The sequence below is a fragment of the Seriola dumerili genome, unplaced genomic scaffold, assembly GCF_002260705.1.
Source record: "Seriola dumerili isolate Sdu_G_001 unplaced genomic scaffold, Sdu_1.0 BDQW01000149.1, whole genome shotgun sequence".
Classification (NCBI taxonomy): domain Eukaryota; kingdom Metazoa; phylum Chordata; class Actinopteri; order Carangiformes; family Carangidae; genus Seriola; species Seriola dumerili.
In genome coordinates this window covers 7,248,533-7,302,048 of record NW_019174404.1, presented here as the reverse complement: position 1 = coordinate 7,302,048, position 53,516 = coordinate 7,248,533, and the positions used below count along the sequence as shown (strand labels likewise).

Sequence of the window (53,516 nt, the reverse complement as noted above, 5' to 3'; positions counted from 1 at the left end):
ATCAGTCTTTTTTGTTTTTTCATTATTAAAAAGGACAAATCAATAATGTTTCTCTGCTCAACAGAGATTACCTTTCTAATGCTGATAACAGTACACGCTTCATGCTTTGTAAGCTGCTTAAAGCTTTTTTGTTGTGGAAATGCTGTATTTTACACTGCAGTGTACGTCTATGTCCTGATTGCCCATGTCTGACATTAATCTTCCCTTTGCAGAACTGGAGACTCCTAAAGCAAAGGACAAACCTCCTGTAGAAAAGAAAGGTATAGTGCTTAATAAAGTGGTACAATTTATATTAGTTTATCCTGCTAACGCATATATTGGTGCATGTTTGTCAGGAGTGAATGTGTAAGGATATTGTTGAATATGATACAAACCTTTCACGAGAAATGTTTCTCAAAGTAAAAGAATGCTGTTTGTTTCATCAAGTAAATTTTCTCCCTGATGGTGCAGCCATGTTGAAGGAAAAGGTCAAACCAGTCCAAGTGAAGAAAGGTACATTAGTGGTGCTTCAGTAGAGGCAGCACCAGCAGTGGTAATCTGATTACTGAAACATATATACGTTATAAGTAACACTATCTAATATCTGCAAGACAGAAAATCCCTTTTTAGCTGCACTCTAGAATGAAATGGGACATTAAATGTGGAGCGTTACCTCTTCCTTTCCTGACAATGAAACAACACAGTAATCCATTTCTTACCAACTTGTGTCTGTTTCATATTTGTGAAAACAGAGAATGAGGTTTCAAAACTAAAGGTCAAACCCACTGCAACAAAGAAAGCTACTGAACACAGTCAGCTTCAATAAAGATACAGTATTATAGCTGAATGTACTTAAAGTATCAAAAGTAAAAAAAAGCAGAAAAATGTGCCTTGTGAGTCTTACATAGTTATATTATTGCTGATGCATTAACGTGAAAGTAGCATTTTACTGTTTTATTTGGTCAAGCTGGAGCTAACTGTTTTACATTCTGTGGTAGTTTAATTTGTAACAAAGCATCATATTCTCCAAATAATTCAGTGAAGTAAAAAAACGCAATATTTCCCTCTGAACTGAAGTGAAGTAGAAGTCTCTGAAAGAAGTCAAAATTTAAACCAAACAGTTTACAGTACACATACTTGTGTGTACTATAGAACTGAATTATTCATCGGCTAAAACAAACCTTTTTTTTTTTGTTAGAAAAACCAGTTGAGAAGAAGACAGCCAAAGAGGAGAAAGCTGAAGGTACATGGTGTGATCAGCTGTGAACATTAAGATAACCCAGTCAACAGAATGTCATCACCAGTCTGCGATTAAACACTGCCAGGGAATTGTTTGAATGTTGAATAGTTATTATGAATTGTGTATTTCTGTTTACAGAGGACAGAGTTCTTAAAGAGATACAGCCGCCTGCAAAGAAAGGTATCTTGTTTGTCAAGTTATCAAACTGCTGAGAGTTTGAAATGAATCGATGGAACTTGATTTACTAATTCCTGTTTTTTTTTGTAGAAAAATCTGTAGAGAAGAAAGCTGCCAAAGAGGAGAAGATTAAAGGTATTGTGTGAATGTGCTGTCATAAGGTAATACAAAGTCATATATCACTGTATTGTTTTATGGTTAATTAAATTTATGTTCTCTTTTTAACAGCAGAGCCTGCTGTATCAGACTTTCTTATGGACGGTAAGTGCAAATTCAGTTCTCATAACCAAAATATCACACAAGTGTCAAATTGCAAACTCAGTCGTCTCTCTGGCTGCCAAAGCAAGGCGAGGAACGCACTGTACTGACCTGTGCTGTGACTCCCCCAACAGACGAGCTGCCCTACTTCCAGTGCTTCTTTGTGGATGAGGACGAGGCCCAGTTTCCGTTCTACGCCTTCTCGCCGCTGCAGATTTGAAGCTTCAGTCTGACGCCAGTCTGAGGTTTACAGTTTACAGTGTAGTCAATTTCCTGATAATGACAAGGTCACATCACACCCTGTGCTGCTGAAACGCGGCTGCTGTTCACTGTTGGTCTGCAGGAGAAAAAAGCCTGGACAGCAGAGGATGATGGGTGATGGACCATTATTTTATTTCCAGATTTGGTTGAGCTCTCGTACCAAATACATGCAGCTAATGTCATTCCTTTTTTTTTCTGATTTCTGTTTTTATTTTTTTATTTTTTTGCATTCAATTCTTTTGAAAGGTGGATTTCATTTATATTTTACATGGAACAATCTAGTGTAGGATCATTCATTTAGATCCTCGAAGCAACACATGCAAATACGTTTAATATAATTTACTACTCACTTCATTTTCTCATGATGTAAAAAAAGAATGACATCTGCACTACTGTACAATGGTGCAGTTTTTTAAGTAGTAACGTAGTATTGAATATGTTCAACCGTGCTGTAAACAGGGTACAAAAAATGGCCACAATCACTAATCCAAGGCTTACAGGGGTTCAGTTCCTCTAAGCCCACGTTTACTTGAAAAGTGGTTTGTACATGAATTTTTATGCTTGTTCATGTGTGTAGTTTATTTTCTTCATCGCATGGAAAATGGCAAAATCTTTAATACCCTGCTTCTATAGCCCTTTAATCAACAGTTGGACTTCTTTTTAGTGTTTGTGCATAATTTCATAATCTTGATATTATTTTATTTATTTCAATGAATTTTTTTTTCCTCTCACATCTTCCTCTTTTCCTTCCCTACTGGGCACACAAAGGGAATCAAAGCATTACTAAAAGGAAATTGATCTTCTTTGCATTTTTAAAGACACAGCACCAATGTTTGTTTTTTTTCTTTTGTTTCTTAGTTGTTAATTGTCAAAAGGAATGACTATGCACTGTATAAGAGAGCTCCCAATCTTACTCATGAAACACTACCTGACATGTTGACATTTAAAGTCTTATTAAACTTTGTCATCTAGACATTTGCACCAGCTCCTCATTTTGATATTGGTGCTAATAAGAAGCGTTGCATTGCCTGAACTCTCAGAATGAGGTTTGAGGTCTTTTTTACATTGTAATTGTTTCTGGCGTCAAGTATCAGATTCATTCTGTAATTACTCTGATAGACCAAAAACACACTGTGACTGACTTTGGTCGTTGTCCGTGTGCACAACATAGAAACTTGACATATTTTGGAAACCATTTGCGAAGGTTCAAGAACGTGGCAGAAGAGTCAAAGACACTATTTCCAGGTTAAAAGTCTTTGAAAATAATATTGTGTATTTCATGCTGCTGGTCTACATAATATTAATGCGTATCTTTTTTTGACTTTTTAAATGCAGCATAATATAAACAGGATTTATATTATATGGATATCCTGTACTTAAGATGTACAGGCAGGCCTACCTGATGTCAGATTGATTTCGAAAACTGATATTGGTCATAAACTCAAAGCCAATTCATGTATTTGAAATCTCTGAAAAATGATATATAGACAGTACCAATGTTGGCATCAATGTGGTTATGTTTAATGTTGAAACAATGACATCTTTGATTATAGCTGTTGATCATGTGATCACACTCTTAAGTTGTTGCAGAGGGTGTTGCATGTTCGGGCAGATGATCTCAGATGTTAATTGTCACATTAATTCTCAGTCAGCTTGTAGCAGCTGTTGTTTACATATGGCTCTTTACATTTTGCTCCATATGCTGCATAGAAGACAGTTATAACAGCTTGCAGTACTAATCTGAGTCCACATGAATGTAAATCCACTTATATTTCTTATTAAAATTATATGAACACACTTTGGTGCATAAGACCCTCTGCAGCTCACACCGAGCTCAGGCTCCAGTAACTGTAGTGTAACAGCTGGAGTTTTGTGGCGATGTTCCACCACGACTGTTGAAGTTGTGGGTAAAGACACTGTCCTGTCTTTGAATATTTCTAGAAGTTATTGGATTTTAGGAAAGAAGATGTGTAACTAAAAACATTTTGATTGATGGCAGCAACAGATTATTTGTCTCAGTCGTGTTAACTGAATTATATCAGAAGACTCACTTTTACCAAGTGAATATGTGCAATACATAAATATTTGATGATCTCAGTGATGAAGCACTGTATGTTTGTCTGACAGTCCTAGAATGAAATGTGCATGATGTGTGTTTTTATTTTATGCTCTCAAATGTTTATATTATAATTTTCCCCAACCTTGAGAATAGCAACACTAAATACTTGAACTCATGAATCCAATAAATGATATTTTGTCTCTGTGTAGTGTTGCTAACATCATATAATTACAGTTACATAACTGTAATTAAAGTAACCTCATTGTAAATAGTTAAATTAAAGGAAAAATAGACTAGAGATTTGCTGAAAATGATGTTTTCAATCATTACTACTGAAAGTGCTCTTTACCTTCAAATCACATTATGTTTCATTTGTCGGTGACACCTTCATTTTGTCTGTGAATAGTAGCAATTTAACATTAAAACATAGCAATGCAATGCAAAATTGTAAATCTTGTCTTTGCTTTAACAATGCTGACCATGACATTTCTAACAGTGTGAGAGTGAGAGTGTATGACAACTTTGTTTTTTTTCTTTTTATCACTTAACAAAATAGAAAATCCTTGAATATATGAATATGCACACCTGCATATGTTCACTAGGTGTCAAGGATAGACAGGATTTTCAAAAGACTGGGATTATGAGTCCAAATTCCTCCAACAAAAACCCACCCACCAAAGAAATTATGAACTTGATGACACCCCGAGTATTTTAAGAGTATTTTAAGAAATTACAGAATTTTAGATTTTATTTATTTAGTTATTGTATTGAACAGTTATATTAGTATGTAACTGTGGTGAGTAATAAATCTTTTATTTTAAATTTCATAAAAAAAAGGACAGTATAATGAGCCTAAAAAATATCAATATCCGCCTTAAGAAACAAAATATTTGTTTGTCCACACTATACATAAACGTCTTTTCATGTCACTAAACTCCCTGAATCTGGAGAGATTTTACCTCAGACATGACATCAGTGTCCTCAGTGGCAGATACGGCCCTGATGAGTGTATGTGTGTTTAAATGGGAAATATTAGGAGTAGGACAATGGAGCCACACTATACATGGTCAGGTCTTCACACTGTATTTCCCTAATGAGGCCAGAGAGAGGTTACTACAGGTCGGCTTACACCACTGACACAGATTCCTCACAGAGGAAACTCCTGCTGCTCTGCTGGGAGGAGTAGCGAGGACACACTGGAGGCTATACTGAACCACTATCTCTCACTGTTTCATGGAATGTGATAAGCTACCACGATTTCTTTACTGTGATTGTGCTGCTGTGAATATCGTGACATGAACTCGCCTGAACCTGTCTCTCAACTGTTTTCACCCCAAATACTTATGCAAATGATTTGAGAGTAGAGGCAGTTTTTGCGGCACCATAACTGGAGCATAAAGACAGATTTTGATTGAAATTAATTCAGCGGGCAACGGTCAAATGAGTTCCACTCCAGTTACCACAGTTTCTTTGTGTCGCCGGCTATTCAGTGGTGACCAGAAACTTGGCAGCCTGTGTGTTGAGATGGGAAGATTGGTAACTTGTAGCGGCAGTGATCAGCAGACTACACACAGCTCACAGGGCAAGACTGGGAGACCTGCTCCTTAAAATGTGAGAAAGATGGAGGATAAATGAGGAGACTTTAAACTGAACATGATCTTTAAAACACCACCAGTTGGACAATGGTTTATTGACAGACTCCATATTTCGACCTTGAACTACTAAGTGTTGAATATTGGATTGGAGCAAACTGTCCGCATCCTGCACAGTGTCCTCTCTCTGCCTGTCATGCCAGCGGCAGCATTCAGTCACGGTTGGCCCACACCATCGAATGATGCCTCTACGTAATGACACCACAACCTTAACTGGATTATCCCGAGGCGAGTGACATCACCACCCCCACCCCCACCTCTCCATCCCCTCCAGCTCCTAGCCGGCCGTCTCTGACCATCTGGGGGTTACTACAGGACATTCCCGCCCATGAGTTCAATGGTCACACTGGCTGCTGCTGCTGCACGGCCGGCTCTGGCCTGCACCATCACCCTGCAGCTGTCACCTGGGACTGACCCATCACAGGGATTGCACTGTTCCCACAATTTGGGCTGATATATTTGAAAAAAAAAAATGCAGGACTGCATTCGAAGTTACATGAAAGAAAGACATCCTATGTGCATAAGAGTACTCTGTTGGGATAAAGTGGCACTGATGGTTCTCTGATGACTTTTAAATACCAACTGAAAAATCTGACACATTACAAAGTTTTATTCAAGCAGTTTATTTTTCCCTTTGTCACATGCGACAGACTCTTCACAGTCTGAATTTCTTAGAAAAGATCTTATAAAAGTTTCCCCAAAATATTTATCTCAGGTTAAAACAACAAATTAAGTGCAAGTCACTGCATGCAATAAAAACAACATTTTTCTTTTTATAAAAAAAAACAGTAGAACACCTTATTGATCGTTCGCAGTGCTGGGATGATTTGCTCTTTCAAGTGGATGGTAATGTTTAGGCTTTCTCATATGTGCGGACTGCCTGGACTCCCTCGAAGGTCAAAGTCTGTGAAGCAGAGTTGAAGACAGCACTTAATACATGATGACAGGTAACAGTTGGTGGCATTTTTAATGTAATGTTTGGAAATCATGCATTGTTTTCTTCAATGCATTTGGGTTATATATCAGTTATTGCACCACTACATAGGAAAGGCAAGGTCAGTTTATTTTGTGCAGCACCTTTGAATTCAAAGAGCTGTACATCAGCACTAAGGGGTAAATGGCTCCATAAATTGAGAAATGTAATGAAAAGATTTCTCTTTTATTGAAGCAGCTCACCATCACCATCTTCCCATCCTTGATTTCTCTGACAAATTTGGTCTCTTTCCCGTCCCACTTCTGCACCTGCACCAGTTTGTCTCCTTCCATGGAGAAGGTAGACTGCAAACACAGACAGCGTATTTAAAACAACCCCGAAAGAAGTCTTTAACCAGCAACACATCTCACAACAGAGACTCAGCTACACAGGGTGTCTGTACACTGTAGATTGTGTTAAGAGTGACTCCACTTACTTTGACATGTCGGTCATCAGGTGTGGTCTCATCAAACTCTTCTCCCAGTTTGGAGGAGATCTCAGTGTTTCTGAAGGTGCTCAGGGTTTTCACTACTACTTTGTCACCATCTTGGCTGATGACTATTGTTGGTTTGGTGACATTACCCACTTGTCTTGTGGCAAAACCAACACCTGTACAAAAGCAATAAATCCACTCTTAACAGAGCTTACACTGATGCATCATAATTTATGACATCGACAGCTATGAATTTTACTCATTTTCTGTACTTCAAATTAAGATATTTGAGAAGGAAAAAAGCAGCTACTATCCCAGTTAGTAACACAAATGTAAAATAATTGTAGCCTTCAGCAGAAAACTTTGCCCACAATATAAATCCAATCCAACTTGCTCACCAAGTGCCTTCATGTAGTCATCAAAGTTCTGGCTGTCGACTAGTTTCCATGTAGCACAGAAAGCATCAACCATGTTTGCAGATGTTAGTGGTCCAGCTCAGTGTCAGACTGTCAGACGGTGACTCTTGCAGCGTGTCTGCCTGCCACATTAATACTGTAACACTGGGCAGCGACGTAAGACGCGGCGTGACACCTGATTGGATGATCCTGGCGCGTTGTGAGCTGTAATTATTTACTACAAACCTTTTTTTGTTTAGCAGGTGCCCTCCCAGCTAACAATTTTCGGTTCCGGGAACGTTCCGCGAACTACCGTCAGCGAACAAACTTTTTTCTTTTTATTTGTGTTTTTGTATTTTTATAGCTTCATGGACTTTCTCATAAGCGAGCAGAAATTATTACGTATGCAGCCAGTGCCTTTGAGGTGTACATTTTCTATCAGCTGCCAAACATCATGCATCAAGTATCGAGGTATATTTATCTTTTTGACGGCTGCAGTATTTTTACCCTTTTATTGTTATTTCCTATAAATACGTTTATTGTATAATGCACCAAACACCAAGCTAAATATCCTGTAAATGAAAACCTACCTGGCAATAAACCTTATTTTCTGATTCTGCCGTTGTGATGATGTCATCATCCCTTACTCATACTGCTATAGCCAAGGACCACCCGTGTATCATGCAGTATCCCCCTGCCATCATATTTTTATAGGTAAATAAAAACATAGTGTTTGTATTACAAGTATTCATAATTGGTTTCAGTGCTATCTACAATATTCACAATAGCAATAGTGAATACACATATAAATAATAAATTATAAGGAACGTAGGGAAAACAACAATATGATTATGGACACAATATAACTGCTGTAGCTGAGGAAAGCAAAATGATAAACATGGAACTATACATTGAAAATTGCAATAGCTGTGTCATCCAAGTATTTCTGGATGTAGCAAGACTCAGAGTTGTATATAAAGTCCGCCATATACAGGGTGAACAGAAACAGAGCCAGAACAGTCCTCTGTGGAGCCCCAGTGCTGCTCATCTGACTGGTATGTAGTCATTTATCTCAGCCGGTCGGCCTACTTTAGGTACTGGAACAAGACATGATGTTTTCCATAGGACCCGGACCCTCCCTGTTTGTAGACTTAAGTTGAAGATCCTCTGGAGAGGCTCAGCCAGCTGGGCTGCACAGTCCTATAACAGCCTCGGACACACACCATCCGGGCCTATTGCTTTCTCAGGAAGTAGCCTCTTGAGCTCTAGCCTCACCTCAGCCGCTGTAAAGGACAGGAGACTTGACCCCAGTATGGAGGGAGATGCAACTGCAGTATCAGGTTGTTAAGGAGATGCTCATATTCATAAAGTTAAGTCCAGTGTAATCCTAGAATAATACATGTGTGAAAAATTACTTTGCTATCATGGAAGTACATTTTCATTTTCAAGTTTACATGATCATCTCAATAATATCCCTAATAGGCTTCTATAATAATTTTAATTTTTATAATTTTAATGTTATTTTTCTGCACCAGATGCTTTGAGGATGGAACATATATTATACATATACATATTATAATCATGGGTTGTGCATTCAAAGGAGAATCTAACCCTTTTTAAGAATTCAAATTTCTCATTCCTGTGCCCCAGAAAAGATTGGTGAATATTTGTGAACATTCAGCACTCTCCTCTAAAGTTAAGAACCAAAGGTAGAACCTTAAAATGTTCAATGTCATCCAAATTTGTTCCATAACAATGAATGAGGCTCTGATGCTGTGAGGCTACAAAATGTATGAGTCATTTCTCACACTGAAATAAATGTTTCGAATCTTAAACTTTACAACCAATTCAAAATCTGGATGAGACCATTACACAGCTACTGTAGATGACGTTTTTATGACTTTTTAAGCCTAATTATGCTTTGACAGTTTTAGTACATTTGATGCTTTGCTATACAATGACTTGTTTGTGACTTTTTATTCGTTTTCATGACTTACTATACTATCATTTATACATATACATATACGTTTTAATGACTTTTTATACCTTACTATAATATGACATTTTTACGTCATTTTATATACTGACATTTTTGTGCTTACAAGATTATGATGTTTTTGTGCCATTTTATGCCTTACTATACTGTGACTATTATATATCTATGATGTTTTTTCTGATATTTTTATGCCTTAGTATGCTATGACGTTTTCTTGCCTTACTATACTATGATGCTTTAATGCCTTACTATACTATGACGTTTTTATGACTTTTTTTGCCTGAGTATACTATGACTTTTTTTACCTTATTATACTATGACATTTTTATGACTTTTTATGCCTTTCTACTATGACGTTTTTATGACTTTTTATGCCTTACTATAGTATGACATTTTCATTCCTTTTTTTGCCTTACCATACTATGACGTTTTTGTGCTTTACCATACTGTGACCTTTTTATACCTTACTATACTATGAATTTTTATGACCTTTCATGCCTTAATATACTATGATGTTTTTTTGACGTTTTATGCCATACTATAATATGACGTTTTTTGGGATTTTTATACCATACTATACTATGTCGTTTTATTACTTAACATACTATGAGTTTTTATGACCTTTTATGCCTTAATATACCATGATGTTTTTTTGACATTGCTATACTATGACGTTTTATGATATTTTTATGCCGTACTATACTATAATGTTTTTTGGCATTTCTATGCCCTACTATGCTATTTCCTTTGATGCCTTACCATACTATGATGTTTTCATGACCTTTTATGCCTTAATATACTATGATGTTTTTTGACGCTTTATGCCATACTATACTATGACGTTTTTTTATAATTTTCATGCCATACTATACTATGATGTTTTTTGGCATTTTTATGCCTCACAACATGATGTCGTTTTATTCCTTACCATACTATCACGTTTTTATGACATTTCATGCCTTAATATAATAAGATGTTTTTTGACCTTTTATGTAATACAATACTATTACGTTTTTTATAATTTTCATGCCATACTATACTATGACATTTTTTGGCATTTTAATGCCCTACAATACTATTTCCTTTAATGCCTTAACATACTCTGTCGTTTTTATGACCTTTTATGCCTCAATATAATATGATGTTATTTTTACCTTTTATGCCATACTATACTATGACGTTTTTTATGATTTTCATGCCATACTATACTATGACATTTTTTGGCATTTTTGTGCCTTACTGTACTACTTCATTTGATGCCTTGCCATACTATGATGTTGTTATGACGTCTTATGCCTTAATATACTATGATGTTTTTTTGACCTTTTATGCCATACGTTTTTGGCTATTTTTGGCTTTGAGGTTTTTTTGGCATTTTTATGCCCTATTATGCTATTTCCTTTGATGCCTTAACCTACTATAACGTTTTTATGACCTTTTATGCCTTAATATAATATGATGTTATTTTGACGTTTTATGTCATACTATACTATGACATTTTTTTTTTAATCATTTTCATGCCATACTATACTATGACGTTTTTTGGCATTTTTGTGCCCTACAATACTATTTCCTTCAATGCCTTAACATACTATGACATTTTTATGACCTTTTATTCCTTAATATACTATGATGTTTTTTTTAGCTTTTATGCCATACTATACTATGACGTTTTTGGGCATTTTCATGCCTCACAACACTATGTTGTTTTATTCCTTACCATACTATGATATTTTTATGACGTTTTATGCCTTAATATACTATGATGTTTTTTTGACCTTTTATGCCATACTATACTATGATATTTTTTAATATTTTTATGACATGCTATACTAAGACGTTTTTTGCTATTTCTATGCCCTACTATACTATTTAATTTGATGCCTTGCCATACTATGACGTTTTTTATAATTTTCATGCCATACTATATTATGGTGTTTTTTGGCATTTTTATGCCCTATTATACTATTTCCTTTGATGCCTTGCCATACTATGACGTTTTTATGACCTTTTATTCCTTAATATACTATGATGTTTTTTTGACCTTTTATACCATACTATACTATGATATTTTTTAATATTTTTATGCCATGCTATACTAAGACGTTTTTTGCTATTTCTATGCCCTACTATACTATTTAATTTGATGCCTTGCCATATTATGGCGTTGTTATGACCTTTGATGCCTTAATATACTATGATGTTTTTTTGACCTTTTATGTCATACTATACTATGACATTTTTTAATATTTTTATGCCATACTATACTATGATGTTTTTTTTCTATTTCTATGCCCTACTATACTATTTAATATGATGCCATACCATATTATGACGTTGTTATGACCTTTTATGTCTTAATATACTATGATGTTTTTTTGACCTTTTATGCCATACTATACTATGACATTTTTTATGATTTTCATGCCATACTATACTATGACATTTTTTGGCATTTTTATGCCGTATTAGGCTAGTTCCTTTGACGCCTTACCCTACTGTGATGTTTTTATGACCTTTTATGCCTTAATATAATATGATGTTATTTTGACCTTTTATATCTTAATATACTATGATGTTTTTTTGACCTTTTTATGCCATACTATACTATGACATTTTTTTTGGCATTTTTATGCTCTATTACACTATTTCCTTTGATGCCTTGCCATACTATGACGTTTTTATGACCTTTTATTCTTTAATATACTATGATATTATTTTGACCTTTTATGCCATACTATACTATGGCGTTTTTTATGATTTTCATGCCATACTATACTATGACATTTTTTGGCATTTTTGTGCCTTACTATACTATTTCATTTGATGCCTTGCCATACTATGATGTTGTTATGAAGTTTTATGCCTTAATATACTATGATGTTTTTTTTAACCTTTCATGCCATACTATACTATGACGTTTTTGGGCATTTTTATGCCTCACAACACTATGTTGTTTTATTCCTTACCATACTATGATATTTTTATGACGTTTTATACGTTAATATACTATGATGTTTTTTTGACCTTTTATGTCATACTATACTATGACATTTTTTAATATTTTTATGCCATACTATACTATGATGTTTTTTTTCTATTTCTATGCCCTACTATACTATTTAATTTGATGCCTTACCGTATTATGACGTTTTTATGACCTTTTATGCCTTAATATAATATGATGTTTTTTTGACCTTTTATGCCATACTATACTATGACATTTTTTAATATTTTTATGCCATACTATACTATGATGTTTTTTTTCTATTTCTATGCCCTACTATACTATTTAATTTGATGCCTTACCGTATTATGACGTTTTTATGACCTTTTATGCCTTACTATAATATGATGTTTTTTTGACCTTTTATGCCATACTATACTATGACATTTTTTAATATTTTTATGCCATACTATACTATGACTTTATTTGCTATTTCTATGCCCTACTATACTATTTAATTTGATGCCTTACCGTATTATGACGTTTTTATGACCTTTTATGCCTTACTATAATATGATGTTTTTTTGACCTTTTATGCCATACTATACTATGACATTTTTTAATATTTTTATGCCATACTATACTATGACTTTATTTGCTATTTCTATGCCCTACTATACTATTTAATTTGATGCCTTACCGTATTATGACGTTTTTATGACCTTTTATGCCTTACTATAATATGATGTTTTTTTGACCTTTTATGCCATACTATACTATGACATTTTTTAATATTTTTATGCCATACCATACTATAACGTTTTTTGCTATTTCTATGCTCTACTATACTATTTAATTTGATGCCTTACCATATTATGGCGTTGTTATGACCTTTGATGCCTTAATATACTATGATGATTTTTTGACCTTTTATGCCATACTATACTATGACATTTTTTATGATTTTCATGCCATACTATACTATGACATTTTTTGGCATTTTTGTACCTTACTATACGATTTCATTTGATGCCTTGCCATACTATGATGTTGTTATGACGTTTTATGCCTTAATATACTATGATGTTTTTTTTTACCTTTTATGCCATACTATACTATGATGTTTTTTGGCATTTTTATGCCCTATTATGCTATTTCCTTTGATGCCTTAACCTACTATAACGTTTTTATGACCTTTTATGCCTTAATATAATATGATGTTATTTTGATGTTTTATGCCTTAATATACTATGATGTTTTTTTGACCTTTTTATGCCATACTATACTATGACATTTTTTTTGGCATTTTTATGCCCTATTACACTATTTCCTTTGATGCCTTGCCATACTATGACGTTTTTATGACCTTTTATTCCTTAATATACTATGATGTTTTTTTGACCTTTTATGCCATACTATCCTATGGCATTTTTTACAATTTTCATGCCATACTATACTATGACGTTTTTGGGCATTTTTATGCCTCACAACACTATGTTGTTTTATTCCTTACCATACTATGATATTTTTATGACGTTTTATGCGTTAATGTACTATGATGTTTTTTTGACCTTTTATGCCATACTATACTATGACATTTTTTATGATTTTCATGCCATACTATACTATGACATTTTTTGGCATTTTTGTGCCTTACTATACGATTTCATTTGATGCCTTGCCATACTATGATGTTGTTATGACGTTTTATGCCTTAATATACTATGATGTTTTTTTTTACCTTTTATGCCATACTATACTATGATGTTTGTTGGCATTTTTATGCCCTATTATGCTATTTCCTTTGATGCCTTAACCTACTATAACGTTTTTATGACCTTTTATGCCTTAATATAATATGATGTTATTTTGATGTTTTATGCCTTAATATACTATGATGTTTTTTTGACCTTTTTATGCCATACTATACTATGACATTTTTTTTGGCATTTTTATGCCCTATTACACTATTTCCTTTGATGCCTTGCCATACTATGACGTTTTTATGACCTTTTATTCCTTAATATACTATGATGTTTTTTTGACCTTTTATGCCATACTATCCTATGGCATTTTTTACGATTTTCATGCCATACTATACTATGACGTTTTTGGGCATTTTTATGCCTCACAACACTATGTTGTTTTATTCCTTACCATACTATGATATTTTTATGACGTTTTATGCGTTAATATACTATGATGTTTTTTTGACCTTTTATGCCATACTATACTATGACATTTTTTAATATTTTTATGCCATACTATACTATGATGTTTTTTGCTATTTCTATGCCCTACTATACTATTTAATTTGATGCCTTACCATATTATGGCGTTGTTATGACCTTTTATGCCTTAATATACTATGATGTTTTTTTGACCTTTTATGCCATACTATACTATGACATTTTTTATGATTTTCATGCCATACTATACTATGACATTTTTTGGCATTTTTGTGCCTTACTATACGATTTCATTTGATGCCTTGCCATACTATGATGTTGTTATGACGTTTTATGCCTTAATATACTATGATGTTTTTTTTTACCTTTTATGCCATACTATACTATGATGTTTGTTGGCATTTTTATGCCCTATTATGCTATTTCCTTTGATGCCTTAACCTACTATAACGTTTTTATGACCTTTTATGCCTTAATATAATATGATGTTATTTTGATGTTTTATGCCTTAATATACTATGATGTTTTTTTGACCTTTTTATGCCATACTATACTATGACATTTTTTTTGGCATTTTTATGCCCTATTACACTATTTCCTTTGATGCCTTGCCATACTATGACGTTTTTATGACCTTTTATTCCTTAATATACTATGATGTTTTTTTGACCTTTTATGCCATACTATCCTATGGCATTTTTTACGATTTTCATGCCATACTATACTATGACGTTTTTGGGCATTTTTATGCCTCACAACACTATGTTGTTTTATTCCTTACCATACTATGATATTTTTATGACGTTTTATGCGTTAATGTACTATGATGTTTTTTTGACCTTTTATGCCATACTATACTATGACATTTTTTAATATTTTTATGCCATACTATACTATGACTTTATTTGCTATTTCTATGCCCTACTATACTATTTAATTTGATGCCTTACCATATTATGACGTTTTTATGACCTTTTATGCCTTAATATACTATGATGTTTTTTTGACCTTTTATGCCATACTATACTATGACATTTTTTATGATTTTCATGCCATACTATACTATGACATTTTTTGGCATTTTTGTGCCTTACTATACTATTTCATTTGATGCCTTGCCATACTATGATGTTGTTATGACATTTTATGCCTTAATATACTATGATGTTTTTTTGACCTTTTATGCCATACTATACTATGACATTTTTTGGCATTTTTATGCCCTATTATGCTATTTCCTTTGATGCCTTAACCTACTATAACGTTTTTATGACCTTTAATGCCTTAATATAATATGATGTTATTTTGACGTTTTATGTCATACTATGACCTTTTTATGCCATACTATACTATGACGTTTTTATGGCATTTTTATGCCCTACAATACTATTTCCTTTAATGCCTTAACATACTATGACATTTTTATGACCTTTTATTCCTTAATATACTATGATGTTTTTTTTAGCTTTTATGCCATACTATACTATGACGTTTTTGGGCATTTTCATGCCTCACAACACTATGTTGTTTTATTCCTTACCATACTATGATATTTTTATGACGTTTTATGCGTTAATATACTATGATGTTTTTTTGACGTTTTATGCCATATTATACTATGACGTTTTTTATAATTTTCATGCCATACTATATTATGGTGTTTTTTGGCATTTTTATGCCCTATTATACTATTTCCTTTGATGCCTTGCCATACTATGACGTTTTTATGACCTTTTATTCCTTAATATACTATGATGTTTTTTTGACCTTTTATGCCATACTATACTATGACGTTTTTTATGATTTTCATGCCATACTATACTATGACATTTTTTGGCATTTTTGTGCCTTACTATACTATTTCATTTGATGCCTTGCCATACTATGATGTTGTTATGACGTTTTATGCCTTAATATACTATGATGTTTTTTTGACCTTTTATACCATACTATACTATGATATTTTTTAATATTTTTATGCCATGCTATACTAAGACGTTTTTTGCTATTTCTATGCCCTACTATACTATTTAATTTGATGCCTTGCCATATTATGGCGTTGTTATGACCTTTGATGCCTTAATATACTATGATGTTTTTTTGACCTTTTATGCCATACTATACTATGACATTTTTCATAATTTTCATGCCACACTATACTATGACTTTATTTGCATTTTTATGCCCTACAATACTATTTCCTTTGATGCCTTACCCTACTATGACGTTTTTATGACCTTTTATGCCTTAATATAATATGATGTTATTTTGACGTTTTATGCCATACTATACTATGACTTTTTTTTTATCATTTTCATGCCATACTATACTATGACGTTTTTTGGCATTTTTATGCCCTACAATACTATTTCCTTTAATGCCTTAACACACTATGACGTTTTTATGACCTTTTATTCCTTAATATACTATGATGTTTTTTTGACCTTTTATGCCATACTATACTATGATGTTTTTTGTCATTTTTATGCCTCACAACACTGTGTTGTTTTATTCCTTACCATACTATGATGTTTTTATGACCTTTTATGCCTTAATATACTATGCTATTTTGACGTTTTATGCCATACTATACTATGACGTTTTTTTGCCTTACTATAATATGACTTTTTTTGCCTTACTATACTATGATGTTTTTATGACTTTTTATGCCTTATTATACCTCGACTTTTAATGCCTTACTATATTGTGACGTTTTTATGACTTTTATGACGAAGGCATTGATACCATTGACTGGCCCAGACGTTCCCCTTACCTAAATCCAATTGAACACCTGTCATTAACGTGTAATAACTTTCACACCAATTTCTCTAACAGTTGTTGAGTTATTTCTGGACCATTTGACATTACCATTCATAAAGCCATGACACCAACAGGGATAAAAATGATTAAAGCCACAAATTCCTGTGATATAAAACACCATGACCAAGACAACTCAACATGACACAAGTGACATTTACTACTGAATACCTTTATTGTTGATAAAATACTTTCTGCAAATACAATCTGAAACGGATACAAACAGATGTCCACTGTCATAATTCAGCAGATCAGTCCTTATCAATAACACCAAAGATGTAATCAATAACACATAGTAAATGATACATGATACAAAATTAAATTTCACTATTGCTGAGTATATTGTAGATTTTATGCATCCGTTTCAAACAAATAAAAAAAAAAATCATTTCTACTTGCAAATTCTTGGCACTGGATGAAGACCAGATTAACACATGAAGCAGCATAGAAAAAAATTTCCTCCCCAAAATCAAATCCTCCCCAAAAAAAACACCACAATTCATACAGTAATACAATTATTTTGTCACTTTCTTCAAATAAGTTATCTAAAGAATTATTTTTACTTCCCTGAAGTTCACATTTAGTGCATGCAAATGAAACATTAAATGTTCCTCAATTAAAACTTGTAAATCAGGGACCTTTACCTTTACATAATCAAGGAGAGAAGTTTTACAGTATATTTCTGGAGCAGAAGTGAACAAATTCATCTGGCATTATATATGGTTATATAACACAATGTGTCTTCTTTGATATTCAGTTATATCAAGGGTGGATAATGTCCAATGAAGGACAATAAATCTCCACTTTCACCCTGCAGCTGATGTGTCATTTTACACCCAAATTGTAAAATACACAGAGCCAAAACATTAAACAATGTGTCATAAATGTCTCTCAATACTTTAACTGTAGTTTACTGTAATAGAGCAGGGCAACAGTTGAGGGTTAGGAAAATTACAAATTAGACCAAAAAAAAAAAACAATAACAGGGCAGCAGAGGTAGAGTGAGAGAGGCAGAGAGTGAGGTAGGGAGGACAGAGCAGCACTGAGGCTTCTCCATGTTAAGGCCTGTCTCTCCTCTCCCTTGTCAACCTAAAATAAGCCCATCTATAGAGCCCATGATCCAGGTAAAGGTTTTTGTTAATGGCGCACAGTGACAGGTTTATTATAAAAATGAGAGTCACTTCTTGTACAACCAATTACCTTATAAAGAACATCAGGACTTAGTGATGGTTGATTCCCTACTGCAGTGGCTTGTTGTACTGGAAAATTGGTTAAAAGGAAGCCAAAATTTAAAAGCCACTGGCTGGTGGCTACCACTATACATTTTCACCCTGATTGCTACAGTTTAACTGCGGCAGTGTTTGAGAGTTAGCACAAGCTTCAGTGCAGTATTTCACTGCAGGTTTGTGATTGCAAAAGAAATACTTGCAGTATAAAGGTTACAAATTAGCTACTGGTGGATGCAGCAAAAATCTGTTGTCCTGAAGGTCACACATCTCCCTCAGAAAATATAAAAACAGAAATTAAATTCGATAAAGGGCATGTGTGGCAGTTGTCATACTAAGAGCTTGTAAAAGACAAGCAAGACAAACATGGGTCATCCAATAAAAAATCCAGTAATTTTGCATAGAAATAATGCAAATTATAGCCAGTTTTTACAAAACAGCAAATCAAAGTGCCAAAGAAGAAATTCTCTCTCTTCCTTTGCCAAAAATAAATCATTCAGAGGGGAAGCAGATAGGAATTTAGATTGATTTTGTCAGTTTTAAAAGATGTGTGGAGAAAAAAAAAATGGCACAAGACTTATGTCAGGTGGATTGTCCTAACTGCAACGTGGCACCTGTGTGCTTGTGTTTTACAGGTAGTACTGATTTGTCCATACACCTAGGGGAGTGGGGTGCTATCTGAACTCCCCAACACTGATTGACAGTGCCACCTCTGGCTTCCTGGATTTGGTCCGTCCAGCCTTCTTCTGTAGTCCGGCACCATCAGCACCCACAGTCTCCCCTCTAAACATAAGAAAGGGAATGACATGTTACATAAAAATAAGAATAATCAGAGTGAATGGACAGTTTTGTGGTTTCAGAGCTATGAGTCACTGTGGCCATGAGGTGACTGCCAAATAATAAATACTTGGACTTCCTTTTCCCCGCACACAGTTGAAGCAGTAACATCTATAAATGTTACACAAAGTAACAAACATTTTCCCAACTACGACATGTGACAAATTAAAGTGAAGAAGTCCCACCCTTTCCTGCGTTGCTCTGCCTGCTCTCTGAGCCTTTGCTGCCCTTGCTCATCCTCCAAAGTGATGAAGTCCCTGTTCTTGTCAATCAAAAGATTCTGAAAAGAAAAATCAAAAACAGACTGAGCGTTTCTTACACAAAAACAAAACTGACTCTTTATGAACACAGCAGGGTTGTATTAGTACCTTGATGCCGATTGTGTCGCCATCTTTGAGGTGGAATGGTGCTCCCAGTAGTGATTCTGTTCTCTTCTTCTTTTTCTTTTTGGAAACCTGCTGGCTCTGAAAGTAAAAGACAAAAGGCTTATTATTCACTGATAATGTGACCAGGAATGAGCAACACATACAAGAATACTGAGATTTGCATATAATTTCTTGCTTATAAAATAAAAATAAAAAATAAAAGTTCCTGATGAAACGATGAACTGAATGATCAAGGTCAGATCTCTTATTATTAGCCACATTTTACGCAGTCAACATTCCTCTGCAGTGTTCTTCCAGAGGAGTATGATACTTTACCATTTCCTCTACCAACTTTTCTATTAAAAATTCAAAGAAGTAAAGACATACATATAAATATACCCAAAAAAACTTGTATTCCTACCCAGTTGGATATTTCTTCCCATGTGTGTTTGTCTGGCTGGTGCTTTGCCAACAGCAGAGAGTCAGGAGAGAGGCCGTAGTGTGCAGCTAGACAAGTACGTAGAGAGCGAGGAGAAGAATCACGGGATGCATCCCAAATCAGCTCTTCTGGAGGGTAGTAACACCTCTCCCCTGGTACTCCCATCTTAACATTTAGCAACACTTCCTTGGGTCTTAGGAAGAGGGGGAAATAAGGAATCAAATGTGTTACAAACACAAGTGAAAGCAAAGATTTCAACAGAGAGGCTTAATTCTTGAACTATTTCTCATGGTGGGATACCAAAGGATTAGTTACATCTTAAACCTTACCCAAGATCCTCCTCTTTCAGCAGCTGTTGCACGCAAATGTCTGTACCACTGATTAGCTTCAATTTCCTGATCACAAGAAAACAGAAGAAAAAAGTAATGACTCAAACTTTTTGTATGCATCCTGATGAAAATAATCTGATGGGTTTCAATTATAAAACTGCCAAAAAAGTGGTCATACCTGAGCGTCAGCTGTTGTCCTCTGAGGATTCGTGCCAGCCTCAGTCCCTCCATCTGCCATACGCGCATGAATGCAGTGGTTGGCACACACACATTTTGGAGAGCAGGCAGCGTCAACACCTGATACAGAGGTAGACAATGAAGTACAGTAAGAGAAGCACTTTTGGTAGAGAAAAGCAGCAAAATCACATGCCTCACTGTTACACCTGATCCCAAGCAAAAGAACAATAACAGCACAACTAGTGATATATGATGGCAGAAATATTTAAATAAGAGCCCTTCTTAGACTATAGCACATAGTGGATGTGACCCTGAATTAGTGAACATCAGATTTAGTCTTGGCTAAAGAGAACTTGTTCTCATTGTCAGTCGGACAGAATCAGAATCTAGACTCTACCTGAGTCTTGAGATCCTCCAACATGGCTTCGTCTGATATCTCCACCTGTCCTACACTTCTCAGGTCCACCATGTTGCCACCACAAAGAGGAGGCGAGTGACAATGTGTTTCAACTGCCTCCAGCATCTGCTCCTCAGCGTGTCCATTGTCAGTTGGATTAAAATCTGTTTCCATGTTTTTGGGATCCACATACAGCCACATGGATAACTTAAGAAAACCCTGAGGGAAAAAGAGACAACAACAGCTAAAGAGAGAGGAAAGCTATAACATATTGTGAATCTCCAGCCAAAAAACATTTAAGTACCTTCGGAGGAAGTTGTCCCTCTGTGACGACTAATGTCTCTCCACTGCTTATCTTGAGCTCTGACAGACAAGCATCCTGAGAATAAAAGGTTGCAGTTAACATGTGGACTGACATATTGATGGAAAAACAAGAGAGGAATTCATATAATTAATTAATATAGTATAAACATTTTATAATTGCCTTTTACTTAGAGCTGCAATGATTAGGTGATAGACATAAAATTATCAGCAACTATTTATATAATCAACTAATTATTGAAGTAATTTTTAAATTAAAATGGTCAAACATTCCCCAGTTACAGTTTGATATTTGTGAGGATTTGCTTTTCTGAGTCTTTATTTAATAATTTTTACATTTTGGACTGCTGGTTAGACAGTACAGACAATCAGATGACATCGCCTTGGGCTTTAGGAAACTGTGACGGACAATTTTCACAGTTTTGTATCATTTCATAGACCACATGATTAATCCATTAATTGAGAGAATAATCTGAACATTATTCAATAAAGAAAAAATTCTGTTTTTTATATGCAAGTTTTCAGTCAGAGTTCAGAACTTTTGTAGTGTTCAGTCAGCAATTATTTTTTCCTGGTGCTTAACATCATTTAAAAAAAAAGTGAACATGTACATATGCAGGTTAACAGGAGAAAACAAACAAAAAAAAGATATCTGTGTTCACTGATTGATTTAGGTATTACATCTTATTTACACTACGGTCAGCCACTCACCTCATCCATAAGTGGCTCGCCAACCTCTTCACACCAATCGAGCCTCCTCAAGTGCCAACAGGTTCCTGCAAGGACACATTTAAATGACATTACAAACCAGATACTGCAGCAAAGCACCACAGTAAAATACCCTTTTGATTAGTCTCACAAAAGCCGTGGTAGTCTACATTACATGCAAGTTACACACACTTTGGTAAACAACAGGAAGAAAAAGCTGTAGTTTTACCATCAAGTCCGACAGCATCCAGCATTGCCTTTAGACACTGCAAATAACAATATGATTAAATAAAATTTAAATGAAATTTAAAAAAAACACAGTAATAAAACAGCACATTATGAATGTTGCAGAAAACAAGTAGATTTTTTCCTTCACCTCTTTTACTGTACAAGTCTCCTCCACGATTATGTCCATCTCCATGCCAGCAGAGGGCGATGCGCCCACAGAGAAATGCAAGAAAAGCTGAAACACAGGGAGAAACATCTCCAAACATCAGTCAAATATTTAAATCGCTTGTAACTCCTCGACTTGGTGGTATAAGATACTTTACTGGCACTTAAAGGTTCTGTAACTTTCACCTGTGCAGCTGCAAATACAAAGGATTCATTGAAGATTTCAAATAAAAACACACACCTGTGAAGCCTTGGGGGCATTTCCCGGACAGAGAGTGAGTGTGGTCATGAGTCGCACTCCTGCATCCCGAACACTCAGCTCCTCGCACACTGTCAGTAACACAACAAGTGCACCTCAGTAAATGTTTGCTACAACTTCAAAGACAGATGATGAAAAAAGAAAAATTACAGGAAGGGATAGTACCTTTTAAAAATTTTGACGAGGGGACAGTGTAAAGGAATGTGTATCTTAATATTTTGTTAAAATGAGGGGGGATTTCCAGCTTTTAGTTATCTGCACCATTAAAATCACCCCCAAGGTAGCAGATGACTAAGTACCTGGAGGAAGGAGTTTCCCTGAGCAGTCCACCTGTCTCAGACAGTACTGTGCACCTGGTCAGTGAGACAGAAATAACAGCTGAATGAAGAATTTGAACATATAAAGAGTCAATATAAGAATCCAAACACAAATTACTTGAAGAAACTCGGGAGGTCCTGAGCCAAGTTTCGTGGTCAATACCAGGCATAGTCTGATTTATCGCATCTTTCAAATACACTTATAATATAACTGTTAGGTCTATATTTTGACATGTGTTAACATACAGGTCATATCTATCAGTGGTGTTGTGCAGGACTCCATTATATTCAGATGTGTTTTTAATATTCTGATCCCGTCATAGGGAGGAAAAAAAGTTAGAAACACCTCTCAATATAGTGTAGTTCAGTGCAACACCACCTTTAAGTATAACCTTAATGACAAACACACAATTGAACTTACACATTATAGCTGAAGAGATTTTAAGCTTTCTGAAGTGTTCATGTGCTGCTGCATAATGTAAACAAATACCAAAATCAGACTGGGACTCAGCATCTGCATATACAGTAATAACTGACCCTGACTAATAATGGAGGGTTGGGAACATAGATATGTGTAACACTGAGCAACTTGCCTGGGCGTAGCTCCTGTAGCTGCAGCTCCTCTATGGCCCTCTGTTTCACCTCACACAGCAGCTGTAGCAGAGACACATTAAACAAGACTAAATTTTTGAGTGGAAAGATAAAGAGGATGAAGAGACAACAAGACAGAGCAAAAACAGAAGCACAAAAATTACTGACCATATTTCCTGTGGCTGGAACCTTAATTTTCCTCCTCTCCTCCTCCTCCCCCTCCCCTTCAGCTCCTCTTCCTCCATGTGGTCGAAACTCCACCTGGAGCCAGCGGCAGTCAGATGGTGTAGTCACAGTGACCACGTCTCCACTGAGGGTGAACACACTAAACAAAGACGACAGCTGTAAAACACATACGTAAAGAAAACCACACATACTACATAATGCAGGGAGTTTTACCTGCTGTCGAAGGACTGTGGCTCCAGCACCAACAGCGCGTCTCCATCTTTCAGCGACAGTTCCTTTAGCGTCCGCTGCATGTCATCGGGTGGGAACACTCTCCATCCGCTCGCCCCTCCTCCTTCTCCTGCCCCCTGCTCTCTTCTCTTTCCTCCCTTATGCTCCTGGCATAGCAGACTCTCCTTAGGTTCCCCCAGTGCCTCCTTCACCTCCCCAAGTGTCACACCTCCTGCAAACCCTCTCGCCTCCTTTTTAAGTCCTAGCCCCCCATTTTCATAACCACCTCCGCTCTCCTCACACTCCACCCCGTCCCCCACCTCCTGCTCCACATCTTCACCCAAAAAGGGACGGACTACATTCAGCAGCACGGGCTCCCACTCAGCTCCAGTCAGGATAGTCGCACCACACACCTGCGGAGATAAAAACCAGCATAAAAGTGAGTTAATCTGGATCTTGACGTTTGAGCATGTTTGTTATGGACGATGCTTTTCTTCACCTCTCTGCCGTTCCACACAAACAGGTCAGAGTTTGTGTAGATGCCTGCGCTGTACAGGGAGACGTTGTCATCTGGAAAGAGAAACACAACCAGAAAGACATTAGAGAGATGTACAAAATCTCTTGAAGTATTGTAGTATTAGTATTGAAGTAATGTCTCACCTGTGAGAGTATTGTAGAGGTGTAGACCAGCTGGAAAACTCTTGGCCACAGTCAAAGCCATATCCCCTTCCCAGAGTTCCTGCATCTGAATAGACAAATCCACATATGAAAACACAAATACGCAGTTTATTTCCGCAATTTTTTTTTAGGATTTAAAACACTTAATTGATTTTAGGAATAACGTTACCTGGTAAATAGCTAACCGTAGGTCTCCTACAGTCTTTCTACGGTCAAAACTGAGGGCGGTGCTCCCGTTGTGCTCTTTGTTGGCTGGTTGCAGGGCTCCGTTTTCTAGGCGGTAACAGGGTGCCAGGTGCAGGCGCAGCTCCACTGTGTTATTGGTGGATTCAAACTTCTCACTGTAACGGAAACAATACAGATTCATAACAATCATTTTTGCAACAAACCATTTTTCATATACCTTTCCTTTTTTGACTCTTACATTTACTGATTTAGGAATTATAGATACCTCTGAACCGCCCATAGATTGAGACTGAACTGTCAGGTAGAACTGATTAAATTGAGGTGTAATGTGATAATAGTTTAATATATGACTGTGTTTCTGTACCGCATCTGTTGCAGTTTGACGTTCTCCTCCTGAGCCATCTGGACGAGGTGAGAAGGAACTTTATATTGTGGATTGGTCAAAGCTGAAAATGTAAAAAAATAAATAAATAAATAAAAATATTGTGAATATACACATTTTAGTCATCTTACTACTCAATCTGCTATTAACTTGGTAAATGCCAACACTATTAATGAGTTATCAGGATGAAACCAATGATTATTTTTTTGACATGAACCCACTCAACCCAACTGGGCAGATATAAAGTTTCCATTACAAATGAAAACCGGCGTCCATTACCTTCATTGGGCCTGTGCAGCTGTGTTTTTCTGTAGAACAGCATGTATGCACTCTCTTTACCCTGGAACTGCTTCTCTATGTCAGACTCCCTTATGGAGGTCACTGCAGAGTCATTAAGGTCAAACCAGTGGCTACCCTGCTGACAGACAGGATGTTACACCGTGAGAAACAGGCATGAAAAGTAATCACAAGATGTCCACGAGGAAACTAGGAAAAACGAGGAAAAGAAATTCAAAAGGCTTTACACTGGATAAATGTCATTTATAAGTCTGAATTCCTGCTTAAGTGTGATTTGCTATTGTACCCCTGGTTCAGGTTCTGGTTTCTGGACCAGTCCTTCCTGTTGGTCAGTAGCTCCTGGGTCTGAAGCTGCTGAAGGATCAGAGTTAGTGGTCTGCTCTGTTTGGCCAGGGGGCTCAGTCACTGGGCTTGGCAGGTTTGTCTTCAGTGCTACTCTGGTACCATTGGACACCAACATGAACACATCATTGTGGGACTGCAGGAACTGCATTGGAAGAGAAATAAGTAGAGAAAAACAACATTTATAGGCAGAAGAAATAAGAAAAATGGAACAGACAAACTGATTTAAGCCCAAAAGGACACCATTGATCATTAGCAAAGAAACCAAAAATACCTTTCCTATGGGACCATAGTGTTTCCTGAACTTTTTGCTCCAGGATGAACCAATCTTATCCATGAGTTTCTGGCCCAGTTGGTCCACCAGGACACTCTTTGATGGGTCCTAGTAGACGGGAAATGAACACCACCTAATTCATTCATTTTTCCTATACCACTGACTCCATACAAAAACTTGACTTAACACCTTGCAGTTGTATACCTAAGCCAAACAGTTGCAGTTTACATCCATGTCTGTATAAACTCATATACAGTAGTATAGTATATGTAATGAAGACTAACGCTTCAATAAGACACTATATGTTTTTCCTTTAATTTGTCACCTGCAGAAAGATAGATGGACAACCTGAAAACATAATCCCTCCAGCCATGGCTGTCACTGGTGTGGAAGAATAAAACATGTATGAGAACTAGATAAAAAATGTGTTGTTGCAGTACCTGGGCAATTATAGTTGTTAGGACAGACAAAGGGTCATCTTCTTGCAGCTTTGACTCACACACTTCCTTGACTTCCTCCTTGACTTTCCTCTGAGTTTTAGGTTTGCAGTTCTCCTCCTAACAACAACACAGAGATGCTGCCATTTCCAGTGCACACATTCAAAGGCTTGCAGATGTTGATAAACTATTCTCAATGACCAATTAGCCATTTGTCAGTACCGGCACCTTATATTCTAAAATGTGAGTACAAATAATGACTTCTTATTTGTACTAAAATCTGTGTTTTTTGTTTTTAATCCTCCTGTTTGCTTTTTTATTTTTTCTCACCGGTGGCTCCCATTGACCGAGCTCGTCAATGTCCCTGATATAAACATGGTAATGGCCACCATAGCAGCCGCCCTTATGGATAATCACAGAGAACAGGTTGTAAGTGTAATCAGAGTCCTCTCCATCAGTCTGTAAGAGAGGAACACATAATAGTTTACTTTTTAAGACATCTTAGTGTGACCAAGCCTTCCAACATTAAGTTAAACCTGAGCCTGAAAACCAAGAAAATGGAAAAATAATAACAATAATTGAAATAAAAAGGTTCTGTTAATTGTGCCGAATCTGAACAAAAGTGAGGTCAGAGTGTTAAAATCTGTCAGGTACCCGTTCACAAAATGGCTGTAGGTTGATGGTGTGGGGGAAGCTGTAGCGTCCTGTCTCTTTGTATCGCTCACATTTGGCATAGTCAAAGCTGAATCTCAGCAAAGACATGGTCATGAATGGAGGGAGCTTCTTCAGCTTAGCAGACTGAATAATAGCAAAATGAGCAAAGAAAGGAAGGTGAGAAACAGTGAAAAAAAATATTAAAACATTTTAATATCATTATAATGTTATTATGTTAGCACAATCTGACCTTGGCAGCAGTGACCAGCCTGTCACACTGTGCACAGCGGTACAAGTTATTGCCCTCAAACAACTCCTCCTCCACAAACATGTTCCACAAAGCCTCCTCCAGGCTAGACACGCCACAAACACACACCGTCAGGTCCAGGAAGTCCTCCTATAGAAGGCACAAATAAACATTTACATCAGATGTGGGTTAATTGGAAATCTTTGTACTACTACAATATCTCCTGTAATGGAAGGCATCAATTTTATTAAATCTTACTTGGCAGAAGACATAAAACATATTTACAACTTTTTTTAATGGACAAAATATAACTTTACAAAAGCAGCCAGGTCAGAGAGGCATAGAGGCTTATGGCATATGGACACACCTGTCTCTGGCTGACATTTCCACACTCCTTGCAGACAATGCTATTGACAATGGTACCATGGTAGAGCCGGTGAATAAATGTACTACCAGTGGTGCCCACAAGAGAGTGCTCCAAAGCGCTGAACAGAATTCTGTTCAGCTCCTGCACGTCATGCTGATTTGTCCCCTAAAAGAGGAGGACAACAGAAAAGATCAAATCAGGGACAGAAAGACATGTGCTGTGTCCTAATGCTATATTATGTACAAATAGTTTGCAGTGCGTAACACTTTTTATAATATAATGTTTTTGTTGTTATTATAGAATAAATCAATGCATTTCAGTTTTATACTTAACAGAAAATCATGCAAGACGTCAACCACAAAACATAATAACACCAACTACTTTTTCTTTTCCAATAGAAAGCAGCTTCTTCACACATATTGATTTTATTGAGTGTACTTAATTCATTTTACCACTGAGAACACAATAAATATTTGTAAAACCTCTGTAAAATCAGTTTGTAGTAAGGGATCAGTACACAACATGTCACTCTTTACTTTGAACCCAACATTACACACAGCAACTTTTCAACATTTTCATGTATTATGTGCACAGTCACTCTCACCTCTCCCAGCTAGGGCTTAGGTTACACTTTCCATTTTGAGCGATTGATTTTAGAGCTCTGGTTCAAATTCTGTTTCTTTCTCTCCCTTCATGTTTTTATATTTATATATTTCATTATCCCTCTTCACAAATTTATTTTGCATAAATGCCTCCACACAAACTCAAATTCTAAATAGGGTGCTGACCTGACCACTATTTAGTAAGTCTGAAAACCGCTTTGGTGAATTTCAGCATGTATTTCATGATCAGACTGGAGAGTAGATGCATCTCGGAATTGAGAAGTGTAACCTGAGCTTCCCTTTCTCCATTTCACTGAAAAAGATAACGGGAACAGACCTCGCTGCTGTTCCAGCCAAAGCTGTCAGTGAGGTCGGCAGTGGAGGCACTCTGCTGGTCCACCAACAACAGACGGGCAAACAGTCTCTGGAGCTCCAGTGGGATCACTCTCACCTGAGGAAAAGAAGGGAAAGCTTCATTACCCTTCACAAAGACACACACATACGTTGTTACACCTTAGACACCTTGCAATTTATATTTATATTTATACTTTGGCCCCTGGTTTCTCTTTGTCTTCCAGGGATCCTAACTCCTCTGGCTCCAAACTGAACAGCTCCTCTGCAAAGATACACACAAAACAATGAATAAGTAAATAAATAGTTAACTGTACTATGTTTGGCTTCTGTAGTGGTGGACCTCAGTCTCTTCCTACCAAAGGAAGAGTAACTTGTCCTTACCTCTAAACTCTGGGGTGAACAGCAGGGTCTGAAGCAGAGAGTTCAGGTAGCACGTCCCTCCCTGGTTCTTGATGCCGCACAGATTGCTTCTTCCTCGAGCTGGAGGCGGCTCGTCTCCCCCCTTTGAAACTCTCCCTTTGGAGGAAGTGGAAGAGAAGCCTTCCTCCTCATCTTCTTCGAAAAGATTCCCAAACATGGCGTGCGAGTTTTCTTTATTTTAACTCAGTTTTCTCTCAGTTATGCTGGGACTCAGCCTCGTAGTAAACCGTGTTTTAACACTCCGATGTGCCCTCTTGCTATCTCATCTTGGTCTTGCCGAGTTCTCTGTTGACAATGGCCGGGCTGACTCTGAAATAAGAGGACTTCACGGGGCTGAACATATCGACTATTACCGGATGTATATGCGTTGGCCTCGCAGTTATGTTATTCACGTAGCTTAACACGCTAACAAAAGGCAAATCAACAGCAGGACACTGATGAGCAGCTTGACAGCTCAGCGAAAATGTAAAAAAAAAATCAGGTTCTCCGTAACGTTAACCGTCAATGTATCTACGACTAAAAAATGGCGCCCTCTTACCGAAACTGCAAGGACTGATTTAAGTAAACTGTTACTCAAAATTGCTTCGGACAATGGCTCTTTCTTCCTCTGTCGGTCTTATAACAGTTAATAAACGAAACGTAAATACAGATATCGTCGGTGAACAGTAGGCAGCCATGTTTCTTCCTAGCAGAGAATGTAATGGTGCATTCTGGTACTTGTAGTATCACACCTGGTTAGCATACATGCTTAAAATGAATATAACTGACGATATTTTCTTTACATATTAACTGGCCAATGCATATAAGCATTTTTCAGTCTTTTGTAATTTCTGTAATTTTCTGTCACTTCACTTCACTGGTACGACCATAATATTTGTTAGCTACATCTCTTTAAACAGCAGGAAAATATACTGCCACAAAAACTACATTTCCCACAATTCTTCTCTTAGACGTTACAAAAGGGTCATGGGACTTGTAGTCTGACAGCACCAAAACACGTTTCACAGTTGCCAGTATAGTTGATGGCAGTTATGTGTCCACGGCCATGTGTGTAGGGTTGCATACCAATCAAAGATCTCACCAGTTATCTGATTGGAGACGAAATGACTTGGAATGAAAACATGTACTTTTGATCTTGCTACCCTTGTTGCCTATGTTCTAACTGAACATATCTGAAGATTAGACAATATAAAAACAACCCTTGTTTTGCATATAATAAGTCTGGTTTATTGTAATTTCAATAATTTACTTTCACTTTTACATATATATGTATAATTCATGCAGTCAAAGGCAAAAAGTTACAATCAGTCCAAGTCTTTTTGAGAGAACACATTCCACTAGATAAACAAAATGTTAAATATAATTTCAATATAAAATGCTTTTACGGAAATATAGGAATCTTAGAGGCTGTCCGTTTCTGTAAGAAAATGCACACAAATAGACATATTCTCATAGAATTCTTGTGCACACTAAATTTTCTTTTTAAAATGAGGTTTAGATGTTAACCTAGCCCAAACAGTTAATATTGTGGGATAACTGTATGCAGGGTTAGTCATTATACCAAATTACCCCAGCCAAAACCCCTGGGAGATTTTCTGAGTAGTCACCACAAAAAAAAACTCTGTAATTATTTTACTTTTTTTTTCTTATTTTACTAATTGGTTTAACTGTTGAATTACATTTTCTGTTAATTTTATCTCCCTACATGATGATCTAAATGCAGTTTCAAAACTGTCTCCACGCTGCAAGAATATAAAAACGCTAGATTAATCCTTTTATCATATGTCAATTTAACTTAATGTTTCTTGCCTAAAACCATAAAATACAAAGATATTTACACTAAGGAATATCAGAATAATTCTTCAAAATCCACCATGTGCAATTTCTGTGTAGTTGTTGAATGCAATGTCCTCCTCAGGTTGTTAAAACCCACTGGATAACCCCCAAAAATAACATTAAGGACATGGCTTTAATGGTTGCTAAAACCCTGACAGTATGTAATTGAGGTTGACCCTGAAATTGTGGACAAGCACAGTTTTGTAAAGGCACACACACATTTCAAACATTATTGCATACATTTTCTCACACAAAAACACAGACACAAAGGGACAATGTACACCCTTACAAAGAATGACATGCACACACACACACACACACACAGACACAGACACAGACACACACACACACACACACACACACACACACACACACAGTTCACAAAGCCATGTGCACACTCTTTTGCCTAATAGGTTTTCAGTTTGAACACTTTGGAGAGAGGTGCTTTGGCACTAGAGTAGATCAGATATGATTCTCCTTTAAAGCTGAAAAACTCCCAGTCACTGCACCCAATGGTTGGGAGCCAATGAACAGGAACAAAGCCTTCATATCCCTGCCATCTAAAAACAAACAGAGAAGAGGAATCAAATCAAATGTGTATTTGCATCTGCTTAAAAATAGCTCAGGATCAAAAATTAGCTGTGGATTATTTCCTAGTTCCTAGTGAATCCTCACGTGTCAAAAGTGCTGGTATGCTTTCACTAGTCTGGCCCACAGGAAGAAAATAAATCTACATTACAACAGTGTAGGTGTATGTCCCTGAGATGATTTCACTAAGTTACATAGCAATCAGTATGGGTGAATTATTTCACACTGGGAGGGGTGTTGTTGACAAGTTGACTACCTGTAGAGAATGCTGTTGAGAGAGTAGGATTCTCCGTTAAAGGAGTTAGCGACAACCAGAAAATGTTCCTCCCCGAGGCTGAAGAACTCCCAGTCCACTGCACTGGAGAGACATAAAGGTATGTGGTGATTACATGATTACAAGAGGGTGAAATGCCAGGAAGTGTTCCTGTAATCTATCTGTGTGTATATTGTGTATAATGCTTGCAGATATGTACCTGTAGGTGACAATGTCCTGGAAGCGGACAAATAGCTGTCCATTCATGTCAAGCTCATAGATAGTGGAGTTGATGGCGTATCGACTTGGTCCGTTACCATGGAGTCTGTGTCCATTGGCAACAACCAAGAAGACTCTGCCACCAATCTGAAACATTTCCCAGTCTGTGGCGCAAAATGTCTAGATTGACAGTAAGAAAGACAACATACTGTCAGTGTGGTGGAAGTCTGAACAGTGTTAAAACATGAAAGGAGATATGAGAGGAGTATATGGCTTTGTGAGGCTGTATTTAGGCGCAGCAGTGCTTAGAGCTACAGTACATGCTAACATCAGCTTGCTAACATTGCTCACAGTGACAATGTTAACATGCTTATATTTAGCAGGTATAATGTTAATCATGCTAGCATTTTCTGATTAGCACCAAAGTTATTGCACACATTTCTAAGTGAAAACTTTGACCTGGTGGTGGCACAAGAGGATGAATGAGGGGATCATTAAACTGGTGGGGACCTGAAAGTTTAAATAAAATTTCATGGCAATCCATCCCAACAGTTGTGGAGATATTTTATTTATAATCACAAATTTCAACATCGTGGTGGCACTAGAGGGAAAACCACAGGACCAGCAACCTCAATAGGATTGGTCCTCTGGGGATCATGCATGCATGTCTGTATAAACTTTTATGGCAATCCATTCAATAGTTGAGCTATTCCAGGCTGGACCAAAGTGGTGGAACCAACCAACTGACGGTTTGACTGACTGACATGGCATCTATGCAGCCACACTGTTAGCATGGTTTAAAAGGTGTCAAAATTATGTTTTCTTTCTCGCTCAATGATTTCAGGTGATTAATTTCCCATTGCCCCAGGGTGTTCTTGTGAACCCTTGTATCCAGCTGTGGAGTTTCCCTAAATCACACATCTCCTTATGGTTTCTCATGTGACTATCAATGTGTCAACGCTCTCTCCTCAAATGTGGCTAGATTCAAATATATGATTCACTATCAGTTACATGTCAAAGCATTGCTATCGCTGAGGCAAATCATGGCAAACCACATGCTCTATTTTTGGCTCTGTCTTAAATGCTTATACACGCCCGTTACTCGCTGCCCCATCTCTCTTTTCATTACCCCTTTATCTTTCCCTGTTCGTATTCCCTTCCTTCTGTGTGCACAGACAAGATAGATCGTTTTTCATACTCATCTCAAAAATACAGATCCCATCAGAGGAAATCAAAGCCCAGCTGGTGAGAAAATGAATGGTATGGAAATCATGCAGCAAAATGTTACGGTAAAGTGCTCCTTTCCACCCACGTTTAAACACCTTCCAAATTTACCCTGTATTGCGGTGTAGTACCAAACATCTGGAACTGAGTGATTATTATGTTCACCACATACCTTAATTGTCTGGAACACCTGGAAGCTTCCATTGATCCAAACATAGATGACAGAGTCTACAGAAGTGGTCACTCCATCGAAAGCATTTGCAACCACCAGGAAATGGTATGGTCCGACAGTGAAGAACTCCCAGTCATAGGCCCCTGAGGTTGGCAGCATCTGGTGAACCTCAAAAGACTTTGTTAATCTGTTCCACCTGTATATCACACTGTCTATCGTGTGATTATTATTACCTGAAAGACAAACCGGACAGAGAAATGTAATATTTTGATATTTTACACAGATTTAATACAGAAATTCTGGAAGTTAACAGGTAGTTATTTGATGGATATTTAGTTTTTACCTTGTCTATGATTGGCCACAGCGAGATAGGTTTGTCGATTGATGTTAAAGGCTTCCCAGTCGCGGGCACAGTAGGTCTGCAGAGACTGGAACCGCACAAACTTTTTTCTTTTCTTGCTCCACTTGTAAATCACAGAAAAGTCCATCTCTGACTCTTTGTTAAAACGATTGTGTGGCCCTCCCCCAGAGTTAGACACCACCAGATATGTCTAGATCAAAAAAACAAGACAGAGGGAATATGGCTTCAAAGCTTATTTCTACTGTAGTGTGATCTCTCCAATGCTTTTTTACTTCCTTTTCATCATACTTTCTTTCCCATGTTGAAGTGTCTCCAAACCAGGGCTTCATGGGTAGTAATATTCTGGTAGAGCTTGAATCCTGAGTGGGTCCACAGATACACAGCAGAGCCGGAGGCTTTGGAGCGGTGAGCCATGGCAGCCATCAGACCCATGCCAGGTACCTGGAAAACCTGAAGATTGGATTAAAGAAAAAAGAAAACTGATACTGATATCTTAAACTTAGTAGACAGTCATATTGTATGGAAGAACAAAATCACACAATGGTGAAAATTAAGACTACACTAGATTTTATACAGAAATCAGACCAACCAACAGTGGGGCTGTAACAACATCAATCATAGCCGACCAAGATTGCCCCTGTGAATTTCATGAATGTGCACCTCTCTACCTACATATAATCACATTTATAATTACATTACATTCAGTCGGCCGATGCTTTTGCCCAACGCAGTTTATAATATAAACATTCAAACCAGGCAGGTGCAAAAGTCATATATCGTCCAAAATTGAGAGTGTATCCTAGAGATGATAGTGTCACATTGAAACAGAGGAGCAAGATACAAGTGATCTCCTAAAGAGAAGTGAGCAGCTAGAACAGCAGTTCCTGCTTGTGACCGTTTGTCACAAGGATACACGTCTGTGAGTTGTGAAGAGTGATTTTCCTCTCACTTAAGACTGTTTCCTCAGAATATTTTAGAGGCCTGAAGTGGTAAAAGTATAAAATATTTCACATGGAAAAAAAACTGAGCTTGCTGAAGACTAAACATAACTTTTTGGAGCTGAGTTTTTTTTTTTTCTTATTTCCCACTGTGGTAATTATCCTGTGACCAAATAGATCTATTTCGTGACCCCTTGTAGGCTCCCTGACAACCTGGTTTAGAAACCATTGTCTTGAAAAACACTAGACTCCCCAAAAGAAAGATGTGTTTCTTCTCCTTTCTGCCTTTGGTTTCCTCAGCTATAAGTACAGTGAGGATTCAAGCAATAATATAGACACAAAAGATATACATAAACATTCATTTTTAAATAAGTGGATGAATACCTCCACATCATGTGTCTCTGAGCTGGTGGTTAGGACCTGATGTTCAGATACATAGTCCAGTCTTTTGTGATCTAGAGTAGATGGAGAGGTGAAAATTTAATCAATGTTAGACCTAAGCCAAGAAGAAAATTGCTCATGATGGGTTGATGTACAGTTCTCACCCTCTAGTACAGTGATCCACGCTGTACCGTCGCAGAGGTAGAGGCCTTTCCTGAGCGGGTTGAACCACAGCTGGCCTTGTTGCAACTCTGAGCAGGAGCGCTCCAACCCCACTGACACTGGCTCCTCCGTTTCTGACAGAACGTGATCAAAGCACAAGGGCAAGCGGACAATTAAAGATGCAGGAAAGAAGAGAGGCCATACAGTATGAAATGGCTTGTAAAATGCTAGTTACCATGGCTTTCACCATCCCTCCCCATCACAGGCAGGTCTAAGAGAAGCGGTGGTACCGACAGAGCTGCTAGTTGGGGGTCGGAAGAGGGGCAAATCTGACGGGTGGCATCCGAACCTGGAACCAAAACCAGCTGTCGCAGCAGGCCCTGTACGTGGGCAGCACATAAGATAGAAAGGTTTTTCACAAAAATGTATTAACCTTGTAGTTTACAATAGTTTGGCAGTTTATTTTCTTGTTAATGTGATTAAAGTTAATAATGGGGAAAAATATGTCTTACTGAAAACAAGCCTTTCCATCTCCCCCGACTGCCAATGTGGAATCTGGATCCCTGAATGTTAAGGTCTGAAGGGAAAGGCGTGGAGGGAACGCTGTTTGCCATAAAAAGATATAATTATTTCTAATAGCTGGAGTAAGTTGTTTTTCTTCTGTAAATGAACATGAAGCGTATGTAATTAAAGTAGTCTCTCACATTCTTCTGTTGTTGTCTGAGACAGAAAAGTATGAGACATGAATTGTATCGTATAAGTACTGTATGGGTGCTGATATTCCTCCCTTCTATGCGCCAGAGGGAGTTTCCACTAAAAACCATCTATCACATACTGTCAGGCCACTATGATATGGCTGCAGGGGTGTGAACAGATTTGGAGCAGTGCCATTGTATTGTGGTGAAGGATCTACTATCCCTCAGGGGGATTCAAAAGGAACAGGAAGAGAGGATGGTGGGAGGCAGACAGTCAACAGAAAACAGACAGAAGCACTCAGGAGGAGCAAAAAGGGAAAAAAAAGGGAACTTACATTTCCACTGGTGAGTTACAGTCCACTGTGAGCCTCACGCGACTACCAATGGTTAAAACCAGAGTGTGCCACTGGTTATCAGCCAGTTGGGTGCCTCGAAACACCCAGTGCTCTACGACCCCTCCGTGACCTTTAAAAAGGAAGTGCAGATATTTTCTCGAAAACCTCAGTCCCAGGATGATCCGTCCATGTTCCTCATTACTTTTGCCTTGCTTCTCCTCCTCCTTCTTCTTCTCCTCCTCTCCATCTTGTTCTTCTCCACTGACACCCCTCTTTTTGTTGCTTTCCAAAACATCTCCTTTATCGTTCTCCTTCTCCTCCGCTGCTCTTTTCTCCACTGTTTTTGGTTCCATCAGTGAAAAGATGTATTCATTCCTCTGTACAACAAATAGGAAAAACATTAAGGCACACTGTATTCGGCAGGAGTGGAAAGTAATAGAATATATTTACTCAAATACTGTGCTTAAGTAAAACGTGAGGTACTTGTATTTAGAGCTGCAATAATAAATCACAGAAAGTTAAATGTTTATTTTCAAATTTTCAAACCAAAAACACTTTTTTAGCATTTTATGGACTAATTGTCAAAATAATCTGCAGATCAATTAATAATGAGAAAAAGTTTTAGACACAACCGTATTTGCATATTTTAATTTCATGTTACTTTTTACTTCTGCTCAACTACATATCAGAAGCGAATATATATTGTACTTTTTACTTCACTACTCATTTGACAGCTACAGTTACAAGTTACTTTCCAGTTTAAGAGTTCAAAAATCTATAACAAGTTTATAAGCTTTACTTCTGTACTTTAAGTAACGATTTGAGTGCAGGACCTTTACTTGTAACAGAGTATTTTCATATATACAAGTAAAAGATCTTGGTGCTTCTTGCTCACCGTGGATGCAGCGTGAGTGACTTTTAGAGTCACAACAATGGAGAATTCTTTTGGGAAGAGGTCACAATTCACCAGCAGCTGGGAGGAGGGAAAGCTCAAGACAGTATGAGGGCTGGAGAAATGTACACCCCTCACCCCTCCAGCCTGCTTCATGTGCACCCCGGGCACAAGTTTGGAGGTGTCCCTCTCGAGGACAAAAGACAGGAGATCCAGAGGAAGCAAATCTGCAAACAATAAGAAAATAAAGAGGTCAGGAAGACGCGGAAACTGCTATGCTATAAACCAGTGGTTCCTAACCTGAGGGTCGGGACCCCCTGCAGAGGTCGCAAAATAAATCTGAGGGTCCTGAGGTGATTAATAATACTTTACTATATATATACTTTACTCCACAGCAGTTAATTGATGGCATGAGTTACATGTCACTTAAGACAGTAAGATTTTTGCAGACGAAACGAATATGAAAAATAATGAAATATGATAAAATATGATATGTTGTTATAAATTAAACCACCAGATATTTTATACAAGTGGATTAGTTGAACAAAAGAAATAAATTGATTGACACTTTGATCATGCAAAAACACCAAATATTTCAAGGTTCCAGCTTTTCTAATGTGACAGTTTGCTGCTCTTCCTTGTAAATTCAATTCATTTTTAATAAGAAGATTGAGATTTGGTCTATTGGTTGTGATAAAGGAAGGTTTCACTTTGGGACCACTTCTTTCATTGAGTACTTTAACTTTTAATACTTTAAGTGCATCTTCCTGACTGCGTTTACATACTTGTACTTCTCAACGAGTATTAGTATTAGTATTACATACTTTTACTTGAGACTTCTTCTACCACTGCTCATAGGTTAATATTCATCATATTAAACCAAGGTGTCTCAAATAGACATACAGCAGCTTTGTTTTAAGGGGACGCGAGTTGAAGAGGTTGAGAACAACTGCTATAAACTAATAAATCAATTAATGACATAGCATGCCCCCCCCCCCGGTGTGTGAGAAATAGCCCTGGGTGGTGGTGAAGCTACAGGAGGTTTTAATACGGGTTGTTATTGGAAAGTGTGAAGACATCATATGAACCTGCGCCCTGGTAGTATCGATCTTCTGATGTGTATAGAACAGTTGTGGAATCCCAACCACATCCAATGTCTGTACATGTTTTTGGACGTTAATTTAAGTTAGTATTGCTTGCAGTACTTCACCCACAAGCACTCCCACCGTGCTGTAAGCAGATGCAGACAGTTAGAATTATCCAAAAGAATTTTAGCTGGGGGGGGTTTCCCAGGTTTTTAGATGAAACTGTAAATCACCGAATAATCATTAGCTGAACATCACATGTTTTGAACTGGGCTGAGGTAACAGAGAGTAAAGCTGAGGTTGGGAGAGATGAAATAGGATAAAATGGTACAATACCTGTACAGTGTCTCCATGTGTCTGTTGTGGTGCTGATGACCCTTAACCCCAGGAGAAGGAGCTGCACAAATATCAATGATGACATTTCAAAAAGCCTGTTTGGTTCAGTTGCCAGTCGATACGAATGTCTCCATACTGAAGGTATCTCTCTATGTCTTTTCCCCCTTTTGTCTCTATGTTAAGTGACAATACACACCAGACGATTGTGTATTCTTCATATTGACCTAAATGGGCGTTTTCAAATCTTCCAGCCCCAAAGAAAAATGTCTATTCAACAAATTCTGTTGAAAATCATCAAAGCTATACTGGCTACCTAAGCTTCTCATGTACTTCAATACTAGTAGTAGAGGATCTGTGCTTGGAGAGAATTCCATTCATCTGTGTGGAGAATCCTGCACCTGCAGCTCCTTTTAAACACCGGAGCCATGCAAATCACTAAACAGCCCGTCACTCATCCTCCCACAACCGCCTCTGATGACACAGACCTGCCAGAGGGGTGAGCTGCTCCATTGTGTGTGTGTGTGTGAGTGTGTGTGTGAGTGTGTGTGTGCATGCTCACTTATGACAGACAAGCAGACAGAGAGAATATTTTAATGTAATAGTATTGAAAATATGTCAAAAGACAAATTCCTCCAGACATGCAGTATGCGAAAGGGGCCTTAGCAGCCATATTTTTTTTTTCATTAAAAGGCAAATTTAAAACAACAGCAGAACATCTGTGACCTTTGGTCCACTAATGCATAGATGGATATGAGCTCAGCTATTATCATATTAGCTGTTATCCCATAGTTTATTAGCTGAGAAACCGAGGTATGTGCATGAACTCAGCTGTGATATTAAAGTCTTAAACCTGGTTGTTTTCCTAAAAGATTTGCAAATATTACTTACTGAAAATGCAATGAAGTCTCTGGACAGTGAAATCAAATGCTAAGTGGACTCAGTTATATATTTGAAATTAGGAAAACATTAAATTATACAAATACTGCAATGGTATGGTATAAGTACTAAGAGGGCCTTGGTCAAATAGTATTTGTAAATAATAGTATTTGCATTTACTTTAACCTGCTGTGTGCAGTATCTATAGCTCTTAGACTTATAATTGTCTGTGGTCACCCAACAGATTAATAGTCCTAACAACTTCATAGAATATTTGACCTCTGGTTGTTGGTTACTAGGCACTCGCTAAATAATCAAACTGTGTTTTCAGAAACAGCGGCATCTCAGCTTGTGTCAGATCTCTCAGAATCGTCTCATCCACCGACCGGCATATTTACAAGTCAAATGCACTCCGTCTCTCTTCCTCTCGCCCACATTAATATCATAGACTGCACATAGACCAGGATACAAGATACCAACTCTGCCCTGTCCTTCTTTTCCTCTATCCATTCATTAATCTTTCTTCCTTCCAGGCACGGCAGTGAGTGGGTGTGACATTCTCCTGTGTGGTTTCAGATGGATCTGTTTAGATGCAGAAAAGTTGATGTAGATTGGCACCCGATTTTCCTTATTCCTGGTTTGACTCATCAGCCTCTGTTAAATCTTATCACTGTTTCAGTTGTACTGAATGCAACTATTCAGTCACTTTATCAGATCAGATCTAAGGTTTAGCATCAGGCCTCAGGCGATCCAGGTCACCCTGGAAGTTAATACACTGTTTAAAATAATTATCTGACTTGGTTTGATATATGAACATACATTTAATGTTTAACCTGTTTTCATTTAGTTTGGTCTTTAAATGAAGTCCTAAGTACATTTGAGTTTCAGGACTACTATAGAAACTGGTTATTTTACCTTTTGGTGTTTTTTTTCCTGCATCATGCTTCAATTTTATACGTGATGCTTTTTAGTTTTGTTGTGTTGCGTGTTTCCACGTGTCCATGTTTCATGTTGGAATGAATCTGCTTGTTTGTTTTGGTGTTGTGGGTATTTATACTAGTGTGTAATGTGTAGGTTTTTTTAATGATAAAATAAGATCAAACCAGAGACCTTATAATGGTTCAGTGGCACCACCTAGCTGTCTTCTACCACTATTCTACTACTAGTGTACTATTCAGGCCACGTTAAAGTTTCCTTCCATAGTACTTACATATATTTTGAGAAGGCAGGGGTACAGCTGATGTTGAAGTTGGTGCTGTGTTCTTTCCCTTTTGAAATTAATGAAACAATATAGCTTAACAACTTCATTACCTCATTACCTCCCTCCACATCTTAAAAAATATCTCGTGATAGTTGTGGAATATTACATATTTAAGTACTTGACCCATTTTTGAATAGACAAACATAAAATAATGAAGCTTAAGACAGCAAATCTGAGTACCAAACTATATTTATTGTATACAGTAGTAAAAGACCACAAACAATGTACAAATCAGTAGAGAAACAAATAACATGACAAGACCTGGGCCCCGTTCTTCAAACATTACAAAGTTTAGCTCATGTTAGCCAGCTCATAAGATTTTTCTCCAGCTAACTTACTTCTTCGGATGCAAGTGGAAGGCTGATTTGTTTGTCTTGATAACTGTACTACAACTACATTTAAAGATATGGGAACATATTTGAAAGATTAAAATGAGGTGAAATTCACAAGGCCAGTCACAACTCCTCAAAATACAGTCTGCATTATGTTCACAATATATCAAAGTTAAAAACGGTCCTTTGCTCTGGTTCATACTGCACCAAACAACATTCTGAATTGTTTTCTTCTCAATTGCACTGGTTTTATTTTGTTGTACTGTGTATGACTATTTAACTTAAAACCTCTTCTGCTATAACAATACTGATGGATTGGTGCTTTTAAAGAATGGTGCAGACTTATGTGAAAATAAAATTGGTAAACTTAAAAAAGGGTTGTCATGATTCAACTCACTATGAAGGAGCTTGCGCTTTTGCAGGTTTTGAGCTAAGGGACTGTCATTTTAATCCTGACTGAACTGAAAAACTCCAAGCTCAAGTCAGACCATCAACAATCAAATCAAGCCAACTTAGTTATCAATGTATGAAGAACGGGGCCCTGTGGGTACAGAACACTTATCTCCCAAACTCCATCAGTTGACCTCCCTGCCCTCCCAATATGCAAACAGCATGCATCCTCCTCTTAACTGCAAAATATTTGAGACATTCATCACCACTTGAGATAGCTTCAGTTTTCAAAACTGCAGTTAAAAAGGTGTTGAAAAGAAATGGCCTGCAACTTCTGCCTTGTGCACATCAGAAAACATTATCTCAACAGTTGATAAAGCAGAGAAAAGTGTCTTCAAAATGCATGACAAAACGCATACTGACTTTTGTTGGATATCCTTGCTCATACTGGAGGCTGCTCCTCTTCAAAGCACATGTAGAATCAGTTGTCCCATCAGCCTACATTCGCAAGGACAATACAGAGATGAGACAGCTGACCCCAAAACAACACTAAGGAACAATCTCCCAGTCACTCCCACCCACAGCCCACCCTGAAAACCCACAAGCAGAGTAGCTTGTAAGAATACTTTAGGGACCAATCACTGGCCCACTTCTTCAGAAAATAGGGAAAGAAAACCAAAAGTTATGTATTCCACATCAAGATTATCCTTATACAACCAGACCCCAACTAACCCCGAATAAGGATGCACCACAGTGGTGTAAATGAAATTTCACCCTTAACGGGCGATTACCGAATATTGGTCTGTACGGAAGACACCCCCAAAAGAATCTTTCCCAATTAGTAGCAGTCAAAGAAGCAAATAACATTAATGAAATACAAACTCCCTTAAAATCTGACAGTTTTGACCTTATAGTTTGCATTTAGAGTGATCCAAATACAGCAAATATGAAACAGAAGTTCGGTCTTTGGAGTATTGGTCCAAGCCCCACAACATTTATCTAACATCCACTCTGATACTTCTGTACAGAAAAAGAAAAAAAAAAAAAAAACCAACAATCCCAAGTCCCTGGGGTGTTAATTTTTTAAAAGAAGAAACAAAATTACAAAAACATTGAAGAACTCTTTAGCAAAAGCACCTAAAAGGTGGAGAGAATTAAAATACATTTTTGACAGAAGAGCAGGAGTCACTGTTCAGACAAAAAACACACATGATAGCGAAGTGAAATGGAAGGCGGGTGTGTATTAAGTTCAGATCGTGCTTCCACTTCAAAAGCATTTTCATGCCCACTGACTGTGACCCCTGGGCAAAAAAAAAAAAAAAAACTTGCAGAGCCCCGCATTCGACCCCGCTGGATGAAAACCGTGACAAACTACTTGATACTAAGCTTTCACTGGAGAGTGAATGAGAAGCACTGACAAACCAGGAGCAGCTGTGGCGTGCTGTTGGTCCAATCACAGCCTGCAGTGCCAGAAGGAAATTGTTGTCCTGATTGGCCAGCAGAGAGACTGTTGACAAGCACAAAAGTTCAGTCCTGGCTGAGACAGTACATAAACAGCTGAGGAGCCGCCCCCCCACACCTGACGAAAAACCATGACAGACATCTTTAAACTTAAGGAATAATAATAATAATAATAATAATAATAATAATAATAATAATAATAATAATAATAATAGGCTGAGAGGGGCAATGAGGAGGGGAGGGACAGTGAAGGTGGCTTAGGGCGTGGTCTGAGGGTGGCCGTCAATGAGGTGGGGAGGACTTAGCAGTGCCCGCCCGTCTGCTGCTGGAAAACATCTATGGTGTCTTCATCTTCCATCTCCAGCTGAGGGGAGCAGAGGTTCACAGTTAATAGAAATAACCAAACAGCTAAAATGATGCAGGGGTTAAAATATTATACGTAATAACTTAAGGCTATCTAAAGACACTGAATGCCTGAATTTTGCTTGCGATGTTTAAACCGAATATTTCACTAGGTAATTCCCTCCAATAATGGCAGGCTTCTGTAATGTGTTACCATCACATAAACATACGACATCAGTGATGTTCAAAGAGAATATAATGGTGAATAGATCATACCTGTGCAGGTGTATCCGTCTCATTGATAGGCTGGCCATCAAACCTGAACCTGATCTGCCTTATTGAGAGACCCTGTAGGAGCAAGACAACAGACATGAAGAGCATGTGCTGAGGATTTTTAGTACAGGAATAGCATAGTGAAGTGCACAGCTAATGGAGAGGCTGAAGGGGTCATTACAGCAAATCCACAACAACTGCGTGTTGCTAGAGAGGTAGAGATTCAAAAGCAGTCATTTGGGCTTTCAGCTCACCTGTCGTTCACAGTACGCCTTCATTAGTTTGCTGAGTGGTGTGTGTCTTTTGATTTTAAACTGGACCACCGACCCATCTTGCCCTGCAACCTTGAGGTTGATGTGATCATTCTCAGTCTTTACTCCCTCCTGCAGAGACAAACGTGTTTAACAGGAGTTAAACCAGCAGATTACAAGTCACAGAGATACCACAAACATTACAACAAGGGGTTTATACTGAAGTCACAGATACAATACAGGTAACAGTACTGCTATGAGAGACATATACCAATCAAGTAAGTTACCAGACTATAAGCTGCACACAGTCTGCTACTTTAAAAGTAATTTCACAATAAAAGGCGAGTGCAACTTCAATGTGTGGTGAAGGAATAATGCAACACTACTTTAAAGATGTTTTAACCAAAACAAACTTGCACGAGGCTTAATAATGGAGGCAGGTTACAATATGTTGCTTCCCGAGCAGTCATAGAATGCTAACGTTAGCATGATTAGCTCCAGGCTAGGTGGTCGGCACGCCAGCCCTTCAGTACTGCTGCTAAGTTTAGCTGCCGGCTAACGCTGCTAGCTATTTTGTTTTGTTGTGCTGTGGCCAAACAAACACCGACACATTAAACGCAGCAAAAACAACAGGACTGTATTAGTTTTTAAATTAGTGCGTCACCTCCATTAGCGCCTCTTTGTAGCTGCTGCAGTTGCGGCATTTGCTGCGTTGCGGACATAACGTGGTCCCGTTTCGACAAAGAAAAAATCCGCAAATAACAATCATGCTGTAATTGACATTTCTGCCCACAATCCTCGAGACCCTCGTTAGTGGGACACAACCTCTTCAATTTCCATCCACAGTGTGTTGGGTAAGCGCATCTAAGTGTAAATATCGATGTGCGGGTTCTCATTCATTTGCGAAACAAACACTGCGCCGATTCAGAGAAACGTGCAAACCAGGCCATTTTAGATTGCACATCTGAGAAATGGTTTGGCAGGAACTCGACTGAGCCATCACTGCAAACCCACAACTCAGTGAGCCTTAATATCTTACCTTTGGCTTTTCCTCTGACATCTCGGCTGGATTTCGTGTCACGGTTTTCAGAATAATCGGTTAATTGAGGGTTATTGGGTCTTTCTGCCGCCTTCTGTCCTCTCGTCTCCTCCACTGACGGGTGCGCGCTTAGGACCGCAGTCGCAAATAAACCATTGGATGAGAGAAGACCATGTGACTTCTAAACCGCGGGAGCGCGGATACGGGGGCGCGCATCAACGTAAAATCCTCGATCACGCGAATTGAAGAATTGGAACTAATGAACTGTATCAAAACCTCAAACATTTGGGCATATATCTGTAAGAAATATGAATTCACTTTATAAATAACCAAAGGTAACTGAGAACAAGTATATAACACTTTTACTGTGGTTCAAAAAGGTAATTTAAGTCAAACATTACGACCATATAATGCTTTGCTTGCTGCATGGATGTAATGTCCAAAACCAAACAAACAGAGTGGTTTGCATCGGAAACTGTGTTGAACAATACTGGAATTTGTCCAACCTGACTAGAATTAATCTGAATTCACATCGATGCATTTAAATTGATAAATGTAAAAAAAAAATGCTATTTTAGAGTCATTACTAATCAATTTAATGGGTTATATATTCTCTTTCAGTCATAGAACATGTTCATATCAGTTGCATGGTAATTGCTTGATGGTATTTGCAGTTGCGTCTTTACAAATACTATACAATGTAACTCAGAAATGTCAAATATTTTATAAACCCATCATTGCCTTGGTAATTTTTGGTAGTTGTATTTTCTTATGTCAGATTTAGTTTCTGAGATAAAATATCCCAAACATCTGGAGTGGGGAAAATAAAAATCATCTTTAACTCGCAAAGTTGTCAGCCTTCAGCCTATGAACCTTTGTTCTGAAGAAACCTGCTAAAAGTTAGGCATATTTCAGCTCTACCCTACTGACATTCTTCAATCTTTTAATCAATTATCTTTGATTTTTAAAAATTCAGAAAAAAACTCCTATCACAAAAGATACAAAATATTAATATAAGAGCTTTCATTTTAATGAAAGCACGATGCAGGCAATACACAAACACAACAAAAGTCCACTGCCACTGGCAGAATTAATTATGAGTTTAAAGTCTTTTATTAGGCGTTTGTGTCTTTACAGGTTATACAGGTAATTTAGACTGATTCAATTCAACTTAAAGATCAACACATTCAACTTAACTTAATTATTTCTTTATTAATTCAGAGTGCAAGGATGAAGATTTCATTTTGATGCCATAGAATGACCGTATTTTCTGAACCTAGTATGTTACAAAAAAAAAACATGAGTCCATCTATGAGTGGAACATACAGCAATAACACAACGAAATTGCCTTTTCAACATGTACATTTTAGAATAGGAATGAGTCATTTTGAAACAAGAAACAAGACAAATTACACCAAGTACAAAAATAGATTATCACTATCAACTAGATCTCTAATCTCAGCAGCAACCCAGAGCAGGTTTACAGATGCAACAGATTTTCTTAAGCAAAGGAAAAAAATTTGTTCAGCTACCAAAGAGGAATCTTTCCATAATGTACAATTATACTCAACCTAATAGATAGTATGAGTAGACTGATGCTACAGGAGTCACATGATAGACCACTGTAGTCTTGAAGAACACTGCTGCTACATGGGTCTATTCTAGCCTATGGTTACAGCCTCTTGGATCATTACAGTGAACATAACATTCCTGTTCATTGGCTCAATGACACTAGAGGCTGTCTGTACAAAACTACTGTCACTTTTCTTAATAGTTTACGTAGCCATCAGAGGTCCAGGAAAAATAAAAGGTTCATGGTGCAAAATGTCAGTTCACTGGTACTCTCATGCAAACCTGGAGTAAGGGTTTTGCCCACTTAGACCTAGAGAAACATAAAACAATCATTGAAGTTTTGCATTGATTTAAAGGAATTGTTTCACATTTGGGAAATTGTTTTTTGCTGAGAGTAAGATGATAAAGCTCTGCATTCACAGCTAAAACTTAACAAGAAATGTCATAATTAAAAGAAAAAAAAGATTAAATATCTAAATCTATATCATTTTGTAGTTTTGAATTAATTCTCCTATCATACGTCCCCAATTAGCTTTTCTTTTAAAAGGAACAGTAAAACATGCATTTCCACTATGTTAGTATACACGTGTGAAAAAGAGAGAGAAATTAAGAAAAAGTGTGTCAAAAGCAAAATCGGGATCTCACCATATTTCTTCCTGATTTCGTCGTGTCTCTGTTTCATCTCTGTCCTCCTGTAAGGACAAAACACTCTCTTATGAGCCGCACACTGACTCATGATATTTTTTCACACTCTCAAACACTCCCAAAAGTCATGAGGCCACAAACCAGTCTGAGCTGATAACAGTATGACGTGTGCATTTTCCCTTATTGGTGTTGCTTTTGTGTTGTGCAATGAAGGAAACTGATATGGATCGTGACCAACAATGCAGCAGGGACAGTTGGTTCATCAGGTGTACTGTCGACTGTAAACCATCAAACAAACACAAATATTGAGGCTATTAAGAGGCTACCTGAGAGCAGTAACACAGGGGAGTAGTAAAATGCACCCTAAGATCTGCATAAACCCATTTTTGAGCAAACTAATTTCCACACAGCGATATTGTCAGTAAGTTGGTAATTACAGTTTACTGCTGACAAACGTAGCAGGCTACAGTGCTGTGGGGACATGCTGCAAACAGACTGGAGGGCTTGTGTATGTGGAAATATAATTAAAGCAGGAAATACACATCAGGGCAAAACAATTTCGGTGAGGAAGTCTGAGTTTTTTGTTCAAGCTCTGTGGGTAGAAACTGTCCCTGTGATGTGTATAGCCCTGGTGTGGACACACCTGTAGTGTTTTTGAGATGGGTTAGCTAGGAGAAGGTCGTGACAAGGGTAAAGGGTCAAATTGCATTGTTTCACTGTCAGTTTTGCTCAACAGCACATGGCCACACTGTTGGAGAATTAAGTCTTGAAACAGTGTTAAACAGTCAATGTTGCATGCACAGAACAATGCTCCTCACCTTTCTTCCTGCTTGGTTTTCATCTTATTGGCCTGTCTCTCCATCTTGGCCTCAAACCTTGTGGATCTGACACACAAACACAAGACCAAAGTTAGATTATGTTTAGTTAGGTCATGGGAAAGCACACAGCATGTGTGTGTGTGTGTGTGTGTGTGTGTGTGTGTGTGTGTGTGTGTGTGTGTGTGTGTGTGTGTGTGGGTGTGTGTGTGGTGTGTGTGTGTGTGTGTGTGTGTGTGTGTGTGTGTGTGTGTGTGTGTGTGTGCACGCACGCGCGTAAGTACAGAGACCTTGAGGTAATCACTCTAAAGCCAACAGAAATGCTCAGTGTTGGGCTCAACACACACTGATCATAATTACCTTGTAATGAATTTAATATGAAGAAAGCCACATGGTTGATTGACAAAGGTAGTCTTCCCGTGGTTCTTAGCCTGGCCTTAACCATTTTATACCCATTTTCATTCTTATACTTAAACCCTCTATACCTGTAATATGTAGTCTAAATGTAAGTTTTTCTCCAGGCAGCTCGGAGACGTTAAACAAGGATCACTGATAAGCCACAGATAAAAATATCCTATGACGAAACCAACTCCTTTCAATCTACAAACCACCCTGAAGGTAACATGGTCCCTATTCAACCGACCAAAGTGGTTGTGGGCTATCTGTGTTGATCAGGCTTTTTTCAATGTGTTTGTCCTTGTAGTTTCTTCCTTTCAGGAAACAACTTCACAACCCACTACGAGCACCCACTGCAGACTCGTGATAATCTGTGCATTCTGGCATATCTCACTGTAATGTTTGTAGGAACACAAATGAAACCCTGATGTACATCATTCAAATACACTTCCAAGAAAAGTTGGTATTTAATAATAATAATTGAACTGTTTTTGTTATTGTTATACCATAGTTACTGGACATGTGTATTGTATTATTTTGTTCATGTCTCAGGTATAATGAAAAGAAGCCAGGAAATTATACTCTGTAACAGAGAGGTTACAGTAAATAGTCATTTAGTAACAAAACATATTAAGTAATGTGTGAGCCTTTTCCTATAAGTAAAGTTCATTATGTAAGTACCTTATAAATACAGGTGCCATAAACAACAGCAGAAACAAAACAACTTGATGAAATTAAAGATTAAATTAATCTAAACCTAAACCTTTTAAAATCATTTCTTAAAATTTCTTCACGTGTCCAGGATGTGTCTTAACCCTTTGAACACAAGTATTGGTAGCATCGTTGAAATGATCCAAAAGTACAGCAGTTTATTCACTCAGGATCATGTTGTGGACGATGATAGTGTACCTGTTCAGTTGAACAAGGTTAACTACAGCTCACTGCACACTTACCCAAAGTTCTCACACTTGCAGCAGCAGAACAAACAGACTAGGAAGGCGATGATGATAACTCCGCCAACCACTGCCAAGGTGATAATCAGTATCTGGAAGTTCACTACAAACAGAGATAGAAACACAAAGTAATGCAGGATTCCACAGTCATGGAGATACCTTCACAATAGAACAATTTAGCTTGCATGCAGTAAGGATTGGTATTTTTTAAAAGGAGCTATTTGTAAGTTTTGCTATACTTAGCCAACATTAGCATGAACAGCTGTTTACTTACCAGTCTTGCCAAGAGCTTCAGCCATTATTGTGTTTACAATACAAGAGGTTATAATATGCCCTCTGAAGAGCACTACTTCTCCAGGGCAGACTGGATGCTACAGTGACTCGGTATCAGGAAGTGAGAAGAGCTAGCTGGTTAGCATGCTAACTTTAGTAGAAGAGAAGAAGTGATAGAAATAGAATCAAAACTGCTGAAGGCAGTTCTTGGTGAGTAAAAGAATGAAGTTTGATGCTGACCTCTCAACATTTGCTCTAGACTGATCAGCAACATTAATGCTAACGTTGGCTAGGTAGCAATAGCACAACTTGAAAATAGCTCCTTTAAATGTTTGTCTTATTTCTGCCCTGAACAGCGACTGATTTAGAGGTCATTTGATTTCATTGCTCCTTGTTGGTGGAGCATGATCAGTGACTACTGTGAGTTAAAAGAGCTGTGTGTTTTGGCAAAAGACATACAGCGAAAAAATAAATAAATTTAAGAAGTGGAACAATTCATTAGTTTTAATAAAAATGTGATATGTTCATATCTGAAGCAAAATAAATGCTTATACCTAAATTATACAGTCTGTAGATAGGCTACCTGAAATCAGTTAGGACCAGGTTACTCCCAAACAAACACACACTGTTTTTCACCTTCTCATTACCCACAAAACTGTGCTGGCTTATGTGTGATCAGTACACACTGAAATCACATGGAAACAGCTTTTTTCTGTTTCTAAATTGATTATCTTAAGGTTTTGAACAACTGGTCAAAACAGGACATCTGAAGTCGTCATCTTGAGCTTTAGAAAATGGGGATGAACATTTTTTTTCACGGTTTTCTGACTTTTAATAGATTGATTAATTTACTGATAATGAAAATAATCATCACTGGCAATCCTACATCAGAGGAATGTAGCTGAGTAACTCACCAAATATTTGGTTCAGTAAAAGCAAAACTGTGTTTAATTGATTATAATTATCAGTAACTGAGCACAAATGCCTAACCTGCCTAAAATGAACAATAGAAAAATGTATTAAAGAGCTCATTGGAGTTGCAGTAGGGATGTGATAGAGTAATTTTATTTAATATAATTCTATTTATTGAGTTTTTAGGAGAGGTCTTTTAACATTCTACATCTCCTGCACACTTTTCTTTACTTTGTGTGTGTGTGTGTGTGTGTGTGTGTGTGTGTGTGTGTGTGTGTGTGTGTGTGTGTGTGTGTGTGTGTGTGTTCTCTCTTACTCCAGCAGAGCCCCCACCGTGCATCATTCAGTGGGCAGAGAGCATGGGGTGGAAGGATGGTCCTCACTGGATATGTCATACAAGTCTTGGTTGTAATACACCACAAACACTGTAAAAAAAAAAAAAAAAAAAAAGCACACACAAAATGATTCCTTTATTATGTAAACAAACAATGAATCTTGGGGTATTCAGGTCATCCGCAGGATACACTGTAGGGCATGCATGCACACAAAAAAAGCAGAAAATGGCGGAGGAGGGTGTGGATGGATGAGAGATCAGTTTCTCCTCAAACCAGTCTAACAGGTGTGGAGGTGGAGGAGGAGCCACTGGCTGTAGTTCCTCCACCTGGGACACCTCTTTTTCCATTACACAGACACACACAGACACACACACACACACACACACACACACACAACAATGTAAACCCACAATTAAATCAACCCAGCAGGAACAAAAGGCTTTCTTACCGTCACATTTTTCAGGCATTCCTCACAGCTTGTCCCGTTCTTTGCCTCACACGCTGTGGAATTAAAAAAAAAGTTAGTTAGTTTACTTAAGACACTCATGATAATCTACAAAGAAGTGTACACACAGTCAACATGAGGTGCACACACATTTTGCCTCACAAGGAAAAGTACAAGTGACTTTAACAAAAGAGAGATTGGCAGAAAACCCTTCAAGGAGCAGATTAAATGGGGCCTGCAGGTTTGTGCTCACTGTGGTTTTTGTAACTACTGCTAATCCTCCTGGTACATTTTCCATGGAGACAGGACAGAGTAAACACACAGGCTTCAGACTAGTCATATTATCATCAGCAGACTACATGGGACAATAGCTGGGTTTGTCAGTGTATCATGTATCTGTAAAATGGAGGTGTAAACAAACAAGGTTTCATTCTTATGTGGTCGGCTTGTTTACTTCTGCTGGTTTAAGTTCCTGAGGGGGGTTGAACAAGAACTGAAAAGAGACTGTTCCTGCTGAGAGGTTTCAAAAATACACAAAGATATGAAACTAACAGAGGTACAGAGATATCACCAATATCACTGTTGATCTTGCTTTTAAGTTTAGCTTTATGAGATGAAACATAGCCTTTAGTCAAGATTGGCTACATTGTTCTATGATATATGATCTGACGCCAGAAAATACAAACAAGACTCAACACCTCAAATAAAGTTATTTTGTTGCTGTTTTATGTCCTCTCATGTTCCCATTAGTCAACAGAAATTGTTAGACACAAGATAAGGTAAAAAGAATGCTGTAATAAATAGAGGTTGAACAAGTCATGGTAATCCAGAGCTAAAAATGGTCTCAAAAATCAAGTGAAGGGTTTTACTCCCCTGTTTACATGTGATTTTTAAAAGAAAAATAACCAGGCAACTAGACGCGATTAAAACAATGTTAGACAATCATTTCAGCTGCCATAAATTCCTCAATCACCACAGAGCTACTGGTTTCCACTCCCACCTTTGTCAGGTGCGGAAGACTGGGCGAAAACTGTCGCCAAACCGAAAACAAGCAGGAGAGCTGGGAGTAAAATCCGCAAATCCATCATCCGACCACTCAGACGCTGATTATTCCAGATGTTTTTGGTTCCCAGGTTGTACGTCCGAGAAGCGTTGAGAAACCTGGGAGCGTTAAAAGTAGGAAATGTTTTGGCTGCGACCGGCCGTTGGCTGAAAGTCGAGGAGTGAAGTTGCCGAGAAGGAACACGACGCAAAAATCCTGACGCATTAGTTACGCATCAAAAGCAATAGGAGGGGAAAGCGCCAGTGTGCGTCTCTGCATAATTTTCTTGTCAGCAGTGTTGAAGGAAATGCTCAGATACTTTAATTAATGTTACTCCACTACACTTCAGAGGGAAATATCGTACTTTTTACTCCACTAGCTTTAATAAGTGCTTCATTTCATTTTACACAAAAACCTCAAGATAAATCTGAGGGGTCATAAGGTGATTATATGAATCGGAAAGAAGAATAGTTCTGTTGCATAACATTGTTTAACTTTTGGAGACTTTTATTTAAAGTTTGATCGTTGGGGCCTCAAGCAAATATTTAAATGAAACCATCTGAGAAGTTTAGAGCTGAACAGTCTCCTTCATGGAACTGCTAATAACAAGCAGCTATTTTATAATGAGCCATAAACAAGCAGATTTAGTGTATTTTACAAACTCATCATGTTTTTATATAAATATTAAGAGTATGCTTGCTTTCTCCTGGAGAGATAGAAGAGAGTGCAAGGGTAAAATAGCTTTAAATGGATGTACCTAATTAGCCTAAATTAAATAACTCAAAATTTTGATTAAGTAGGCTACAGAACTTGAGTAAATTTAATTTTCAAAATAGATGCACACACAAAACAGCAAATAGAGGACAATTTCCAATAATTTATTAAAGCATAATTTTGTAAAGCCAGTTACAAATAAAAAAGAATAACACACATATCTCTCTCTTTCTCTTTTTTTTTTTTAACAAGCACAATGTTTTACTATATAATGATGATAATAAGCATAACATAAGAAGGGGCCCCACTCTGGCCGCCTGCGGCTGATAACAGGACCCTTT

General features: G+C 37.5%; 6 protein-coding genes across 6 annotated transcripts in view; 1 reads left to right on the top strand and 5 right to left on the bottom strand.

Annotated features, from left to right (window-relative positions):
- LOC111225820 (titin-like) overlaps positions 1-4,401 on the top strand; it is an 18,430-nt gene extending 14,029 nt beyond the window's left edge. Inside the window, exons 24-29 of the mRNA XM_022750852.1 lie at positions 213-260; positions 1,178-1,222; positions 1,358-1,399; positions 1,487-1,531; positions 1,625-1,657; positions 1,789-4,401. Of these exons, the coding sequence (XP_022606573.1) occupies positions 213-260; positions 1,178-1,222; positions 1,358-1,399; positions 1,487-1,531; positions 1,625-1,657; positions 1,789-1,874 (299 nt within the window). The 3' untranslated portion in view covers positions 1,875-4,401. The remainder of the gene's footprint in view (positions 1-212; positions 261-1,177; positions 1,223-1,357; positions 1,400-1,486; positions 1,532-1,624; positions 1,658-1,788) is intronic.
- A 1,838-nt stretch (positions 4,402-6,239) lies between these two features.
- On the bottom strand, positions 6,240-7,549 carry LOC111225461 (fatty acid-binding protein, brain-like). The gene is made up of 4 exons (XM_022750348.1): positions 7,431-7,549; positions 7,036-7,208; positions 6,803-6,904; positions 6,240-6,530 (listed from the first exon to the last, which is right to left on the bottom strand). Exons 1-4 carry the CDS (start codon positions 7,501-7,503, stop codon positions 6,480-6,482), a joined length of 399 nt encoding a protein of 132 aa, XP_022606069.1. The 5' UTR covers positions 7,504-7,549; the 3' UTR covers positions 6,240-6,479.
- A 9,984-nt stretch (positions 7,550-17,533) lies between these two features.
- Positions 17,534-29,992, bottom strand: usp40 (ubiquitin specific peptidase 40). The gene is made up of 31 exons (XM_022750581.1): positions 29,333-29,992; positions 29,146-29,213; positions 28,935-29,048; positions 27,996-28,160; positions 27,632-27,778; positions 27,382-27,525; positions 27,058-27,186; positions 26,731-26,847; positions 26,291-26,398; positions 25,961-26,161; positions 25,657-25,792; positions 25,360-25,441; positions 24,979-25,150; positions 24,792-24,876; positions 24,631-24,701; positions 24,135-24,544; positions 23,904-24,060; positions 23,738-23,798; positions 23,127-23,180; positions 22,810-22,898; positions 22,552-22,638; positions 22,405-22,441; positions 22,179-22,243; positions 21,451-21,525; positions 21,147-21,365; positions 20,751-20,869; positions 20,573-20,638; positions 20,226-20,436; positions 19,808-19,903; positions 19,625-19,719; positions 17,534-19,385 (listed from the first exon to the last, which is right to left on the bottom strand). Exons 1-31 carry the CDS (start codon positions 29,526-29,528, stop codon positions 19,277-19,279), a joined length of 3,885 nt encoding a protein of 1,294 aa, XP_022606302.1. The 5' UTR covers positions 29,529-29,992; the 3' UTR covers positions 17,534-19,276.
- Positions 29,993-31,613: 1,621 nt separating this feature from the next.
- On the bottom strand, positions 31,614-39,358 carry LOC111225818 (thrombospondin-type laminin G domain and EAR repeat-containing protein-like). Its single transcript, XM_022750850.1, has 14 exons — positions 39,334-39,358; positions 37,431-37,654; positions 36,874-36,912; positions 36,536-36,729; positions 36,018-36,108; positions 35,741-35,885; positions 35,508-35,639; positions 35,347-35,417; positions 34,313-34,474; positions 34,007-34,214; positions 33,664-33,896; positions 32,269-32,447; positions 32,052-32,153; positions 31,614-31,767 (listed from the first exon to the last, which is right to left on the bottom strand). Exons 1-14 carry the CDS (start codon positions 39,356-39,358, stop codon positions 31,614-31,616), a joined length of 1,959 nt encoding a protein of 652 aa, XP_022606571.1.
- Positions 39,359-41,584: 2,226 nt separating this feature from the next.
- On the bottom strand, positions 41,585-45,207 carry LOC111225769 (small ubiquitin-related modifier 3). The gene is made up of 4 exons (XM_022750796.1): positions 45,074-45,207; positions 44,038-44,166; positions 43,787-43,858; positions 41,585-43,532 (listed from the first exon to the last, which is right to left on the bottom strand). The coding sequence occupies exons 1-4, from the start codon at positions 45,092-45,094 to the stop codon at positions 43,470-43,472; spliced, it is 285 nt and encodes a 94-aa protein (XP_022606517.1). The 5' UTR covers positions 45,095-45,207; the 3' UTR covers positions 41,585-43,469.
- A 981-nt stretch (positions 45,208-46,188) lies between these two features.
- LOC111225878 (pituitary tumor-transforming gene 1 protein-interacting protein-like) lies at positions 46,189-52,683 on the bottom strand. The gene is made up of 7 exons (XM_022750917.1): positions 52,420-52,683; positions 51,423-51,475; positions 50,956-51,064; positions 49,455-49,557; positions 48,109-48,174; positions 47,291-47,337; positions 46,189-46,955 (listed from the first exon to the last, which is right to left on the bottom strand). Exons 1-7 carry the CDS (start codon positions 52,505-52,507, stop codon positions 46,918-46,920), a joined length of 504 nt encoding a protein of 167 aa, XP_022606638.1. The 5' UTR covers positions 52,508-52,683; the 3' UTR covers positions 46,189-46,917.
- Between the last annotated feature and the right edge of the window lie 833 nt (positions 52,684-53,516).

Coding starts and splice junctions, on each gene's coding strand:
- LOC111225878 (XM_022750917.1), bottom strand. CDS start 52,507: ATGATGGATTTGCGGATTTTACTCCCAGCTCTCCTGCTTGTTTTCGGT. Junction 51,476..52,419: donor GTCTTCCGCACCTGACAAAG/GTGGGAGTGGAA, acceptor TTAATTCCACAG/CGTGTGAGGCAAAGAACGGG. Junction 46,956..47,290: donor CGAAATCAGGAAGAAATATG/GTGAGATCCCGA, acceptor ATGTTTCTCTAG/GTCTAAGTGGGCAAAACCCT.
- LOC111225769 (XM_022750796.1), bottom strand. CDS start 45,094: ATGTCAGAGGAAAAGCCAAAG. Junction 44,167..45,073: donor TGTCAGAGGAAAAGCCAAAG/GTAAGATATTAA, acceptor TTGTCTCTGCAG/GAGGGAGTAAAGACTGAGAA. Junction 43,859..44,037: donor AGGCGTACTGTGAACGACAG/GTGAGCTGAAAG, acceptor TTGCTCCTACAG/GGTCTCTCAATAAGGCAGAT.
- usp40 (XM_022750581.1), bottom strand. CDS start 29,528: ATGTTTGGGAATCTTTTCGAAGAAGATGAGGAGGAAGGCTTCTCTTCC. Junction 29,214..29,332: donor GTTCACCCCAGAGTTTAGAG/GTAAGGACAAGT, acceptor GTATCTTTGCAG/AGGAGCTGTTCAGTTTGGAG. Junction 27,187..27,381: donor TACAGCCATTTTGTGAACGG/GTACCTGACAGA, acceptor CCTCTCTTACAG/ACTGATGGAGAGGACTCTGA.
- LOC111225461 (XM_022750348.1), bottom strand. CDS start 7,503: ATGGTTGATGCTTTCTGTGCTACATGGAAACTAGTCGACAGCCAGAAC. Junction 6,905..7,035: donor CTGATGACCGACATGTCAAA/GTAAGTGGAGTC, acceptor CTGTGTTTGCAG/TCTACCTTCTCCATGGAAGG. Junction 6,531..6,802: donor AGGATGGGAAGATGGTGATG/GTGAGCTGCTTC, acceptor TCTGCTTCACAG/ACTTTGACCTTCGAGGGAGT.
- LOC111225818 (XM_022750850.1), bottom strand. CDS start 39,358: ATGGAGCAGCTCACCCCTCTGGCAG. Junction 37,655..39,333: donor GCAGCTCACCCCTCTGGCAG/GTCTGTGTCATC, acceptor TATTGTTTGCAG/ATTTGCTTCCTCTGGATCTC. Junction 36,913..37,430: donor TCACTCACGCTGCATCCACG/GTGAGCAAGAAG, acceptor TTTGTTGTACAG/AGGAATGAATACATCTTTTC.